Raw genomic sequence first — 68,376 nt, 5'->3', positions numbered from 1 at the left:
ATGATGGACAATGAAGAAGGGTTGTCTTTTAACAGAGCATTTTCTTTGACATTTCTTCCATCTGCCACGTCCTCTACAACCATGTTAGTAGAGGTATGATTTTTGGATTGGTGATACTGCTCTCTAACACTTGACTGTCTGAGGAGGGATTTTAATGTCTCCTTGATGGAAATGTACTGACAAAAGCGTTCCTTTCCAGCAGCATCAGTTCCCAGATAAATCTGGGTGGGTTCAACATAATCAAAATACTGCTTATAAAATGTTTTCCTTTTTTTGTCAGATCTGAGTATTCCTTCGTTGTATATTGTGAGAAGATCCTCTTTAGAGAGATCGTGAATGATAATTTCTATCTCAGTTTGTGGTATGTTTAGCTCAGAAAGCTTGACCTTCAACTTTTCAAAAAAGTCTGACATAGAAGAGCTATGAACATGCTGAAATCCTTCAATAATGCACTGTATGGTGCTAGCTGGCAACAGCATTTTGGCCTGCATTTTTAGGTAAAAAAGAGCCAAGCTATGCAAAAATGTCTCTTGATGACCACACTCCTCCTCTACATGACCACATGGAGTTGGAGTTAGATTCTCCTCAGGAGGCTGAGTACAGCGTATATTTTACAGCGTCTGTTTTACAGCGTCTGTTTTACAGCGTAGTTGACACCTGAGTTGTTACTGCCTGCTTATGTTTCCTGGATGTGTGGCAAAGGATGAGCGCACTCTGAAATATTTGTGGCAGTCATCATAGGGACAGACAACTTTCTTGCCATCTTTAATATGAAATCTCAAGTGAGTGCATAATGCTGAAAAATTCTCTGCCACATAGGAACATGCCTCAACTCCACAAGCAAGATTTCCCTTAAACTGAGTGTGTTTAGTCTGAGGCCTGCAATGGCGGTGGTTCCTGTGCATGTGGGACCTCAATGCAGAAAATGCTCGATAGGAAGCAGGACATTGCTCTATTCCACATGTAAACCGATAATTAGCTGTGTGCTGATGTTTCTTCACATGACAACAAAATTGTCTTAATTCTGAAGTACAAACACTGCAAAATTTACACCTGTACTGCATGTGTCTGAATTTGTCTTAACTTTTAATTTGCAAAGAGCATGGCATAAACACATCAACAGTGTTTGACAAAAAATGTCTCAATTTATTATCAGTTATATTATTCAATAAGGGATCTACATAGCTGAAGTTGTGTAAAAAAAAAAAAAAGAAGAAAAACTACCTTTAGATAACTGTTTCTGACTTAAACACAAACCATAACAGACCCTCAAACACTGGAGGTAAAATCTTGGGAGGGCCTATCAAGCTAACGTTAAACCCTTAAACAATGGCACCGTAGCTAACGTTGTATAAACGTTAGCATAAACTCAGTATAAACTTTATACTGAGCTAACTCAAAAAATAATACCAGTTGTTGGGAATAGAATGATTTTATGTGTTTTACTATAAGTTGTGTTTCACTATATAAGTTTTAGATGTGTGAACAATGAGAATACTGAGATGATTTCAGCTGATCTGAATGTGTTTGCTTTGCAGAAGTGGAGAAGTACAGGAGAGGAAGAGACATGAAGTCTGAGGAGCACATACCGCAATGCTTAGATAATTAGTTTCATATATGGTAAAAAGAATAGCGAGTGATGAACAGATAGTAAGGTACAGCACGTGTGTGTGGTGTGTGTTGGGAGTTGTTGTGTTAACCTGTGTTATTGTTTTACCTCTGTTGTATTATGAGTCTTCCCTCAGAGACAAAGCCGTAGAACAACCACGAAACTGAACCAGGAGAAACGCACCAGGGAGTGGAACGTCAGACTCCTGCATAACTAAGTATGATGGAGTAGAATTGACATACATCATGGGGCAAAGTACAGGGTTCCAGTTTGACTTGTGTTCATTACAATGTTCTTAGACTGGCCAACAGCACTAGGGACGCAGTCGGGGGACTCTCTGAACAACTGGCAGCCACCTCCCTGATGACAGTACAGAATCGAATTGCGTTAGACATGCTTTTGGCGGAGAAAGGGGGTGTCTGCTCTATGTTCCAGGGCCTCTGCTTGTACCTTCATCCCAAATAACACAGCTCCAGACGGGTCAGTAACTAAGGCGCTAGAAGGGCTGCGCACGCTCTCTGAGGAAATGCATGAACACTCAGGTATTGATAAACCCCTGGGTGGTATCTTCGAGAAGTGGTTCGGTAAGTGGAAAGATTTAGTGGTATCGGTATTCTTGTCTCTGGTGGGAATGCTTGCGGTGTTAGCATTATGTGGTTGTTGTTGTATCCCATGTATCCGGTCCCTCTGTGAAAGAATCATAGTGTCGGCTGTGGAGAGGAAACATCCACAGCCCCCACCATATCAGATGACTCAAACGGAGACGGCCACCCTGTTAGGAGGGCCGCCTACTGATTCAGATTCAGACTCAGACTCAGGAGAAGACAAGGTGTGAGTGGTCTCATGTGTATGAGACCAAAAGGGGGAGTTATAACTTTTTCTTTCAAAAGAAACAAAAAGTACAGTAATCACAAGACCTAAAAAGGGGGACCTGGATACATTGGGACTAAAAAAAAAAAGTGGCCTCAGTCCTATGAGGCCAAAAGGGGGACTGTTGGGAATAGAATGATTTTATGTGTTTTACTATAAGTTGTGTTTCACTATATAAGTTTTAGATGTGTGAACAATGAGAATACTGAGATCTGATCTGAATGTGTTTGCTTTGCAGAAGTGGAGAAGTACAGGAGAGGAAGAGACATGAAGTCTGAGAAGCACATACCGCAATGCTTAGATAATTAGTTTCATATATGGTAAAAAGAATAGAAAGTGATGAATAGATAGTAAGGTAAAGCACGTGTAGGGAGTTGTGTTGTTCTCTTGTCTTTCAAAACAGGAACCACGCCCCCAACGCCAGTGGGAAGGAGTCAGATTAACACGAGGCAGGGGCGTGGTGTGGTGAAGGAGGAAGTGGAACTGCCAATGAGAAGAGGACAACGCCTCGCGTGCACAATGACACTCTGTTACGCTCAAATATACTGGGTCAGGGGAAGGACAGGAGGTCAGACTTCGTGAACTGACACACCTTTGTTGTTTGTCAGGGACGTGAAGTTGAGACCCAGAGCTCTGTAATTGTATTCCTTTACTGCTTAATAAACTACATTAACTGAGACTGAATATCTTCTCCTATTGCTTCATTAAAGAACACGCAGGACTGAGCTCACACATAGCACACTGGAGTGTAGGATGAGCCTCGAGTCCATCACAGTAAAGCCCTTCCTTGTGTCCACCTTGTAGTGTAAAGAGTTAATTCCTAATCAAGTAAAAGTGTTATACTGCATAAGTTGATTAAGAAACAAAAGTCACATAATCATCATATAACCATGTTTTATGTATAAGGGCCTATAAAGCTGATTGAAATGCATCTATATGTGTTAAAGCACTGTTATACATGTCAAAGTATTCACAATACGAAGTTATGAGCTGATATTGTATCCATGCTAAAGAACGCACATATAACCTATCATGTTTTGTATAATGATAACACACACACACGCTCAAATGTTTGTATTACCTGATGCACATTAAAGGTTCATACTGCATGAGCACATGAGAGCACAAGGGGCTGCATAAAGAAAGTCCCTAAAATTCACATGTTTTTTAAAAATAAAGTGAAAGCAAATCCAGAGCTAAGGGTGGAAAACCTGGGGAATTCCAGACTCAAAATGAAAGTGATACACCATTAAAAACGGGCCTGCTCATGATTGGACAAAAAAAAAAAGGTTTCCACCAATAGATTTGGATTAGAGTGGGATGGATTAGCAGAAAGAGGTGGAGACTCCACCCAGTCTCCACCAGCATAAAAGCAGACGTGCTGAGAAGCGGTTTTCAGTCCAGCTCCGGGGCTTGACTCGATGAGTTGTATGTGTTGATGCTTGTGAACACATTAAACTCGATTGCATCGGACTCTGCCTGTCTCCAGTGTTTCTTTGAGTATTACTTAGCTGAACCCAAGGTACCAGATCGACACCAGAGGACAACTGAGAAGCAACGTTGAGGACAAGGTCGGGAGCCTACAGGCCCAATTCCAGGCACCGATTTTTGCCTCTTCAACCTTCAACCACTACACTGTTATGTCAGAGATATTGCTTTTGAAACGTAACTTATATAAAATAATACACCACAGTTGGTATTTAAGCAGGCTAACCTACACAAGCAAGCTCAAAGCTAGGTTAGATTACCTTAGCTATGTCTCTAAATTTCCAGACTATTTTTTGTCTTCCTTTATTCTGATTAAATATGATGTCTTTTTACCTGCTGCTTTGTCTTGTCTTGCAAAGAGCTGAAGCTAACATAATGTTAGCACTCTGAGGGACAGAAGGGCAGGACAGCAGGACAACACTGCACCACACTTGGCGGGAAAAAGACAAAGGGGCAAAGACAAACAATAGATTAATGTTACATTAATTTAGCCCTTGAAATATCTATTTAAAAGAGTAAAGAAAAGAAAAACAACAGCACAACCTATTTTTGCCTGAGTAATTTAGCTAATTTGCTCTTTTGACCAAGCTAACACCGACATTATATGGTTTTCCAATGAAACAGAGCTTGACAGACGTTAGTATATTAAGAAAAAAAATACATGCTCCCTATCCCAGTTAAAAATTAATAGCCTAAATGAGTAACGTTAGGTGGGAGTGTCTCAGGACACCTGCTTAACGTTACATTCATTACCTTATAATGTCGTGTGTTGCAGTTCACACAAACTGAAAAAAATCTCAGCAGTCCCAAAAAAAAAATATATAACGTTACATGCCCCCTTGCCCCCTTAAAAATTAATAAATGAGTAGGCGGGAGAGTTTCGGGTGTCGGGACACCTGCTTAACGTTGCATTACCTTATAACGTTGTGTGTCGCAGTTCCCACAAACTGATACAAATCTCAGCAGTCCAAGTGGTTATGAAAGTGGTCCAACAATAAAGTACTGCAAAATGGTAGCGAACTGGTCAAATGTGGCTTCGTAATATCCAGGCTTGACGGTAAAACTACTAACAAAGTCCTTCTAGGCAAACGTCTCTGCTACTAACCAGTGCCAGTGGATATCACTTGTGCATTACTTCCTGTGCTTACTTCAGAATAAAAGCCAAGCAGCATCATGGAGCAATAAAAAAATCACAGTCACGTTGGTGGAAAACATTTACTTTGAAAGCCGTAACTTTACACAGTTTAGCTAACAACAGAAAACTTTCCTCATTTTCTCAGCAGCTCACTGTGCTTTATGTTACAGTAGATCAACACACATTTCTTACTTACCTTGAACTCCTGGAATAAAGTGCTGATTTTGCTTCAGTCGGGAAGTCTTCTTTAACATTCATCTCACACAGAACCGAGTTTTTGTCAACCAGTGAGATTCTGATTTGTATATTTAACCCTCCGCGTCAAGTTAGTGGAGTGGGCGCTGGGGCGCCCCTATTATCACCAGAGATATCTCTGTCATCACGTTTCAACCAGCAGCAGAAAGGAAAGGCGAATCCTGGCGGTTGTGGGTTGAACGGGGGTCACAGATAGGAATACGGCGGAGGCTCATAGTGCTCTGCGGCGCAAGATAACAACTTACCGGCGACAGAGAAGTCCGTCTCCAGGTCCAGTAATTTCCTCTTTTGTTGGTGTCATGACTGCCCAGTAGTACCTGGACAACCGAGCCGTGGCGGCACACAGGTAGGCTATGTGGCGTGTCAGAGGAGAAACAAGTCGTTCACATTTCTCTCTTTGTGTCAGGTAACGGTCCACAAACCTCACCGCACTTTAGGGACTGTTCTTTACTTATGAAGGGACTGTTCTTTACTTGTCAGGGGAGGAGGGTAGCTGGTTGATTTTTATTTTATTTTTTTATTTTATTTTGATTAATCACTTATTGGTGCTGTTTTTGAAGTAGGCCTATGAATAAGTCAATATGTAATTTATTCCACTGAAATATATTGATGTATTATAGAAAAGTGATTCATCTTTTTTATGAATGACAAAAGGCACATCTGCCTCATTTTTGCCGTGGTATCGTGATACTACTCAGAAGGACCACCCCCGCGATCGTGAGAGGAAACGGTGGAGAAACCGTGGAAAGGGCAAAATAGACAGCAGAACAGAACCATCGGCAGAACCATCGGCTCAGCCACCCATTTGCCAACCCGGAAACCAGCCGTGGAGAGCGGACAGTCTCTCTGCAGCAGCCCGTGGCTCGCCCCTCCTCCACCTCTGCCCATCTGTGAGACAGCTCCGGGTCAGAAAAATATATATTTCAATAATTTACAGGTTGTGTTATAGAAGCAAACCACTGTACAGATGTTTGAACAAATATAATGGAGCCAAATGTACTGGAACACTTGAAAAGACAAAAACCTAATTTTCTCAGTAATTTAGTGGCTAAACTTACAGCCGATTACACAAGAACAGAACAAGCTAGAAACACACGTTGTTGTTTTTTGCTGGAAACTAGAGACCCTCTTCTTTCATTTGATGGGCTGGATGTTTATATAGGACTTGTACAGAATATATGGTGGGTCTTCAAATATCAGTAAAAAAGCTGTCAAATGCCTGGCACTGGGGTGGATAAAAATCTGGAAATGGCTGGCAGTGAAAGAGTTAAAATGTAAGGCATTATTGCAACCAACCACTGAAAGAGTACACAAACAGCCTATGATGAACCATTCAAATCAAATCATATAATTACAGTAGCACTACTGCTAATGTGTTAACAGGATATTACCGCAATTTAAAAAAAAACAGTAAGTTACTGTAAATAAGAGCACTATACCCATAATGCAAAGCAAATTATGGTAACTAACTGTAAAAATGTTTTAAGGTAGGTTTATTGGGCATTTTGTGGTATTTTACTGTAAAAAATACAGCAAAGGCTAACAGTGTTGAGTCCAAACTTTTTACAGCGGAGACTGTATCACCCGAGCCAACCGGTGGCTCTGCCTCGGTTAAGAGTTCATCATCGGACTTGCGGTCTTCAGTCATAGTTAATTTACGCACAGTCTTCAAAGGTGCTCATTTCGCTTAAACAGTCACAACCAATGCATTGGATTTTTACGCACAAAGTTTGTGTGCACACATTTACCCCAATGGCCATTCAGTGTTGGTAGCGCTACACATAGCCTACCTTGCGTTGGCCGGCACACAGCTGCTGACGTCCCGCTGGCCCCAATGGCTCGGCCGAAATATATCTCCCGAGCTCTAGATAAAGCCCAGCTGGATACTACTCCAGGTGGAGGTGTCTTGTCTTTGGTCACATCCAGACCTTGAAAATAAGGCTGCAACCGGTCCCATTCCTTGCAACAGAAGCATTCCTCTTCTGTGGGGAAGCTCTTCTGTTTACCATCTAGCTCTGCTTTCCAAAGCGCGGCCAAAATATCACGAGAACAAGCAGCGATCTCGCCAGAGCCAGAATACACTGACAAAGAACTTCCCCACAGAAGAGAAATGCCTCTGTTGCAGCCTTACTTTCAAGGTCTGGATGTGACCGAGGACGAGACACCTCCACCTGGAGCTCGTGAGATATATTTCGGCCGAGCTTTGGAAAGCAGAGCTAACATGGCACCACACCGGTAAGGTAAGACAACACGTTTACATGTCGTTTTCTATATGTTCTCTGACATTTATCCTAACAATATGAGGCGGTCTTTGTGGAAAAAAAAGCTTGTTTAGTGGACTAACTTTGCACTTGAAGGTTGCCCGTTCACTTACGTTTTAACAGGTCAACGCTACTAGGTGCGCCCCGGCTGTATCTAGGCTAACGGCTAACATGCTAACTATTATTTCTATGTTACTAGTCACTTGAAACAAATTTAGGACGATAGGAGACGGGTTGAAATAAACCGAAATTTCCCTTTAAGGAAATTTATTTAAATTTGACACAAATGTCCACTTGGACTTAAGAATAAACATATTTGAATATTATGGTCAAAGGTCAAGGTCAGTGTGACCTTGGCTCAGAACTCATATGCTAATTATGACAAAACTTCACACAAATGTCCAATAGGATAAAACAATGAAGTGATGACATTTTATATGCAAAAGTCAACATCACTGTGACATCATAATGTTCTTCATAAAACACATTTCCTTCCATTATTCAATGTCATATCTCAGGAACAGAAGGGGAAATATTTGGTCAGATACTGAATTGGTGACGCTCATCTTGGGTGTCCACCTTGAAACTGTGCTGATTGTAAAGATCTTTTGTGCTGCTGGGGGGACAATGGGTGTGAAGCATCCATGTGTTCACAGACATGGATGTAAACTGTAAGAGAAACTTAACTGGTGCACAAAGGCACACAGTCACAGGGTAGTAATTCTTATTCATTTGTACTTACAAAACTTATAAAAATAGGGTGCCACAGTGCACAAAAAAAGCATGAAAAAAGAGCCTGTTTATCAAGAAGTGCCAGGAGAGGATCACCCAGAGCCCCCAACAAAGGTCCAATCTGAGCCACAAATGTCCTCAATTCCTAGAAATGCCCTGTGTACATATGACCTGTGTGGGGCTGCTGCATCTGGCCCCTGGTCTCCTGTCATTTTGCAAAAGTGGCCCCTGGGCAAAGCAAGTTGAGTATCCCTGATTTATAGTCAGCAGTACAGTTTTTGCTGGTGGCACAGAGAAATAAGCTCTTCAGACTATAGACACAGTTCTTGTTCATGGGGTCAATTCATTGCTGGCTTTGGCCTTTTCAGGTAAACTGATGTGAACGTCATGATCACTTGTTGTTATTTTAATTGGCTGCCAAACAACCAACCTCAACAGAGCAGATTGCATCTAATTTGAGCTGCACTCTGCATCCTCTCCTAGTTGTTTCAACAGATGTTGTGGCCTGTTAGCAGCTGTTACCACTGTAAAGCTCAGTGGTAATAAAGCCTGAAGGAGCCGACTTAGTGAGCTGTAACTTACTGTATGTTGAGTGTGGCAGTGTCACTCTACACTGCCACCTTTGACTCGTTCTCTTTTTTCTTCTTTGTTGAATGTCTTGACTCTGAAAACAACCTTTGGTTTCATTATAAGTCACACTGAGTTGCCAGCAATAAACTGCAGTAAAAATCAGTGTGGACCATTAGATATGATTCTAACACTCTCAACAGTACTGTAATACTACTGGCATATGATCTTACTGTTTTTGCTATAACACAAAATATTGCAGTATATGCTCCAATAAAAAAGGTAAAGTCAAATAAACTCATGTAAATACAAACACTAAAGAATGACAGAGAATCACCAAGGGAGTATTTTAAATATTGCTGTGATAATAAGATAAAAAAGATTCAAATAAGAGCACTGTAAAGCTGTGAAGTCACTGAACTGCATATACAAAGTGCTGATATAGTAAAGGAATAATATACAAGGCTGGAAATTATTAACAAAGTGAACTAAGTGCTATGTTAAAAAAAAAAAAAAACATTTCTATTTCTCCATCTTCTTCCTCCTTTTTTGACAGTGGCTCTTCTTGTCAAAAGCAAAATGCCCATTATAGTGCTTGACTGAACGCACAAATAAAACCAGTGAGCTATAGGTGGTTAAAGTATCCCTTTTAGAGTCCTCCCTTCTCTCCTTGGCATCCTGGATGGTCCTGGAGCCAATCCCAGCTGAAATTGGCCATGAGGCAGGGTACAGTACATCCTGAACAGGTCACCAGACTATCACAGGGCTGACACTTAAAGGGCCAGTGTGTAATATTTGGCATGGTTTATTATCAATCTGAATCTGAATCTGAATATTCTACCCATTAATATGTTTATACAAGTGTATAATCGCTATAAAATAAAATTTGTTTGGTTTTCGTAGCCTTATAATTATGCTTTTATATATATATAGCAAGGGCCTTGCTTTAGAGAGGTCGCCATCTTGCGCCGCCATGTATGTACGGCAGACCGAGTGGACAATCCAGCCAGCCAGAGAACGCGTTTCGCGTGTATAAATGAACCAACGAAGACAGCGGAAGAAAGGAAGAAGGAGGAGGAAACAGCAGAGAGTGTTAGTAGTTCGTCGATAGAGAGTAGTGAAAAGTTTTTTTATTTATAAAGTTTGCGAATGGACCACACTTACCACGCAACAGGAGAGAATGAACCCAAACCGTCGTCTGCGAGGAAAAGAAGACGCAACTTCACTCCTTGTGATGCACTCTCTGTGGCGCTTTTCCTCCTGATGATATATCTCCCCAATGATGGTAGCACCAAATCCCATTCTGTGCATTCAGCCTCTCTTCTCACCCGCTCAGCATCAAACACATGGAGTTCCTCATCTGTATGCTCCGGCTCAAACAGATATGGCTCTGGGTCTGTGTCCGCTACAAGAAACTCTTCAAAATCGCGTTCAAAGTCATCCATTGCAGCTACTATAGTCCGGAGATATCGCTAGGCTAAATAAACAGCTGAGCTCTGTTTACCAGCTACGCTGTCAGTCAGTGTGCGGGCTGAAGATTGAGCAGAGAGGGGAGGGGGGTCCCCACTCGATATGGTAAACTAGGCTGACCAAACGTCCTCTTTTGCCCAGACATGTCCACTTTTCACGTCCCGTCCGGGGCGTCCGGGGCGTCCGGGGGGTTTTTATAAACTGATGATAATGTCTGGTTTTCCGTGTGTTTGTGTGTGTGTTAGAGTGCGGCACGGGCCGCATATTTCTGCCCGAACCCGAACCGAGCCCGACATTATTTAATGACCAAAGCACTGACTTTGTGTCACACAGTTGTTACGGTTACAGGCTATTTAACAGGCCGGGCGTGCTCAGCGGAGAGGGAGACCTCCGTGTTTGAGACAGGAGCGGGAGGCGGGAGGTCCGACGCTTCTAGCGAGAGGAGAGGGAGAAATAAAACAAAATAAGATAAAATAGGAAAAACCTGTCTCCCTCTTTTATTTTATTTTCAGTGTTTAATCAAGGCGGAGGCTGGCGGCTGGAGGTCCGAGACTTCCAGAAAGGATAGAGGTAGAAACAAACAGCCAATGTGTCTGTGTGTGCTATGTTCAGGTGTTGTCACGTAAATAACAGTGCCCAAGCAACAAACAGGACAGACAATAGGATTTTATGTATTTTTACACTACATTTTCACTGAAAGCTGACTGAATCCGACCCGAGCCCGAATACAATTTATAGCTAAATTTTTGACAAACCCGGCCCGACCTGTCGGGTGCCGTCGGGCTCGGATCGCCACACTCTAGTGTGTGTATGTGTCCCCTATAGAGGCCTATCTGAATTTCTGTCTTTGAGAGATATTATTTTGTAATATAACTGAATTTTCTATCTATAGATATAAATTTTAAATATATTAAAATGATAAAGCATCTTTGAGTAAACTGCGAGTATCATTTAAGTAGGCTATGTCGTGGCCGGCCGAGGGTCCTCTTTTTTGGAAATCAAATATGGTCACCCTAGGTAAACGAGTATGTGTGTAAAGTTATGAAGTGTGTCTGTTACGCTAGAAGAGTCAGAGTTTGGGACGGAGTCTTTTACCCCCTGGAGTTACCGGAGTTTCTGGAGTGCTCAAATAAACGGGCCTTTTTCCCGAACGCTCCTCTGGTCTCCTGCTCGTGAGGGATTCATTACAATATTGTAACATGGCTTAGATTTCTAAATAAACATTCACCTCGTCGCTAGATAGACCTACTCCTGAAAAACTCGTGCGCAAGGCTTTTTGTCCCTACGAGGCCACCGTCATTTACCCGACGGGAGGGGTGAGCGAGTGAGCCCTGCAATCTAGAATTTGACCACTGATGTCACTGTTTTCAACCCATTTTACACACTGGCCCTTTAAGGCCAAGACACACCAAACTGACTTCAGAGAACTAGCGGCAATGAAGCCCAAAAAGCTGCACATGATCACACAGCAAAGACTACAGCCAATGTCCAACCAGCACGTACGTTCTGCACCTGCATGAGAGGAAATAACTCTCCACACCAGCCAACAGTGGTCTGAAATTGTCATTCAAAAAGGGAAACAGGAAGACACTAGTTAACAAAATCCAATGTTGAAAGAACAGAAAGTATTTACTGTGCGCCGGTGAACAATTACACAAACCATCAGGAAACGTTTCTGCTTAAGAGCTCCATGGCTTAAAAAATAATCTTACCTTATATAACAAGTTTGTTTTGATCTCACTCCCTCTGGACTTTAGCTCTTTGTTTACTGAACTCACTTCTGTTTCTTTTCTCACGTGCTGAGCTGAACTGCCAATCAGAGTGATTTCATTCACCAACAGGTTCTACTGACACTGATTCAACATGCTGAATCAGCTAAAAATAAACCAACAAGGGGCAACAGTGTAGGACACACTGCAAAGACTAGGGCGACAGATGCTCACCAATTGCCCAACATTCAGTGTGTTTACATGACATTAAAGAAAAATAATTTATTGTGTTAGTGCGACTAAAACCAGACTTTTAGCATACCTGTAAACAGGTATCTTGCTAAATCTAATTTTTCAAAGTTGGATTAACACACCCAGATAGTGCGACTGGGCGTTGAATTACTCCTGCATGTATACAGTCAATCGGATCCAAACTGGCCTACTCTGCAAATGCTCCGCAGCTTCCACCACGGACTTTGATCTAGGAGTCAAATAGCATTAAATGCTTAACAGAGAAAGAAGCTGGTGACAAAATAGTGAAATCTACATCCAGAGTTGTGTAATTTTTGGACGAAAAAAATGCACAGAGCTGTAAACTTGACCATCACAGTACCAGTTTGCTGCTAGCTAAACGTAGTTAACTTGTTTGTTGATTGTTTGGTCTGTGACGTAATAGGTCAACTGGAATTAGGTCCAATACTAACAAGGTGAAAGGGGGCATATCCCTACCTATCGTAGCGGATTCAGACATCCTCCGGTCAATAAATCAATTCCCCTCTCGTGCTTGTATACTGGAACAAGGACAGTAGTCCAATTAAATTGCCTAGTCGAGCTGTAACTGTAGCTCCACTTAACTGCGCATGTAAACATATTGATTGATCAATTGCTGACCTTTGGCTTGGTGTGTCAGGACCTTTAGAGACAGTAAACCATTCACATTCACACCTACCAGCAAGTTAAAATTTGGACTGTTGGAGGAAGAGCCAGAAAACCTGGCGAAACCCCATGCTGACACAGGGAGAGTTCTGCAAACTCCAGGCAGGAGGGCCCCAGCTGGCCAGCAGGTTTGAACCCAGAACTGTCTTGCAGTAAGGCGACACTGCTAACCACTGCACCATAGTGCCCCATCTAAATTAATAAGTCCAAATAACGAATGCACCTCTTGTTGTTTCACATAATATAACTTTTAAAATTTCACACCTCCACATTAAAAACAATCTAAAATGAGCAACTGTGGAGACAAAATACTGTAAAATATGGAGAGAGCAAAATGTGTCTTTTAAAAATAGAATTTAAAAATAACATTGGACTCATGTTTCCCCTCAGGTTACTCTGCAGGAGCAATGCATCAAGATTATTTTAATTTGTTTTGTCTGGAGGCCAATGGATTCTAAAATGAAAACTTGATGATCTGACATTTCTATGGCTGGTACAAAGACAACCAACCTCTTCAGTCTGTTACTACTGGCTTTCTGTACCACCAGTGTCAGTGCACCCACTGATCTTTGTTAGTGTTACAGGAGTTTTTTGGGGAATCTTAAGGGATTTATAAGGCACCTATTTCAGGACTGAAACCAAAATAAACACTGGATCATTACAGTCTTTTGAATGTTCGGATCATATTGAAGGGGTGTATGGCAGAGATTTCAGAGGATGAGCCTTCACATCAGGGGCCAGTGAGCAGCTGGTCTGCAGTCAGTCCAAGTGTTTCTCAGCGCACAGAATCTGACAGTACATCAGCATGGAGAACACCAGGGCCAAGATCTGACAAGAGAAGAGGTCAAATCAAATTAGAACCTGCTGAAGAATAAAAACTTTTGATCCTGTTTGTAGCAGCCATTTCCCCACAGACTGATTTTACCCGACTTTAAATTCTCAAATTAAATGAATTATGATTGCTTCAATCAAAGTGTCTGAGATAGCTGACAGACAAAGTGTATTATCAGCAGCAATCAAGCAGGGTTTATTGTGCAGACTTTTGCTTGACTGCATTATCTATGATGATCACTTAAAGTGTCTTTAAGGAGAATGATCTGTAAATAAACATGGTTATTAAGTAGGATAAGAAAAAGTGCAGGTTTGCTGAGTGATTTTAACAAAAAACTCCCACTTCTAACCTTAGAGGACAAAAATGTCCCCTACTGAAACTGCTATAAAAATACTACATAACCCTAACCCTAACCCTATATATATATATATATATATATATATATATATATATATGTGTGTGTGTGTGTGTGTGTATATATATATATACACATATATATATGTATATATATATGTATATGTTTGTGTGTGTGTGTGTGTGCACGCGTGCGGGCGGGCATGTGTGTGCTCAATACCACTCTGTCATACAGATACAGATACTAATACTGGTGTTACTGGAGTTTTCTCCATTTTACTTTAACTAGACTGATATAGATAATGTAAATAGATTGAGAGTAAAAATTTGCACCTTTGAATTGATGTTTTTTTGCACAAATGAACATTAAAGGCATGCATTTACATTTAGGGTATGTCAAAGGTAGCATTATATTGTATTTAAGAGACTAAAGCACATCCACATTACTGCATGTCAATGCACATGATTTTTTGAAATCAGAAATTTAAGTGCATCTCTGCTGTCCTCCTGCTAACACTGCATGTGTACATGCGAGGTGAAAATCTGTGAAGAGCGTTACTCCTAAATAAAATATTTTGCACACACCACACACAACATGTCAGTTTTTAAGAAAGTAAGAGTGTAAGTCAGCATGTTAAGCTTAATAACACTGGTTTATTTCTCATGATCTGCTGCGTTTGAGGCTGTATGAGCTTAAGATATGGGGAAATAATCCAACTTCAGAGAGGGTTTCAATTGACAGCATGAAATAAATGACAGATAAGCACTTGAGATAACTACCTGCACAACACCGATACACACTCCAAACACCAGGACTGAGGGGATGTTATCCAGCAGCCACTGCCTGGCTTTCTGATAACATGGCTGCAGAGGACAAACAGAGACAGAGTGAGGGAGGGGGGGCACAGGGCCAGGAAGCTCACATGGAAAACAATACATACATCACAAGTAGGAGAATAACTTAGTGAAGATGAACTGTTGAGACAAGTGAATGGAGAAATGAATACAACTTTTCTTGGACATCAATAGAGGGAATTGCCTTGTTGTTTACAAATACTTCCGGGTAGAAAACCAGCAGAGTATAGCTATATATATATATATATATATATATATATATCTCACATTTTTCACGTCACTATACCGTTTAGACGAATCTGATGTTTGTAAAAAAATATTTTTCCAGCGGACCGTTTATTGAGTTACTGAGTTATTACAGACACCGCTAACGGCTAACAGCTAACGGTTAGCCCAGCTAATCTACAATAACCATGTTATTAATTACAAAACGTGCGCAGAGAAATAGTAATGTTTGTTCAATCATTGTGTTTATAGACTTTACAAACATCAGATTAGTCTAAACAGTGATATAGTGATGTGAAAAATGTGAGATATATAGCTAGGCTATATGTATATATATATATATATATATATATATATACAGTACAGGCCAAAAGTTTGGACACACCTTCTCATTCAATGCGTTTTCTTTATTTTCATGACTATTTACATTGTAGATTCTCACTGAAGGCATCAAAACTATGAATGAACACATGTGGAGTTATGTACTTAACAAAAAAAGGTGAAATAACTGAAAACATGTTTTATATTCTAGTTTCTTCAAAATAGCCACCCTTTGCTCTGATTACTGCTTTGCACACTCTTGGCATTCTCTCGATGAGCTTCAAGAGGTAGTCACCTGAAATGGTTTTCCAACAGTCTTGAAGGAGTTCCCAGAGGTGTTTAGCACTTGTTGGCCCCTTTGCCTTCACTCTGCGGTCCAGCTCACCCCAAACCATCTCGATTGGGTTCAAGTCCGGTGACTGTGGAGGCCAAGGTCATCTGCCGCAGCACTCCATCACTCTCCTTCTTGGTCAGATAGCCCTTACACAGCCTGGAGGTGTGTTTGGGGTCATTGTCCTGTTGAAAAATAAATGATCGTCCAACTAAACGCAAACCGGATGGGATGGCATGTCGCTGCAGGATGCTGTGGTAGCCATGCTGGTTCAGTGTGCCTTCAATTTTGAATAAATCCCCAACAGTGTCACCAGCAAAACACCCCCACACCATCACACCTCCTCCTCCATGCTTCACAGTGGGAACCAGGCATGTGGAATCCATCCGTTCACCTTTTCTGCGTCTCACAAAGACACGGCGGTTGGAACCAAAGATCTCAAATTTGGACTCATCAGACCAAAGCACAGATTTCCACTGGTCTAATGTCCATTCCTTGTGTTTCTTGGCCCAAACAAATCTCTTCTGCTTGTTGCCTTTCCTTAGCAGTGGTTTCCTAGCAGCTATTTGACCATGAAGGCCTGATTCGCGCAGTCTCCTCTTAACAGTTGTTCTAGAGATGGGTCTGCTGCTAGAACTCTGTGTGGCATTCATCTGGTCTCTGATCTGAGCTGCTGTTAACTTGCGATTTCTGAGGCTGGTGACTCGGATGAACTTATCCTCAGAAGCAGAGGTGACTCTTGGTCTTCCTTTCCTGGGTCGGTCCTCATGTGTGCCAGTTTCGTTGTAGCGCTTGATGGTTTTTGCAACTCCACTTGGGGACACATTTAAAGTTTTTGCAATTTTCCGGACTGACTGACCTTCATTTCTTAAAGTAATGATGGCCACTCGTTTTTCTTTAGTTAGCTGATTGGTTCTTGCCATAATATGAATTTTAACAGTTGTCCAATAGGGCTGTCGGCTGTGTATTAACCTGACTTCTGCACAACACAACTGATGGTCCCAACCCCATTGATAAAGCAAGAAATTCCACTAATTAACCCTGATAAGGCACACCTGTGAAGTGGAAACCATTTCAGGTGACTACCTCTTGAAGCTCATCGAGAGAATGCCAAGAGTGTGCAAAGCAGTAATCAGAGCAAGGGTGGCTATTTTGAAGAAACTAGAATATAAAACATGTTTTCAGTTATTTCACCTTTTTTTGTTAAGTACATAACTCCACATGTGTTCATTCATAGTTTTGATGCCTTCAGTGAGAATCTACAATGTAAATAGTCATGAAAATAAAGAAAACGCTTTGAATGAGAAGGTGTGTCCAAACTTTTGGCCTGTACTGTATATATATATATATATATATATATATGTATATATATGTATATAGCTAAACTCTGCTGGTTTTCTACCCGGAAGTATTTGTGAACAACAAGGTGATTCCCTCTATAAAGTCTGATTGTGGGACTCTGAATGGTACAGTCCCCATCCAGCTTAAAAGTCCAGTGTGTAGGATTTAGAGGGATATATTGGCAGAAATTGAATGTCATATAAAAGTATGTTTCCTTTAGTGTATAAACACCTGGAAATAAGAAACAACTAGTCCATACCAATTGAGTGCACAGTTGCCCACGCACAGTTTCACATGGTGTGTGTTTGGGATACAGGTCATAGGAAATTACAGATTAAATACTCAACTGAACCCATTAAAATTTTTTGCCAATATACAGCACACTGTACACACCATACCACACACACACATGCGTGACTGTCTACACGCCAAACCCCCTCCTCAGTGCCTTCCTCTTCTTCTACGGAGCCCTCCGTGGACATTGCCTCCCGTAGCTACTCCCCCTACAGGCTCCAGCTGTCACTAACCTCAATAGACAACGACCTCTCCCGTCCTGTCCAAACTGGTCTTGTCCCTACTGTCAGAATTACCAACAACAGACCAAAAAAACACACCCTGCCCTCTGCTGGCCGAAACCCGAATAACTTGATTTCCATTCAGACACAATCAGGCCCTTCTGTTCCATCAAGCATACCTGTAAAGATTAGCCTTTTAAATGTAAGGTCCTTAAATAATAAATCTTTTATTTGCAATGATTTTATTACCTCCAATGACACTGATATTTTTGTATGACTGAAACATGGTCAAAACCAGATGAATACAGCACCCTGAATGAAGCTACACCTCCAGCATTCTTATATGCGCAGAAGACCCGGCTATCTGGCTGCGGCAGAGGGGTCGCTGTCATTTACAGAGACAATTTCTTTTATAAGCATGTTCCCTGTGGGGAATTCTCCTCCTTCGAAAACGTAACATTTTGTGTTAATAAGCACCAGCTGATTTTATTCCTTTTAATTTACCACCCTCCGAAGCCCAATGGCACTTTTATCTCTGAATTCTCTGACCTGCTCTCTCTGCTTTTACCTAATTATGACCGGGTCTGCATAATCGGTGACTTCAACATTCATGTTTGTTGTCCTGGTGATGCTCTTGTGGAGGAATTTCTTAATCTTTTAGAATCGTTTAATTTTGTTTTACATTCCACAGGGCCCACCAATGAGAAGGGCCATATCTTAGATCTCGTTATTTCATATGGTCTGAAGATTGATAATGTGGAACTTATTAACACCTGTATATCCGATCATTTTAGTATTGTTTTAAACTTGTACTCCTCTCCTTCGCCTAAAGTCTCACCTGCCCCCATCCGCTCCCGCATCATTAACTCAACAACAGCAGCTAAATTTTCACATGCTTTTTCATGCCTCTCTTCTGAACTACCTCTCTCCCTTGATACCAACCTCCTGGTGAATTCTTTCAATGACCTCCACTGAATACAATGGACTCAGTAGCCCCAGTTAAAACCAGAACCAAAATCACTTCCTCTGTCTCTCCATGGTTTAATGACCATACCCGCTCCTTAAAAGAGAGGTACGCAAAATAGAGCGTAAATGAAGTCCTGCAAGCTTCAAGTTCACTATGAGCTTTTGAAAAGCCTAATTAATAATTACAATGCTGCAGTTAAGGACGCACGAGCAACTTATTTCTCCAACTTGATCTCCCAGAATGCTCAAAACTCTAAAGTGCTGTTTCAAACACTCGACCGAATTGTTGGCGCCTTCACCAATATTAATTTACATGCATCACCTGAACTCTGTGAGCAATTTTCATAATTTTTCACTGAAAAAATTGAAAACATTAGATCTCACACCATCAGCAGTCGACCCCACTAGTGATGCGCGGGCCGACCCGTAACCCGCGGGTCGGGTTGGGTCGGGTCAAGAAATGTTGAATGAAAATGTTGGCGGGGCGGGTGGGGCGGGTCATTAAAGATTAAATATGTCAGATATAGCCTACTTGTTAACAACACTGTTGTAGGTTAGGTCAATGCATGTTACGTAACGTAACCTGCGACCTGACATCACAAAAGCGCCAAGCAGCGGCCACAACAAATCAGAATCAATGAAGCGGTGAAGATGGAAGAAGAAGTGAGGGACAGATTACGGTTGGGAGAGTACAGAGTTAAAAGAAAAGAAGGCCAAGCTGCTAAACCTCATGTTTGGGACAATTTCTGTGAGGTAGTTAGTGTTAGATGACAGCAGCATTGGCTACGTGAAGTGCAATTCCTGTGATAAGCTATACAAGCATGAGAGCCACAAGATGCTTGTATAGCGTTAATAGCGGCGGGGGCGGGGTGGGGTGGGTTGTGAAAATAGATGCAGTTGTGCGGTCAGGATGGAGCGGGTCAAATTATTTCATAAATGCGGGACCCGCGGGTTGGAAAAAACCCCGACCCGCGCATCACTAGACCCCACAATTCACTTGTCCCAGAACCGCCAACTCACCAGTCCTACTCTATGTCAGTCCTCTGCTCGTTTAGTTCAGTGTCACTAACTGATCTCAACACAATGGTGATGCGCATGAAATCCTCCTCTTGCCCTTTGGATGTGGTCCCTACCAGACTACTGAAGGAGATTATGCCCACTGTTGGTCCCTTCATTTTATCTATTGTCAATCACTCTCTGACCTCAGGTTTGTTTCTGCTTTTTTTAAATCCACTCTAATTGAACCTCTTCTCAAAAAACCCAATCTAGACCCATCCATTCTGAACAACTACAGACCAGTCTCAAAGCTCCCTTTTTATCAAAGATCCTAGAAAAAACTGTATTCAAACAATTAAAAACTCATCTATCAATCAATAACTTATTCGAAAAATTCTTCATAGCACAGAATCAGCTCTCCTTAAAGATTGCAATGATCTCCTGTTGGCTGAAGATGCCGGCGAGTGTTCCATTTTAGTTCTGTTGGACCTTAGCGCCGCATTCGACATGTTAGGCCATGATATTTTAATTGACAGGTTAGAGAAGTGGGCAGGAATCACTGACGTGGCCCTGAATTGGTTCAGGTCTTACCTTTTTAACAGATACTCTTCCGTATCTATAGCTGGCTCTGTTTCTTCCCCCACTAACGTCTCTGGTGTCCCCCAGGGGTCGATCCTGGGCCCTATTCTCTTTTCCATTTACATGTCAGACAATTTTCTCCAATTCAATCAGTCAAAATCCAACGTCACTGTTATAGGTCCATCCACAAAAAGAAAACTAATTTTGGAAAGCCTTGGTGATTTAACACCTCTTGTAAAACCCTCAGCCAGAAACCTCGGTGTCATTTTTGACCAGGACTTGAGCTTTGAACTTCATGTAAAAAAAAAAGTGGTCCAGACATGTTTTTATCATTTGAGAAACATAGCCAAAGTCAGGTCTTTTATCTCAGCCACAGATTTGGAGAAACTCATCCATGCTTTTATTTCTTCACGCCTCGACTATTGTAATAGCTTATATACCTGTCTCAGCCAGAAATCATTTCACCATCTACAGTTAGTACAAAATGCTGCAGCTCGGCTTTTAACTAGGTCTAAAAAATCTGACCACATCACCCCTGTTTTAACATCCCTGCAATGGCTGCCTGTTCATTTTAGGATTGATTTTAAAATTCTTTTATTTGTTTTTAAGGCCAGACTTGGGCTAGCCCCTGCCTATATTTCAGACCTTTTATCCTCACACAAACCAGCTCGCAGTCTGAGATCTGCTGGTAAGGCCCTGCTAGCTGTTTTCAGCCTAGCTGGTCTAGGCTGAAAACAAAAGGCAACAGGGCCTTTGCAATCAGGGCCCCTAGACTCAGAACTGGAAGTGGAACGATTTGCCAGAGGAAATCAGGTTTTCAGAGTCTGTTCCTCATTTTACCTCGCTCCTCAAGACACACTTTTACAAGAAGGCTTTTATGATGTAATGTTTAAGTTGATGTAATGTTTAATTTATATGTATTTTGTGTTGATATTGACTGTGTGCTGATATTTTATGCTGTAAAACACTTTGTTATTTATATTGAAAAGTGTTATACAAATAAAGTTATTATTATTATTATTATTATTATTATTATTAAGAAGAGCAATGTATTCAGACAGAGTTTTTGTGAATTTGATAGTACGATTGCTCGGCTACAGTAGATGTCCATTTGAGGTGGATAAATATATCAATGCACGTGTAACTTGTGGGGTGAATGCATACAATTCAATTAAAAGCGACTTTGTAAAAGAATATACTAATAGTGTAATTTTTGGAAAAAGTAGCTTTGTCACCTTCTACCTATGCCAATCCTCAATGCCTATGTGCAGTTTCACATAGATTGACCACGTCAGTGAGTAGAAAAAACATGGGACAGACAGAATGAATGACTGACAGAATGACACACTGACAGTTTCCATGATTATGTACAGCATACCATACCATGACTGACAGAATGACACACTGACAGTTTCCGTGATTATGTACAGCATACCATAACATGACTTAGTCATACCAAAAATAATAATAATAAAAAAAAACAGCATTCAGCCACAGGGGGAGCCACAGCGATTGGTCGCATTCTAGCCATTTTTAAGCATTTTTCTGTTGTTATAGCACCACCCAGTTACCAATTTCCATTTACCAAGTTACATTTCTCCAGTCACCTTGGGGCGTCCTGTCCTACATATCTACCAAGTTTAGCAAAAATCAATATGGTGGTTAGGTCTAGATAACAAATTAGCTCTCTAGCGCCCCCATTTTGTTTGATCAGGTCGATAATGGAGGAATCCCCTCAGAGTATGTGTGGTCATATGCCTACAAAGTTGTGTGGTAATCGGTGAAACCCTTTAGATGTTATACACCTTAATGTGATGAGCCATGCCCTCCGCAATATTCATTGCCTTATAGAAGCTCAGCTTTAGTAAGTTTTCCAACTTTTGCCAAGAGGTAACTTTAGATATTGGTCCCTAGATTATGTTCACTGAGTTTCATGCAGATCGGTCAAACTTCAAAATGGCGGAAAATCTATACAACCGGAAGTTATGGGTTCTTGAGGCAAATTTGTTCCTCATGAGGAGAGGCATCTCTGTGCAAAGTTTCATGTCTGTACGACATACGGGGCATGAGATATGCCCATTCAAAGTTTGCAATTTCAATCGGTTGCCCAGTTGATGTAATATTGCTTCATTCATCGGTTGGACAATTGATGTAATATTGCTTCATTCGCATCCTCCCATGACCCTCTACCACTGTGCCAAATTTCACATGGATTGACCAAGTCAGTCAGGAGAAAAACATGGAACAGAGACACAGACAGAGTTTTTGTCATTATATAGAAAGATGTGTTTTTGTTACCTTAGAATAAGCTGTTTATATCTAAATAGGTAGTGAATCCTTGTTTATGGAGATCATCATGTTGCACCACCATGTTTCAACAGTAGCCTAGAACAGACAAACCAAACACTGGCTCTACATAGGGACATTTGTGTTTTTGTGTCGGCCACCGTAGTTTGCAGCCCCTCTGTGAGGAGAATGTGGAAAAACACTGATTTTTATTTTTTTAATATATATATATATATATATATATATATATATATATATATATATATATATTTTTTTTATTTGTTTTTCGATGTGAAACTTCTTTATTCAGATTTTTTTATGTAGGTTTAAATTACCTGGTCTGTTTGTTTTGGAGAGGAGGAGATAATTCAACTTAAAGTAAAAACCTCCTGAACAGTAAACACTTAAGGAATTTTGACCAGGAGAAGTTTCAGCTGGTTGTAATTTGCAGTTTACTGTTAAATGCCACTAAAGCCCCCTAAATATTACACACTGAACCTTTAACTGCCGAGCACAGATATCTGAATGATGAGTTAACAGACAAATAAAAACACCAAAACAGAAGCTCTTTAAAAGATAATTACAGTTTGGTATTACAACTTTCGTCATTTATGTTCTGGGCATAATTTCTATCAGAAATACTGACAATGTACACAAGTTAACAGCTGAGATCTGGCAAAACAGCAACAATAACCCTCAGGTCAGCCCAACTCATTTGGAGGAGAAAACAAAGAACATTTAACAGTAAAATGATTCCCTGAAACTATGAAAAAAGAGCCATAATAAATAATAATGATAATAATAATAATAATAATAATAATAATAATAATAAATGTGATTCATCCTTAAAGCTGTGGTGGCAATGTATGAATATAAAGTAATGAAAATAGTTTAAAAACACACACACATTGCTGCCAGTTGGCCTAAATAGTCCCTAAGAAATCTGACCTAAATGCTACACACAAGATCTTTTAAACTGCCTGACTCTCTCAGACTGTATCTGAATTTATTCCAGATGGGTATCAGATTCTTTCACACATGAAGAATGTGATGAATGTTTTATTCTACTCGTTTTCCACAGAGCTACTATGTGTGTACAGTACTAAGATTTTTCAATTTCATTTCCAAAATCTTCCCTTTCCAGACACATTGTAGACTGAAATGGCCATGTTTCTGTATTTTTAAGCACATTTACTACACATCCCATGGTTTACAGTCCCTGCTAATATTGCTGCCATGCATCTCTTTCTCTCTCTCTCTCTCTCTCTCTCTCTCTCTCTCTCTCTCTCTCTCTGTATCATGTATGCCATATGGATTGTCTGTACTGTCATTTCATTATGTTGCTCTGTTCTGTACACATGACATCTATTGCAAGTCTGGATGTCGTATGCTGTAAAGCCCTGTGAGGCAAATTGTGATTTGTGATATTGGGCTTTATAAATGAAATTGTTTGGTTGATTGATTGATTGATTGAAGTCTGTCCATCCTGGAAAAGGGACCCCTCCTCAGCTGATTGTCCTGAGGTTTCTACCATTTTATTAGGGAGTTTTTTTCTTTCTGCTGTGAGGATGTAAGGACAGAGGGTGTCACATGCTGCACCGATTATAAAGGCCCCTGAGGTAAATTGTGATTTGTGATATTGGGCTATACGAAATTGAACTGAAACTGAATTGTCATTTTTCTGCATGGTGTAGTGTAGTCTAGATTTTTTAACTCCAATTGCTTTATCAAAGGCATCAGGACTTGTTTGAGTTTCTTAAAGACGTTTCACCTCTTATCCAAGAGGCTTCTTCAGTTCTAACTGACTAGCAATTAGAGGATCATGAGCCTGGTGAGCTCAGGGCTTCTGCCCTTTTCTATCCATCGTTGGTGGTCTTGGTTGATGGCAGAGGCGGAAGGGGCAAAATGACTCTAGAGGTTGGACACATGTGGACCATGGCACGAAACGAGGAAGACAGAAGTAAAGAGAGTGAAATAAAGGAAGAGAGAAAGAGAGCTAGGGAGAGAGAGAGAGAGAGAGAGAGAGAGGGAGAGAGAGAAGGCTTGTATGTGCGGTGTGTGTTGGTTTCATTGATGTATATGTGTGCATGTACAGTGGGTGACATTAGGCAGCAGTGGTGGAATAGTGTTCTGTGTGTGTAGGGTTGATTGCTTGGTTATGGTGGATTGGGAGGTTGGGGAGCTTTGGCCAGCTGTAAAATGAATGACAAGGGGGTGACAGCTGTTGGATCTGTTTCCTGTTTGGTTTTCTGGAGGGCAGGATTGTTGGATGCAGTCTTCAAATGTCTCTGTGCTATTGTTTAGTGTCTTTGTCTTACAGTCTTGCTGCCTGTCAAGGTGTGTATGTTATTGTTGCTGATGAGAGAACAATCTGTGTGCCAGTTTCAGTGCTTTGTTTTGGATTGTTTGCAGGCGTTTGAGTTGGTTGTCTGATGCTGAGTATTTGAAGAGCGGTCAGATGTATGACAGGTACAGGCTGTTGAGGTCACGTGAGCTCTGAGTGTCAGAATTGTTAAGGTCATATGTGAGTCATTCACCCACCCAGCCATCATGTGGATTGGTTAGATGGGCCCAGGTGTGGATGGGTGTTAAACTGTCTGGGGAGGAAACTCGGGACTCCATTGTAGGTGGGTGATAAGTGGTGTCGTAGGCCACCTCCTCTGTTTGAAGATGGTCATTCCAGTTTGATGTAGATGGCTTCTTTCACTCCTCTTTGAAATCATCTGTCTTCTTTGGCCAAGATGTGTACCTTGCTGTCCTCAAAAGAAATGTCTCATCTCCTTTAGAAGTAAATGGACAGCTGAGTCTTGACCTGAGGAGCTGGCTCTCCTGTCCTGTGCTGTGCCATGCACTTGTGAGTGTTTTTTGTTTCCCCAATATACAAATCCATGCTCTCCTGGCTGCATTGAACTGCATACACTAGATTACTTTGCTTTTGCCTGGACAAGCCTCTGCTCCAGTAGAACTATTAAGCCATGTTTTATGTGTGTTTTATGTGTTTCAGGTGTGTTTGAATTAATTCCTCCATAGAAATCCCACCGCCAACGTTTGGAGGTGTAACTACAGTGCAATAGACACGCCACCACATAAGTATAAATGCTCACAACAGTATAGGCCACTTGCGTTAGCCACAGTGTAGGCTCTGTGTCAAGCCAATGCACAAATCAGCCTTAGGTGTGTTGCTCTGTACCAACCAGGTTTCACTGTGTTACTGGTCAATGCACACACATGCTCATCTGTGACTTTTCAGAAACCTGTGCAATGAGATCCATGTTGTGTCCGTCTTATGGCCCTTCTGCTTATTCTGTGTTTTACTGAACCTCCAACATGTAGCTGCTGGTTGAAGAGTTAATACAGAAAAACCAGCTCCATACTTACTGAGTGAAAACAAGCTCATGTTGTGATCCATGCGTGTTCACATATTGATACAAATAGGAGCTTGACTGAGAATTGAGGCAACTTCCAGATGTGTCTATAAGGAGTTAAACTGTCCTGCTGTTGCTGGTGTGACAGAATACCTGAGGTCCTCTGAGTCCAGGGCAGACACAGCCTCCTGTCCCAGATCAGCAGCCATGAGGTCTGTATTTGAATAATTACATCACCCTTGCTCTGAAGAAGACCCACTGGTAACTGAAAGATACTCCTCAATGGAATCAGAGGAGCAACTTAGCCATAAATGCATGTGTTTCAGTTGCTGCTACAAGTATCTGTGGCTTAATTTTACTCACTTAATTGCTTGAACTCATCAAAGCATTCAGAGTCTCTTGTGCATCTGGAACACATATAGATTTCATCTGAGAGAATCAGGCAAAATAAAAACATGTTGGATGAAATTTCACGCCCCTGGATTCTTTGTGCAACAAAAGCCCAAAAGCCCAAAAGCCCAAAAGCCCAGCTTCTGGCTGAGCAGCAAACCAACCTCACTCCATCCTTCAACACACTGGTCTGTCCCCACAGAGCAACAGGATGAGGGCAGTGTTCCATTCAGCACATCATACCAGTCTGTTTTGTTTGTTACTCCACAGCATTTGAACTGGGAAAGGAGACAAAAAGATTAGAATGATACTGCATATATACATTGTGGACTGGTCAGTGTTAAAAACCGAGCTCACAGACATACTGACATCACTTTTTCACAGTTCCAATACTGTAACTATCACTGGGAGGTCAAACAATCCAGTAGCTATTCTACAAACAGTCAGAGTTGTGATAAAAGCTATCTAAAGCCAGTAGATGTTAAAACGTAGCCAAAAAGTGAGTTTTCTGACACATACGTCACGCAAATAGGGGAGACTGGGGATGGTTGTAACATGGGATGATTGTAACACTTTAAATTTCTCCAACCAGGAACAAGCTACAAATCACTTGACTCACACTGCACATGCTTAGTTCAGTGCCTTCTCATCCCAATAGTCAAATATCGCCACTTTGTCAATGAACTTTTCACATCTAAATATGACATGCTTTCTAGTTTGTACCACATTTTGTACACCCTGGCATAAAACAGCTTCAAGATACAAACAGAAATGTCAAAAATGTTACACTGATCCTTGGTCACGCATGCATAATTAGGCTACAGTTGTCTGGTTGCGCAAAGGTGAAGTGCGCTGGTCTTCTTATGAATGCTTCAATCATTGGAACAAAAAGCAAATTGCAGAAATACTTTGTCTTACAAAGTTTGATGGAGTGTCAACAATATTGGACAATATGGAGATATCTGCATCTTGAAAGCCGGACTACAAATGTGGATAGGCAGGGAGAAACAAACACAAGCCTAAGACGTGGTAAGATACGATATTCCTCACTATATGAAGTGACTGATAACAAGATCTGTATAATGGATTGTAAAGAAATTCGTCAGGTTTTTATTTTGTGGACAATTCATCTGTATTTATAGCGTGATGGGATGGCACAATGATGTGTTTGGTATCATCGGAAAGCTCTGGTCCTGCGCTTTCATGTGATATGGGTGGAATTTCTGTGCGACCCTGCATTTGCGAGTAATCCGTCCAAGAGCAATGTGTGTGCAAAGCTGTATGAAAGCTTTGTTATACATAATTTTAGTGTAACTTTATACATTTTTTCCTTGTGAAAACATTGGACTACTGTCAAGTGCTTGGTCTTGGCCTTGGTTCCGCTGTTTCACGTGATATAAGTGGCTTCTCGCTATGACGCACGGTTGCTGAGAAAATCCATAGAGAAGAACAGGTGTGAATTTGGTCACACTTTGCGTCGTTCGGGCCCATAGGGTTAATGTGTTCTGTGAAGGTTTCCACTTCCTTAGTTTTGAGTTTGACCCAGGTGTCATCCACATATCTGTACCAGTGGCTAGGAGCAGTGCCTGTGAAGGTGGCAGTGCTGATCAAAAATGTATCAAGATTCTGTTACTGCATTGTCTATGTCTCACCTCGGTTTTTTATTTTAGTGTACTGTTTAGCTGTAACATGAGAAAGAGAGACTCCTCAGCGCTGATTGGTTGTTTTCATTCATGGGCCATAAGGCCATTAGAAGTGCTACAAGGCAACAAAGTAAGCAGAGGAGTATGATTTTTCCACAGATTATCTCTGCCAATTAGTTCTGTGATAATATAGTGACAGTTTCAGCAAATATGAAAAAAGTTACTTTTGATAAAAGTTACCTTGAAGGTATCATCCTTAGGAGTAGAGTGAGTGTGACGACTTCCATCTTCAGTTTATAGAAAATAAGTGTCACATACTCTGCACACTTGTTTTCTATAATTAAGTCTACTGCCAGGGATCAGCACCTCATTATAATTTGGTGTGTGTACCGCTTACTGTAAAACTTCAATCAGTAGCCCCGGCAATTATTTGCTGAACTCAACAGGCTCAGGTTTGGGACAGGCGTCTATATGGGACATGCCTTTTATTTGTTTTACATAAACCTGTTGCCCAGCAAAGATGGCAAATATGATCAAAATTGTTTATTTGAACTGGTATGAATATCATTTGGATAAAAATTAGGCTTTGAATATCACATCAATTATGTGTTATGTTATGACACTTGTTTCACGGTACCCAAGGATGATGGCGCCTGGCATACTGTCACAACACCACTTTAACTATCCTGTTAAAACAATATTCATAACTTAACTAACTAAATTTTTATGAAAAACCCCTTTGATTCCTCTGATCTGAGGACCCTTATGTATGTCTAAAGTAATATGAATAACTTATGGAGTAATTGAGGAATGACATCATGTCCTATATTGCATATATTCTGTCCTATGTTCATGCATACCCAATAGCCACAAGAAAATGCTAGCATTGGACATTTCTAAAGTGATGCCGTATATGAGCTGACTTTGTCATCCTCAGCAGGACGCCTGCCAAGCTGCAGACCAAAACAAAACTGGCTGTGTTTAAGCGCCTTGTGTGTGTGTGTGTGTGTTTCCAGTGACTTTTTAGGTGCCAGATGTGGGTGTTTTTTGGTGACCCGTTGCTGTATTTCCACCAGGGATAGGGCCAAGAAAAGCTTCTTTTTTTTTTTTTTGCAGGGATGTGCCCTCAAAACTAGGCATTTTGTTTTTTTTTAAGATTTTTCTTGGCTTTTGCCTTTATTAAATAGGAAAGATAAATATGAAAGGGGGGAGAGAGGGGTCGACATGCAGCAAAGGGCTGTGGACTTGAAGCCCGACCTCTGCGAAGGAGTCAGACTAGCTAGTGGGATGCACCCAACGTCAGGCATTTTAAGCCAAAACATGATCTGACCATAGCCAGGTGGTTTTTGTGCCTAATGATGTTGACATGGAATCAGGCAGATGGTAGAAGGTAGACAGAAAACAGCTTCTGAATGGCACAGGGAAACAAACAAACAGTCCAAAGGAATTGTGGTAAAACAAAACATACATGACAATACTTTGTGATGGTGATGCCATATTGTAGGGTGACCTGTTACACCTGCAAACGTAATAACAGCCCACAAACGTAATAAACCACAAACGTAATACAAATCTGCAGCTTTGAATGTAATAATCCTGCAAATGTAATAAATTTCCTACAAACGTAATAGCAGCTGCCTACTACAAACGTAACACACAATTTTCCGCAAATGTAATAACTATTACATTTGCAGGAAATTATTACATATGTGGGAAGGTGAAAATCTAAACTGTAATAACTTCCCACAAATGTAATATGAGACTGTCATTCCTTGTCAGTTCACAGAATTACTCTGTGGCAGCAAATATGTTGTTTAATTGGATTTCTTTTATTTTCTTCTGCCTCTTGTTAATACGGATTTCTCTGCAGCATCTGGCCTATAGTACCTGTTCAGCACCTCGGACAGCGGCGCTGCGGGATGGGTTGGCTCTTATAGGAGGTCAGGTGCAGGTTGTAAGGTTTTAAAAACCATGGTTTACAATAACTTAATCCTCCTCCACTCAAAAATGTGTTTTCTTCTTGTTCCTACAGATGAATGTTTGAGCCTCACTGTGCAGAATGATGTATGTGCAGAGCTTGACACTCGAAGGCTGTTTTCACATTTATCTGCTGAAAATGCTCATATGATTTTAAGGGCTAGGTCTACGAGCCTATGTTGGTGGCTTATGTAGCCTATGTTTGAACCATTTAATTAAAATATGTCTGCATATCAAAAGCCAAAAACTTGAATATGTCGTTCATTCTTTGGAAGGGCTACAAGCATGATTTATGACATCACAAATATTTTAGAAGCCAGTCATGGTCCAATGTTCAACTTACAGAAGTGTGATGTGGAAACTTGAAGCCTCCAGTGCACATACACTGAGAATGGACTTAACAGTGAAACCTTTGGGATGAAGAATAAAATTGGCATATTGATAGATTCTAGCATTTTTAATGAAGGAGAAGGTGTAGATGTCATTTTAGGGATTTTAACAAGATAATTGAATTTTTTGTGGAAAAACTATATCATACATTATTATTCAAAGGGAAACATTTATATACGTTAAAACATGTCTTGAAAGAATCTTTAATGATTAAATTATCATTTATTTTCATAAAAAAAGATAACTTAATTGTGATAATAATCACAATTATTTTAATCATCATTATTATTACTATTATTATTATTATTTTTCTTTAAATTATTTGTTCCCCATATACACACACATATACAACATCACACATACAATAATATAACTCGAACACACATGTACGCCCACAAACAGAACAAGTTTTAACAGTACTATGCTACTCTTGTTTTAATTCATGAAATTCATTAATTTTTGTTGAATTGATTCTTGATGCTTTGGCAATATTGTTGTTATGATATTTACACCAATAAAGCAAATTTGAATCTAATTGAATGAATAAACCACAAATACTAAAAATCTGCAGCTTATACAAGTTGCTAACTAACGAGGTGCTGAACAGGTACTGTAGGCCAGATGCTGCAGAGAAATCTGTATTAACAAGAGGCAGAAGAAAAGAAAAGAAAAAAAAAAAAATTAAACAACATATTTGCTGCCACGGAGTAATTCTGTGAACTGACAAGGAATGACCAGTGTGTGTGTGTGTGTGTGTGTGTGTGTGTGTGTGTGTGTGTTTGTATGTGTGTGTTTCTGTAAGTTATTTCTAACTTACTCAGAACGCTGCTCTGTCACTTTCTGACCCGCCCCACCCGACCTGCGGGTTGCTTGTCAACACACGCATCACTATTGGCAGGTGTTTAAGTAAACAAACAAACAACAACAACCACAAAGATCATTATTCAGTCTCATATTACATTTGTGGGAAGTTATTACAGTTTAGATTTTCACCTTCCCACATATGTAATAATCTCCTGCAAATGTAATAGTTATTACATTTGCGGAAAATTGTGTGTTACGTTTGTAGTAGGCAGCTGCTATTACGTTTGTAGGAAATTTATTACATTTGCGGGATTATTACATTCAAAGCTGCAGATTTGTATTACGTTTGTGGTTTATTACGCTTGTGGGCTGTTATTACGTTTGCGGGTGTAACAGTGACCATATTTTGATTTCCAAAAAAGAGGACACTCGGCCGGCCACGACATAGCCTACTTAAATGATACTCGCAGTTTACTCAAAGATGCCTTATCATTTTAATATATTTAAAATTTATATGTATGGATAGGAAATTCACTTATATTACAAAATAATATCTCTCAAAGACAGAAATTCAGATAGGACCCAATAGGGACACATACACACACTAGAGCGTGGCAATCCGAGCCCGACGGTACCGGGTTTGGTCAAAATGTAGCTATAAATTGTATTCGGGCTCGGGTTGGATTCGGTCAGCTTTCAGTGAAAATGTAGTGTAAAAATAAATAAAATCCTATTGTCTGTCCTGTTTATTGCTTGGGCACTGTTATTTACGTGACAACACCTGAACATAACACACACAGACACACACTGGCTGTTTGTTTCTACCTCTCTCCTCGCTGGAAGTCTCGGACCTCCAGCCGCTCGCCTCCGCCTTGATTAAACGCTGAAAATAAAATAAAAGAGGGAGACAGGTTTTTCCTATTTTATCTTATTTTGTTATATTTCTCCCTCTCCTCTCGCTGGAAGCGTCGGACCTCCGCCTCCCGCTCCCCTCAGGTCTCCCTCTTTGCTGAACACCCACGGCGCACGTCTGGCCTGTAAAATAGCCTGTAACCGTAGCAACTGTGTGACACAAAGTCAGTGTTTTGGTCATTAAATAATGTCGGGCTCGGTTCAGGTTCGGACAGAAATATGCGGCCTGTGCCGCACTCTAACACACACACACAAACACACGGAAAACCAGACGCCTCGGACGGGACGTGAAAAGTGGACATGTCCGGGCAAAAGAGGACGTTTGGTCAGCCTACCATATTGTTTACAAAGAATGGAATAAAATATATCAAAGTAAATTATTTTATATTGGTTATTCTATGTATTTTGTCTGGTAATGTCGCAGGTGTGAGGATGCTGCATAAAATCTGGTTGTAAAATCCATGGCAGGGGACATTAAAAAGTTAAAATATTTTAACTCTAAAGGGCAATGCCATCTACTGTCACTGCTGCCTTTATTCTGTGCCAGTCTCACCTAATTTTACCATCTGCTCTTGTCTTTTACTGTCCCCCTGATTCCATATAAATGTAGCATAAACCTGACTATGCATTAACCACAGTGTTGTAAAACATTATTTCTTGCTATTGGGTTGTCATGCAACACTAGGCCCTGATGACACAGAAAGTGGTTTGCAAGTTGCAAAATGCGAGGCACATTGCACTGCCTTCTTTTTAAATTGAATGCCACATGAGGCATGTAGCAGAGCAAAAACAGTGAGCAAAAAGCTTAATTCCCATTAAAAACACAGAAAAAGCCGCGTCCAGCTGCTAAAATGTTTTCTATGTGATCAGGGCCCTAAGAAGTCAAGCATTGTTTGCTAGGAGCGCTTACCATTTTCTGGACATTGTCCCAGGATTTTTTCAGTCCAGGTTCTGAATTATAAATCTTCATACCTTCCTTTAATTCACCTTGTGCTTTGGAATCCAGCTAAAAAAAAAAGAGAAAGATAGCAAGACACATGGTTAGTGATTCAAATGATCCATCCATCCATTAGCTGTACCAGCTTATTTTTTGCAGGGTCACTGGGGCTTATGCCTATCCCGAGGCAGGGTACACCTGAACAGGTCACCTGCCTTTTCACAGGGCTGACACACAATAATCCATAGTTTCATCTTGTGTAGTGTGTCATAGTTAATGACAACAGACGTCACGTCTGGGACACGTCACGACGTTCCAACAGAAAGGGCCTGTCCCATTTCTACCCCTTAAATCTTCTACTTGGTATTGAGTGCCCTCGTTTGTGAGATAACCCTTGATGAGGGAAGTGAGAAATATTAGGGTAGAGATCTTTCCCTGAGAAATGGGACACCACTTGATGCAAATTGGCGCAGCCGATGTGCAGGCATATGTCACGCATAGTAACAACGCAATGAAAATGCTGGCTCCAGCGCTTGTGTTGTGGCATGTGTTATGTTTATTCTTCTCCGTCTGATGAATCAACGGAGAAGAAATGCTGAAAACAGGAGGCGCCTACGACGTCTTCTAGTTCTGATTGATTTTATTCGGGTAAGTCGATTTATTTAAAATATTTTGACGCTGTGTACATGAACGCGCACAACCAAGTGCAAGTGGGTATTTCTAGGGGAAGTGTGGGTATTGGGACAGGCCCAATGGCTAGCATGTTGGATTCTCTTTTTGTCGTTCACGACTGCTTCCGTCACAGCCGTCACTACCAATGGAAACACAGAGCTATCTGCTGGTGTGGACAGCTGTATGGCAACAACACGCCAGCCTTTTTTAAATTTCCTCTAGGGATGTGACTATACAGGGTGAAAAGGGAAAATGATGGGGTGAAACAGCAGAGCCACTTTAGCAATCCAGTGAGTACTGCCATTAGCATCAAGCTAGCAAACAACTGTTACTTCTTTATAATGGAGACGGACATAAGGTAAGAAAATTAAAAAACGGGTGGGGCTTTTACTCGCCACAACTGCAGAGGGTACCAGCTTCATTTGAAACAGACTACATTATAAACAGTCAGTTATTATTGCCTCTGTATTTTTTTATACTTTTACTTTTTATTCGCTCCGTCTGATACAGTTCTGATGTGGTTTTGCTGGTTTTTCTGGGTTTTTTTTTGCTGCTGTAGTTTTTTAGATTCTATTTTGTAGTTTCTTTAAAATGGCTGATGTAACCTTGGAATAAAGGTCCATTTTAAAATCAAATCAACCCTTAAAATTTAAGAGAACACCGAACTTCAGAAATTGCCAAAGGGGGCCAGCGTTGTTATTACATGCTGAGGGGCTGTGACAAAGGATCAGTATTTAACAACCTGTGAATGAGAACAGCTGTTTCTTCCTCTCTTCATTTTTAAGTCCTTTATATTTTTCTAATTTTCAGATTAACCTTTGTCTTAATCATTTATCATACAGTAGTGAGGTTGTAAAATGATATTTTATTGCTCATTTTATTCTCATTCTAATCTTATAATCTTCATTGTGTTTTTTTTTATTTGACTGTTACAAATGGGAGCGTGTCTCTTTGCTGTGTACATTGCAATAGTAGATGGTGAGCTTACCTTGTCATGGAAGATGTGTATAACCAGCATTAGAGTCACCTCTGTCATGACCAGGAGTAAGAGGATCACAAAGAACTGCAGAACAGAGGAGAGCAGTTAGAGACTGACATTATGTATACAAGTGCAAGCTACATAGATGATCTCTAGTGAGATGTTATTGTATCCAGATCAGAATACTTCAACATGAACCAATTCATGTATGAGCAGGAGCATCTTTGATACCCGTCATCCCCCATCTCTCTCTCCCCTCAGTCCCTGCCCTCTCTCTACGATTGGCTATCAAATAAAGTGAATATCTGCACCCTCTCTGTCATGTGGACCTTTTCAGGCAAGTGCACAAAGACCCCAGGTGGTGCTCAAGTACCTGCCCTTTTGCCCTCTGAGTAGATAAGAGCCCTTTTTGCAAGACATTTCTTTTCTATTTCTTTTTCTAATTTGATATTTTAGTTTTTTAATTTTTGCCCATGGCATCAATTCTCCATAAAAAAAGCATGTTGCAACACCTGACAACCGCATTTGAGTTTTAATTCTGCCAGACCGCAAGAGCGCCTGGCTGCCCCTCCCTCATCAACATCATTTGTCACAGACACCACAGTTAATGCACTTAAACTGAGCGCCCTGTAGAGTAGCATCACATCTCCCTGTGACCTGCCTTCTGGACAGCGAGGTAACGACAGTGTTTGTCCTAAGTCTCAGTATCGTTTGTAGCTGTTGTGACTATTATTAATACTATTAAAACATCTCAGTACACACAGCCTAATTTAGGCGATAACCCACCATTAACAACAAGTAAGCTCATCTGGTGTAAAATCGCACTGTCTCCCTCAAATCTCTGGCTGATTCCGGTTCGCCAGCTGTCCAGTGTGAGCGGACACAGATGCTGAATTACTTTCCCACTTCAACATGTCTTTATCAACCAAAACTGCAAACGTGCAAAGCTTCAGCTGCTGCAGGCGTCTGTTCTCTGGGAATGTTTAAAACTTATTTAGAGGATAATTTTAAGTATGAATACGTGACTATTTAGTGAAATCACAACAGTTTTCTCGTATACACAAACTTTATTGTCTACAAATTCTTGGGCGGTGGATTTAATTTTAAAAAACATGAATTTAATTTAATTTCTGAACGAAAAGGAAATAAAGCATTTAGCTGGATCACAGGTTAAATGAAAGGGTTCTAATAGGAAAGTAACAACAAAAGAAAATATAAAATAAGCCTTGCATTTAAGACCTGAAGAAAAGGCCCATGTTTGTAGGAAAACTGAATTTGATGTAAATGAACCAAACTTCCCCAAAAGACTGTTTTTCTTCAGCACTCATATCTAACTGAAGAACTCTGAGGCAGAAATCATCCTCAGTGTGTCCATGTGTCAGAGCAGCTTCTACTCTATACATCCAGAACCACTTAAACCTCACTGCAGAACATGACAACTCATTTAAACACAGTAAAAACACTTGTGTGTTGACTCAACAGGCAACATGAGAGAAGACAAGCTGATCTACAGGAGAATAACATCTGAAAGCAGTAGGCTACAGAATGCCTGAGAGTGTTACAGCATTACATTCTATTTATATTTTTATTTGTCACCTGCCACCTGAATTTTGTTTTCCTTTACATAAATAAATACATTAACACCATAAACTGATGCAGAAAAATTCACCAGAATGCAGGAAATTAAGTGTTTGAGGCTTAAAATTTCCTGGAGGTGGATCTCCAGACCCTTCAATTAATATGCATCAACCCAAATGTTAAAACAAAAATAACATGTATTGTCTATATTACTGTATGGGTATTAAAATAAATATGTAAGTAAGCAAAATGTGTAACTGTTTATTAATATATTTTTTTGATAAATAATTAGGAGAATGTTCTCACCATGAACAACAGGCAGCGCTGCTCTTTCAGGGCTCCAAGACAACCCAGGAAGCCGGTCACCATGGTAATGCCACCGGCAACCAGCAGCAGATTGGCAGCTGAGAGGGACGGAAAGGACAGGGGAAGAGAGGAAAACTCTGCCTGCGTGAAGGACAACCAGACTCCAACACCGAACAAGCCACATCCTCCTAGCTTTACAGGAAATGTAATGTCAAGTCAGAGTCAAAATGCGGCATTAGTACCAAAGCAACTAAAATTGTCTCTAGTAAAGATTGGAAATTTCCAAATTGTGTTGTGTTAAATAATTTTAAAAGCATGCAGTGAACTGCAAAGGGCTACAGAGAAATCTCACATAGGCTACTTTCTTAGGGAAATTGTAAATGAATAAAGAAACATGACAGCAACTTGGACTGAGCAAATACTAACCCAGAAGATGAGGTTAAAGACAAACATCAAATATTTGACACAGCACAGACACCTCCGAGACACTGACATCCTGCAAAGAAGAGAAAAGAGCAAGAGAATGACTTTTCAACAATGTGTCTGAAATTAGGCCTATGTCAGCGCATCATAAATTAGTCCCTTCAATTGAGTCTACTGCTGAATCAACTTCCAGCAACTCTGCTGTGTTTGGTCTTATTAATGTGAGGTCCCTTGCAAGCAAGTCATTTCTATGTCAGGATTTTATTTTGAAAAACAGTATTGATTTCCTCTTTATCACTGAGTCCTGGTTAAGCCCTGGGTATTCTGTCCCATTAACAGAAGCCTGTCCCCCAAACTACTCATGTTTTAATCAGCCTAGGCTATCTGGCCGTGGTGGTGGTGTAGCTATCATTTTTAATAGCAACTATAAATGTTCCCCTGTCTCTCTCAAAAGTTCTTCTTCTTTTGAGTCTCTGTGTTTTCTTTTAAATGGTTAGTATCCTATACTCTTTGTTTTAATTTATAGGCCACCCAAGGCTAACACTGGTTTTATATAAGAATTTTCTGAGTTGCTTTCATTTATCATGGCCAGTTATGATAGAGTTCTTATCCTTGGAGATTTTAACATACATGTCTGTTGCCCTTCTATGTCTGGTTTTACTGCCGATTTTATTAATCTCTTTGAATCTTTTAATCTGGTACAGTCTGTTAATAATCCAACTCATGGAAAGGGACATACTCTCGACCTTGTGCTCTCCTTTGGAGTTTCACCAAACAATATGGAACTGCTGGATTTTAATGTCTCTGATCACAAAACTGTGATTTTCCATACGTTGCTCCCGCTTCTTGCTCACAGGCCATCTACTTGCATCCGCTCACAGTCTTTTAATGGTAATTCAGCTAGTAGTTTCTGCAATATGTTTTTAGCTGCCTCTGCCCATAACCTTACACAGACAGGCGCCTCTGTTGATGTTTTACTTGCTGATTTTAATAGAACTTGTCTGAATATCCTTGATGTCATGGCCCCTGTCAAGACAAAACAAACTAAACAAAATGCCCTCCCCTGGCTTAATGACCACACAAGGGATTTAAAGAGGCAGTGTAGAAGAGCCGAACGTAAATGGAAAAAAAGACAAATGTACAGCATCTTATGATCTCCTCAAAAGTCTGATGCTGGCCTACCAGCAGGCAGTAAAACAGGCTAGGTTTTCCTATTTCTCAAATCTGATTGCCAGCATCAGTCACAACCCAAGAGTTTTATTTCAAGCGATAAACTCAGTGGTTGGCCCTCCCCCCAGCCAGCATTTGGAAGCTTCCACAGAGATCTGTGAACAATTTCTTCATCACTTCATTAATAAAATAGATGCCATCAGACTTACATATTACACCTGTGACTGGCTCTCTCTCCATTTTTTTTCTGAACCCTCTGCCATTATGTCATACTTTAAGGAAATCTCATTGTCTGAATTAGAAGAATTAATCTCCTTTTTAAACTCATCCACCTCCCAACTAGACATTATCCCAACTAGATTTCTGAATCAAGTATTTCAGACTGTCGGCCCATATATTCTCTCCATTATAAACTGCTCTTTGTCCACTGGCTCTGTTCCATCTTATTTTAAACATGCAATAGTTCAACCTCTCCTTAAAAAACCCACTTTCGACCCTCTTTTTTTAGATAATTTTAGACCAATTTCAAACTTACCATCCATTTTTATCTAAAATTTTAGAAAAGTCTGTTGCATCTCAACTAATATCCCACATGAATCACAATACTATTTTTGAGCAATTTCAATCAGGTCTCCGTACCCAGCACAGCACAGAAACAGCTCTACTTAAGGTCACTAACGATCTACTGCTTGCCGCTGATTCTGGGGCCTGTTTGATTTTAATTCTGCTTGATCTGAGTTCTGCATTTGACACAGTCGACCACAATATTCAATAACAGGAGAGCGTGTACCCGGCCCGGAGGGTTACCGGGGCCCTGCCCTGGAGCCAGGCCTGGGGTTGGGGCCCGTGGGCGAACACCTGGTGGCCGGGCCTTCGCCCATGGGGTCTGGCTGGACCCAGCCCGAACCGGCTACATGGGCTTGTCCCCCTGCAGGCCCACCACCCACAGAGGGATCCTGAAGGGAGTGGTGCATTGTGGATCGGGCAGCAGACCAAGGCGGGGGCTTTGGCGGTCCGATCCTCGGCTACGGAAGTTGGTTCTTGGGATGTGGAATGTCACCTCTCTGGCGGGGAAGGAGCCGGAGCTTGTGGAAGAGGTTGAGCGTTACCAGCTAGATATAGTTGGCCTCACCTCGACACATAGTTCCGGCTCTGGAACCCAAGTCCTTGAGAGGGGTTGGACTCTCTCCTTTGCTGGAGTTGCTCCGGGTGAGAGGCGGAGGGCGTGGGCTTTCTGATAGCCCCCAGACTTTCTGCCTGTATGTTGGGGTTCTCCCTGGTAGACGAAAGGGTTGATTCCCTGTGCCTTCGGGTCGGGGAATGGGTCCTGACTGTTGTCTGCGCTTACGTGCTGAACAGCAGTTCAGAGTACCCGCCCTTTTTGGAGTGCTGGATAGTGCCCCGACCGGGGACTCCATTGTTCTGCTGGGGGACTTCAACGCTTACGTGGGCAATGACAGCAGGACCTGGAGGGGCGTGATGGGAGGAACGGCCTGCCCGATCTGAACCCGAGTGGTGTTCAGTTATTGGACTTAAGGATGTCTATTGGTGCACGTGGCACCAGGACAGCCTAGGTTGCAGGTCAATGATTGACTTTGTAGTTGTATCATTTGACCTGCGGCCATATGTTCTGGACACTTGGGTGAAGAGAGGAGCAGAGCTGTCAACTGATCACCACCTGGTGGTGAGTTGGATCAGATGGCAGGGGAGGACGCCGCGCAGACCTGGCAGGCCCAAACGAGCAGTGAGGGTCTGCTTGGAACGCCTGGCGGAAGAACCGGTCAAGATGATCTTCAACTCCCACCTACGGGAGAGCTTCGACTGCGTCCCGAGGGCAGAGGGGGACATTGAGTCTGAATGGGCTTTGTTCCGCTCTGCTATTGTCGAGGCGGTGGTTGCGAGCTGTGGCCGCAAGGCTGCTGGGGCCAGTCGTGGTGGTAATCCCCGAACCCGCTGGTGGACACCAGAGGTAAGGGGAGCCGTCAGGCTGAAGAAGGAGGCCTACAGGGCATGGTTGGTCTGTGGGTCTCTGGAAGCAGCTGGCAGATACCGGCGGGCCAAGCGGAGCGCAGTAGCGGCAGTTGCGGAGGCAAAAACTTGGGCGTGGGAGGAGTTCGGTGAGGCCATGGAGAAAGACTATCGATTGGCTCCAAAGAAGTTCTGGCAAACCGTCCGGCACCTCAGGGGGGGAAGGCGGCAACTTGCTCACACTGTTTACGGTGGGGGCGGGGAGCTGCTGACGTCAACTGCGGACATTGTCGGGCGGTGGTAGGAATACTTTGAGGAGCTCCTCAATCCCACCAACACGTATTCCAGTGAGGAAACAGAACCGGGGGTCTCGGGGGCGGGTCGTTCAATTTCTGGGGCAAAAGTCGCCGAGGTAGTGAAACAACTCCGGGGCGGCGGAGCCCCGGGGGTGGATGAGATTTGCCCTGGATATCTCAAGGCTCTGGATGTTGTAGGGCTGTCTTGGCTGACACGCCTCTGCAACATTGCGTGGACATCGGGGGCAGTGCCTCTGGAGTGGCAGACCGGGGTGGTGGTCCCCATCTTCAAGAAAGGGGACCAGAAGGTATGTTCCAATTACAGGGGATCACACTCCTCAGCCTACCCGGTAAGGTCTACTCCAGGGTGCTGGAGAAGAGGGTCCGGTCGATAGTTGAACCTCAGATTGAGGAGGAGCAATGTGGTTTACTACTACTTTTTTCTAACTATATGTTGCCTTTGGGTCAGATAATCTGTAGGCACAACATTAATTTCCATTGTTACGCAGAAGATACGCAACTCTACCTTCTGCTAAATGGCAGCAACAATGTTAACCTCTCTCCTATTATGGCTTGTCTCTCAGATATTAAATGCTGGATGTCACAAAATTTCCTCCGGCTCAATGAGTCTAAATCACTTCTACTGTTATTATACACATATGATTATTATCACACATGTATACTGCCAGATACTAATATATACTTTCAACATATTGTACCACAGTAGCCAGAACTATAACGATAATATTATTACTTTCATTAATGTTGTTGTAAGCTACTGTCATTACCGTCTGTCCTGCATCTCTCTCTCTCTTTCTCTCTCTCTCTCTCTCTCTCTCTCTCTCTCTCTGTCTCTCTTTCCGTCTCATTGTGTCATACGGATTACTGTTTTACTGTTAATTTATTATGCTGATCTGTTCTGTACGACATCTATTGCACGTCTGTCCGTTCTGGAAGAGGGATCCCTCCTCAGTTGCTCTTCCTGAGGTTTCTACCATTTTTTTTTTCCCCGTTAAAGGGGTTTTTTTGGGGAGTTTTTCCTTATCCGCTGTGAGGGTCCAAAGGACAGAGGGATGTTGTATGCTGTAAAGCCCTGTGAGGCAAATTGTGATTTGTGATATTGGGCTTTATAAATAAAACTGATTGATTGAATTGATTGATCAGAGGTCCTCCTATCTGGCCCCTCAAACCTGACTTGTGACTTGGTAAGTGCGGCCCGACCTCACGTTCACGGTCTCTAGAGGTCTACTTCGCACGAGCGCCTCTAGTGTTCATATCAATATTGCATCTCGCGCACGCGTCACGTTACCTCACGTCAAAATGAGCGGCCTATGCATCAAACAACCGCAAAATACGCATGGCAGCCATGATGCGTACGCACACGCGTTGTCTGCAGCAAGTATACTTCTCGCAATGGGCGACGTGCGTAGGGTCTCCGCACAACCATAATCCCCTTTTAGACTGGCTACTATGCGTGTTTGTGCTTTCATGTACTATGGTTAAATAACTAGCTAAGGAATGAATGTACAGTCTCTTTGATGGCTTTGTTGTGGTCTGTTTTGGGTCTTCTTGGTGAGAGGGCTGGTGTGTGAGGGGAAAGATGGAAAACGTTTGTTGTGAAGAAGAATGATAAAGATTTGTGAGGGGTTGGTCGCTTAAGTTGTTAGTGCTGGCACCCCATGTATAGAGGTGATGCCTCACTGCAGCAGTCGCAAGTTCGACTCCAGCCTGCAACCCTTTGCTGCATGTTGTCCCCCCTACTCTCTCTCTCTCTCCCCATTTCACACTATCCTGTCCATTAAAGGCAAAAAGTCCCAAACAAATAATCTTTAAAAAAACAAATTTCATATTTGTCTCTTTACAGCTTTACAGTTTAAACAAATAAACTTTCTGTTCTCTGTGTTCAGGGGTGTGTCCAGGGAGTGGCCGCCCCTGAAATCTGACTGGCCACCCTTTTATCCTAAACTATGATTGGCTCTCCGGACCCCCAAGGGAGGGCATGGCCCCCCTGTTTACACAGAGATTGTGCAATAGCTGCTATAGGGACCCTTCATCACTCCACCATTGCTTTTTCACACAGAGCCAAGCAGTGCAGGCATAATGCTGCCCCAGTAGTGATGCACAGGTCAACCTACAGCCCTATTTGGCCTCCCTTATAAAGAATTCTGGGAGCGCCACTGCTGGACCTTAGTTTGAACCAAAGTTTGACATTATCTTAGTGAACACTTTACACTGTAAATGTATTTTTTGATTTTGTTTAGGATGGTTGTAATTAAGAAATGTATCTTGTGCTAGAAGCTTTTGTGGTATTTTACTATTTTATTTGTACTGAGCATTGTACTGTAGATTTAAAGTTTTGGACGTTTTTTTTCCATTACAATATATATTGTCCATACATTTATTTCAATTTTGTTGTTTGTTTGAGAGACAAAAAGGGCAAATTAATGCCATGCCAATGTGTGTGTGTGTGTGTGTGTGTGTGTGAGTGTGTGTGTGTGTGCATACTTCATGCCATCCCTGTATTACTCAGTATCCCATGTGGGTGACCCCAGTTAAGACAGTCTGGTCACACCACTGTTTGTATTTCCACTGACCATGTTTCCATGCTGTACCGTGACGGAGTGATACGTTCTGGTAGTCACATGTTGTACTTTGTTGCCATGATACAACATTCTTAATTTGACTGACTGCTTTAACTTCCTGTTCTCTTTGCACAGGATGAAGACTGGATTTTATACCCAGTCCTTCCGCTGGAATCATGTTTGGAAGTGGTCACTTCAGAGCCCTTATAAAAGGAGGAATAATTATAGCGACTAAAGTGTGTGTGTGTGTGTGTTGATGTAGCTGCTTTCTGATGTTTTCAGTGGCCATTAATACTTAGCTGTGAAACAGCACTTTACAGTCATTGTTCTAAAAAAAACTATGATGTCCGTGTGTGTGAGCAGGTTCACAGTGGAAGTGGGATTTGCCTCTAAGTGGTCCTCATACTGACCACACAGTTTGACACAGGAAGTTGACAGGAAGGAAGCTCCCTCCTCTTCTCAGTAGACTTAATTATACTGCTGAAGGCATTTCCCATGACCACAGCAAACCTGTGACTCAGAGCTCCGAGCACAGATCTTACAAAGCATGTTTCAAAACACTGAGGAGTAGCTGCTCTGGTTAAGTATGATACAAATAACTGTGTGGTTTTAATGACTGTATAAAAATTAAAGAAGGGGGAAACTTTGTTTTTTGCTCTTGTCATGCCTATGCATGTTTCTACTAGCTACTTGTGGATAGTCAGTCAACATAATAATTATACATAAATAATAAATGTATTTGATATAACACCTTTCACAGAAATAAAGTTCACAAAATTCCTCACAAAATACAATCAAACAAGAAAACATGCAATCAATAAAAACAAAGGCAATACAAAACTAAAAACAAAGCAACAAAATGAAAATAAAGTAAAATACCATAAAACATAGAGCATAAACAGGCTACTGCGGAGCATCTTCTGTTGTTCTTTAAAAGTTTCTAAGGAGACTGCAGGCCATATACCTACACAAAAAGGGAGTTCCATAGTGTTGAAGCCACTACTTCAAGGCACCATCACCTTTTGTTGTGAGCCTGGAGCAGGGGACAGCCAGTAGGTCCTGGTCAGAAGACCTAAGAGACTTACTGCCAATATATGGATGGAGAGGGTCACAGATGTATTCAGGTGCCTGACCTTGGAGGGCTCTATACATGAGAACTTGTACTTTGAAATTAATCCTAAACTTGATGGGAAGCCAGTCTAAAGAAACTAAAATGGGTGTGATGTGTGTTGTCCTGCTGGACCTAGTTAGCAGCAGCATCCTGGATTATTTGTAGATGGCTCATGATTTGTCGAGTTAAAAGAAAATTACAGTAGTCCATTTGGGAGGACACAAAAGCCTGAATAATCATCTCTAGCTCAAGTTGAGAAACCACAGACCTGAGCTTTGCAATATTTCTTAGTTGTAGAAAACAGGTATGGGTCAGTGATTTAAATCTGGGGATCTAAATGCATGGCCTGATCAAAATAAACACCAAAATTCCTAAAATTTGACCATGTAGCTGAAGAAAGGGACCCAATACTCTGGGCAACCTTTGAAGCTTATACTATCTGAAGCAGTTATCAGAACCTCTGTCTTATTTGTGTTTAACTATAAGTAGTTGTTTGACATCCAATCCTTGATGGCTATCAAACAGTTGTGCAGAACAGCAAGTTTGTCAGTGCTAACAGGCTTAAACAAGAAATTGAGTTGAATGTTGTCAGCAGTGTCAACAGTGATATGATATACCTGTGAAGTGGCTATTAATGTGACCCAGTGAAAGCATGTATAATGCAAATAATATACGACATAAGCAGACGTTGCGCTAGACTTTTTAGTCGCCGGACATTTTGACCGACAGGGTCATAATAATCCGGTCATAATCTATTTTTACCAGTCATTTTAATTTTCGTTTTTAAATGATAATAAAGATATTCAAAGACATTTAGTTTCCATTCGTTCGTTTTTAATAAATCCAACAAGCAAGTTATAAAGTGTGCATTAATAAGGACATGAACGAAAAGATGAACAGACATCCACACACCCGTGCCATTAGGCTTCGCCCTGGACACACCGGACGGCACTAACGCGTCCGGTGTGTCCAGGGCGTTATGTAGTTATGCCTGTAGGCTCGGTGACACAAAATTAAAATTGTAATGAAGTGATTATGGTATTGAAAAATGTGTTCGGTTATGCACTGTTGTGTTATTTTAAATTATAAACACTATTTTCTCCTCACGTTCCTCAGTGCGTGCTGTTGTTATTGTATTTTGAAAATTGGCCGGATTCTCTCGTCTTTTCTGTGTCCGACTTCCTGTTTGGTACAATCCGCTCGATCCAGCTTGACAGAAGTGCTCGCGGCTCCCGTGAAAAATAGACCAGACGCCGAACTGAAGCGCTGCCTCCGCGGGCGCTCCGCTCTGCTCAGCGGCCTCTATGGACAGTCAAATAGGTTAACATGGGCGCTGACTGAAAACTGCCTCCGCTGGGCGCCGTGCTTCGGTTCCGCGTCCGGTGTGTCCAGGGCGTTGTGTCAACAACGCTACATGAAGCAGAGGAATGACTTTTTCTTTGCAGTGTGAAAACGGCAGCTACTTAAACCACTGACTGTGCACTCCGCCGCCAAGTGGGCAGGGGTGGTAATTGCAACCGGTCAAAATGACCGACGGCCTTCAGATTTTCCGGTCATTGTTGTAAAAAAACGGTCAATGACCGAGAATATCCGGTTAACGTGACCCCTGGACCTAAGACAGTGCCCTGAGGTACATCATGGGAAAGAGACTTTGAGAAACCCCTTTCTGAAAGGTAGGAGCAAAACCAGTCAAGGGCGCTCCCAGAGATGGAGTGAGAAGATTACCTACAGTAATTTACAACAGCAACCCCAACACATTACAGTTTTTCATCAGCCATTGCCATGGTAAATGTTTGGGTAGTTGTAGACATAATAAGTATGGATGTCCTCTTCTGCAACATGTAAGCAGGGTTTGAGGATTCATGGGGACAGCATCCAGGAAAACTTCCTGTTTCCAGTGCCTATGTTAGAAACATACTTCCCCTCCCTGACTTTTTGTAAATCTCACCAGCATAAATCTTGACTTATTTTCGGGTCTTGCTTTTGACAGCCTAGTGTCTAATGAGATACACAGATGCTTTGCACAATGGAAATATAGTTCCATTTTGATGCATGTAGACTAAACACCAACATTTCCAGTGATAATCAGGATGAAATATGCAGCGTATTCATTTAAGACATGGTTTTGAACATGGCACTTAATTAAAGTGGAGTTTCTGGTGTCCAGATTTATTATCTTTGTATTTGGAACTGTGATTGAAGACCTTACCTGAAGATGAGTTTCAGCCCTTTCTGTCTGTCTTTGTCACCCTTCTCTTGGTAACTCCCCGCTCCTTCACTTCTTGGTTTTGATCTTTACTCAGTTTTCCTTTTAGATCTCCTTCGGACTGATCCCTGAACCAGCCAGGCTTTTCAATCAGCTTTCCTGTCTTCTCTTCCTCTATATTGTTCTTCACTGGTAGATTGTGCCTGCCCGCTTTCTCCAGTTAGCTTGTTCTCTTCCCCGATTCTGAACTCTGTATTGAATGCATGTAATTTTCCAAATGGAAAGATTCCCCCTATCTGTGTTTTCTTTCGTTAACAAATATTCACCTCTCTCTTTCTTCGACGGTCTCTCTTCCTCTCCCTCCTCAATTGTTTCCAGATGTGTGTGTTGTTGCCTGTCCCCTTCTGTGCTCCTCCCCTTCCCATTTTTTTCCTGCTGCTGCAGTCAGCCTCTAAACCTCAGCCTGCCTCTTTGTTCCAGAAGTCTGGGGTCACTCTCCTGTTTCCTCTGTCTCAGTGATATTCTCTTACATTGCTGCACATGCACATACTCACACCGCTGCACACACATAAGCATGCACACTTTCTTCTCTGACCAAATTATAGACTGACATTATTTCTGACCATTTCCTGAACATACTGGTGTTTTTTAGTGTTTAACATGTTTCAAGCTAGCCACTGCTTTCTGTTCCTTTTCCTCCAACATGAACATCAGTTTGCAGAGATTAAAATCTTCATAGTGAACACACCATCTGCTTTATTGTTTTTAAAGTTATGTTACCATTCCATAGCAATGCACAAGTACAGAATGATTTTTAAAAATCTGCAGATTATTACCCTTGTTGGAATCTAAGCCTCGTAATAGATCTCCATTATAGATGTCCAATTAGAGTATCAAAATGGCTATCGGAAACACTTAATAATTATTAATCACAATTATGTTAAATAATATGACTTAATTTACATTAAATCACCTCATGGGGCACCGTTCCCGAAAAGGGAAAAATTATAGCCAGTCAATGATATCAGTCTCAAAAATTTACTAAACTATCAATTTGGAATTTTGATTAAAAGCTAAATTTATAACTATGACCAAAATTACCATATTAATAGTAAAGGCTGAAGGATTTTAGAGTTCTTGACACAGCAGAGGTTGACTATTCATTCACTCTTGTGCAATATTAAACAGACAGCAGGTACAATTGCAAATATATTTATTTACAAAGACAGCAAAGCAACAAAACACAAATTATAACTAACTAACTAACTGGTGTATAAATGTGTTTAGGCTGTGTGTGTGTGTGTGTGTGTGTGTGTGCATGTGTGCATGCGCACACGCACGCGAGACACAGAGAGAGACAGAAGGATGGGTGTGTGATACAAAGGGCTGTCTGGCCTTCAAAACAAAATGGCTGACAACAGAGGACTACAAGATGGCCGAATCAGTAGCCGTTTCTCAATACACAAGTTCAGCAGTTCGGACTTGGTAAGTCCGCGCGAGAGTCCGGACTTCCCAAGAACGGGAGGACGGGAGTACACTCATTTCTGCTTTTGGAACAGCAGCGAACTTGATGATGTCACCACCTCCTCTCGCCTTTGCTGTTGTACTGTGTTGTATCCATGCATTTAGAATAAAACAATATAATCACAGTCCAGCCCTGCATCTTTTCATAGACATTGTAAGAAATTAATGTGTATATGTTTTTAACGTTTCAACATATATAACTTACACACAAAAACATATAAATAGCCAAAATAGTTTCATAAAATGTCTTATAAAACCTTTTCCCCACAGCTTGATCATATTTAATGTATAGCCTATCCAATTCCCACACCTGGCCTCTGATAATAATCAAAAGTCAGGTGCGGGAGGAAAATTTGTGGAGAGTTGGTGGTTATTGTGATCATAAGCATTGGCGAGATTGAAATCAAAAATCAATAACGGACATGGATCGGAGAAGGCATCTTGGTGCAGTTATTGCAGCAGGATTTCTGTACCTGCAGGCTGAGGAGGAGGCTGCCCAGCTGAGGAGGCAGATCCGAGAAAGACAGCGGAGAATGAGGCGGAGGATGAGGATGAGACGTGATGAGATGAATGAAATGAATGAATAAAAAGTTAAAAGTACTCATTATGCAGAGTGACCCACTTTCAAGTGTTGTTATCATCATATACATGAATATGTATTGAGTATTAATTGATCAACGTACATGTAAGCAGCATTTAAATGTTGTCATGGTAGAACTAAATTTTAACACCTTTCACTGGTGTACTAGTCTAATGTATAACAACGCACATCAACTTGTAAATATGAAACTTACAACATATAAAACAAACTATCTTAAAAGTAACTATAGCTATCAGATAAATGTAGCTTGAGTAGAATGTACAGTATTTCCCTGTCAGTATAAAGTAGCGCAAAATGGAAATACCCAAAGTACAAGTACATCAGATTTGTACTTAAGTACAGTAGCTACTTGAGTAAATAGTTACTGTCCTTCACTGCATTTGTCTCATCATTATGCTTTCTGTCTACATTTTTATGGAGACTTGACAGTTTACTTGGTACACCTAGAAAAAACAAAAGCAGTTTAATATTTTATTAAGTCTAACATTTTATTGAAGTGTTGAGTTGTAGATTGTGGTGCTGTTGAACTGTACTGGATTATACTGACAGCAGTTTCTCATTTAGTCTGTCCTCACCAATATAAATGGGATCAAACAGGTCAGATTTTAAGAGGAAAATTTTATTCAGCCACACTTAAGACATCAGGTATACAATTCATATCAGATAATCAATATTTAAAATGCTGTTGAATAAATACTACAATAAATACAATTAATCTTTAAATCCAATAAATTAAATACAGTAAATTCTTAAAATCATTATTGAATGGTAAAAACACACAAATAAGCAAAATAATACATAGAGAATAATTACATTAACAATGTTACAACATTTAATAATATAATAATATATCTTATATACTGAGACTGAATATTGCCCATTAGACATTCCCCAAACGAATTACATTTCATATATAACCACTACAGAGATATCAGTGACGAATTTAAAAGGACTACCTGAGAGAGGCTGCTCTCGGTGGGGCAGCCTGAGTGCTCATACACATATGTTTATTATCTATGAGCGCTGACACCGCTGTCACCTAGCGGACCTCACATTCAAGTGGGCTCTGTATTAATACATCGACCACGGGTTTGAAGTTTAAACTATGCATGAAAACACTACGTTCCGTGACAACACAACAGTAACATATCGGTAATTATGGCATACAATTGTGCGCCTTTCCCTCACTTGCCATTTCTGAAGATTGTTGCGAAATGCATGCTGGGATACCTGGCTGTCTGAAGTCCACACAAGTCTGCTCCAATGCATCCCCGGTAAAAGGGGCGTGGCGAGAACACATCCGGGCATTTGGACTGAACTTGGCTAAATGTGAGCTTTGAATTGGAACAGTACTTGGGCTGTGACTGATGATGTGTCAAGTTTTTTTTTTCATTTCATTTAACCTTTATTTCAACAGGGAGGTCCATTGAGAGTGAGCTCTCTTTTTCAAGGACGCCCTGCATGCAATACATAACACACACAATTACAAAATTACAAGGTACATAAACATGAGAGTACAGAATACAAAAAATACAGTCTTTACAACGTAAAAGTGAAAAAACTAAACATAGTAGATACAGACAAGACTAAAAATAACAGGAGCAAGACTGATCTCTAAGTAAAGCCTCGTCAAGTAGCACATTGAAGGACTCGATGGAAACCAGATTATCTAATTTAAGTGACTCCTGGAGTCTATTCCATCTGTCAGGGGCATAAAAACTGAAGGCGGTCTTTCCTAGTTCACTTTTTATACGTGGGATGTGAAGTCTAAGCTGTGTCTGTGAACGTGTATTATAAGGTTAAATAGGTTAAATATAAGGGAAGCTTTCCACACAAGGCTTTATAAATGAATAAAAGACAGTGCTGTTCTCTGCGAAATTCGAGAGAGGGCCAGCCCACTTTTTTTTATAAAATGCAGTGATGGGTAAAATACCGATCTCCAGTGATAAAACGTAAGGCACTGTCAAAAACTGCATTAAGAGGTTTCAATGTGGAAGCTGAGGCATGTATATGGCATCACCAAAATCAAAAACAGACATTATTGTGGATTGTACGATGGTCTTCCTGCTGGGTGAGGTGAAACATGACTTTTTTTTAAGACTCAACAGTTTCAATTGACTCACCATACAGGGTTTGAATATTGAGACAGGAGTCATTTAGTTGCGACCTTGTGAACCACATAGCTTTAGTTTTACTGGGATTCAGGACAAGTTTGTGGGAAATAAGAGACAATTGAAAACAGTTAAAAGCAGATTGCAGGCTTGCAACGGCTGATTTAAGAGTGGGGCCAAAACTGTATAAAATTGTGTCATCCACATAAAAATGAGCATCACAAAGTGGTGAGGGGAGTAAAATGTTATTAATATAAAAAGTAAATAAAAGTGGGCCCAGGATGGATCCTTGTGGAACACCTTTGCCCAAAGAAAGAGAGCTGGATCTAGCACCATCTGCAACTACCGCTTGTGTTCTACCTGAAAGATAGTCAGAGAACCAGCTGATAGAGAGACTGTCTAGGCCAATGGATGATAGTTTGCCTAATAAAATATTATGGTCCACCGTATTGAATGCCTTAGACAGATCGACGAAAAGAGCTGCACAGTGCTGGTGAATATCAAGGCCGTTTATAATATTATTAACAACAAGTGTTGTAGCTGTGGCAGTGCTGTGACCTGGCCTGAATCCTGATTGCTGTGGTTGAAGTATATTGTGTGAGTCCAGGAAAACCCGCAGCTGAGCATTTACTATGGATTCTAAAACTTTGGCCAAGCAGCATAGCTTTGATATTGGACGGTAGTTATTTAGGTCACTTGAGCTACCACCCTTAAGTAATGGAACAACCTGTGCGGCTTTCCACACTGCTGGGATTTTCCCAGAGGTTAAAGTTAAGTTAAAAATATGAGCTAACGGTGAAGTGATAATGCGGGCACTCAGACGCAGGCGATATGGGTCAAGATCATCCTCACCTTTTGATTTCTTGTGATTTAGATGTGTAAGAGCATTCAAGACTTCAGCATTGCTTATACGGCTAACGGCCGGGCTCCACCGGGCACGTCAGCGGCGCGACACGTCTGCAGCGCGAGTCCCGTAGCAGCTCAGCCCTGCTGTTCATCAATTACAGCGGCTCCACCGGCAACAGGAGCGGCGCGACAACCCCCGTCTGATAGTATTCCAAAAGCTGGCAGTATTGTCTTGAGTGGTTCTAAGAGAAGATAAATAGTAGTCAGATTTAGCCTTTCTTATCATTTTGGTACAATTATTGCGCAATCTCCTGAAATGAAGCCAGTCTGAAGGGTTGTTAGAGAGTCTGGCCTTCGACCAGGCTAAGTCTCTAAGTCAAAGAGCTTCAGTAATGTCTGTAGTGAACCATGGATTAGATCGACTTTTTATTCTAAAATTCTTATAGGGGGCATGTTTATCTGCAAGAGAATTAAAAATATGTGAAAAATGCTTAAAAGCCAGCTCAGAATCTGGAATTAGGCCAACCCTTTGTAAATCAGCATGATATCAGTCATAAAGAAATACTTGCTCATTAAAATCTTTAAAATTTCGCTTCCTGATAATGCGTCCTCTAGATGTCTGACCTTTGACCATCCTAACACAAGCAGTAGGGCAGTGATCGCTAATATCTTGAGCAAAGACTCCACAGCGCGGCTATTTAAGGGGTCTGTTTGTCAGAATAAGATCGATCAGAGTAGATTTGGAGTTATCTATGTTATTAGGTCTTGTGGGGGAGGAGATCAATTGGCATACATTTAATTCCAGGCATAAATCTTTTAATTTAGATGATTTTATTGACAGCCAATCCAAGTTCAAATCACCCACAGTTAGCTCTGAAGAAATGTATGCTGACAGTAGTTTGCCTAACTCATCTAGAGCTGAGTTAGGAGCAGAGGGGGGACGATAAATCCCACTGACTGTGATATGAATGTCACCCCCAACACAGACATCCAGGACAATCATTCAAAGCTTTTGGGCATAGAAGAGGTTAAGACTATATATGCAGCCAAATGTTCTCTAACATAGATAATTACCCCACCCCCTTTTGACTTCCTGTCTACTCTAAACCATCAATGGCCACGTCAGAGTCAGAGATTTTTCCAGAGAGCCAGGATCCAGTGATGACAAATATGTCTGGGGCAGTCTCAATTATTAACACATTAATGTAATCAAGTTTCGACAATAGACTTCTAACATTCAAGTGTAAAAATTTCAGCCCGTCACAAGACCGAAACTCCTGCAGTGACCTGACTTCACTAGATTGTGAGGGATTAAATGTTTCAGCAGAGGCAGAGATTGTGGGGTTAGCAGGTGAGGGGCTAACATTACAGGGGGGATGCAGAGGCTGCACTGAGTTGCATTTAATATTAATAAGATTATTTGGGTTAATAGAATTTCGTCTAAGTGGATGCAAAGCAGGCCTGCAAGAGGATAAAATGGTGCGGATGGGGAATGTAATACAACGTGAATTCCTGGAGGGGGAGCTAGTGAGACTGGTAATAACTGCTGGCTCACAAAAAGAGGAAGGCGAGGAAGAGCAACTAGTGGTTTGGACATCCTTCTGCGAGAGGGAGTGTCAGACTCGAGGCTCGTCCTACTCTCCGGTATGCTATGTGTGAGCTCAGTCCTGCGTGTTCTTTAATGAAGCAATAGGAGAAGATATTCGGTCTCAGTTAATGTAGTTTATTAAGCAGTAAAGGAATAAAATTACAGAGCTCTGGGTCTCAACTTCTTTCCCTGACAAGCAACAAAGTGTGCCAGTTCACAAAGTCTGACTAACTATCTCTTCCTGACCCAGTGTATTTAAGCGTCACGTGAGTCATTGTGCATGCGAGGCGTTGTCCTCTTCTCATTGGCGGTTCCACTTCCTCCTTCGCCACACCACGCCCCTGCCTCGTGTTAATCTGACTCCTTCCCGCTGATGGTGGGGGCGTGGTTCCTGTTTTGAAAGACAAAAGAACAACACAACTCCCTACACGTGCTGTACCTTACTATCTGTACATCACTTTCTATTCTTTTTACCATATATGAAACTAATTATTTAAGCATTGCGGTATGTGCTCCTCAGACTTCATGCCTCTTCCTCTCCTGTACTTCTCCACTTCTGCAAAGCAAACACATTCAGATCAGCTGAAATCATCTCAGTATTCTCATTGTTTACACGTCTAAAACTTATATAGTGAAACACAACTTATAGTAAAACACATAAAATCATTCTATTCCCAACAGGAGCCAGCACTAATTGATGATGCTTGTTCGTATTGAGTGGACGGCGGTAGGGGCACGGGGAGGTCAGGAGGTGATGATGATGATGATGTTAGTCACACACCGGGGGACAGGCGAGACGCTACAGCTTGCTGTATGTTAGTTGCAAGCAGGCGGCTATCGGACCTGTTTAGATGGAGGCCGTCTGGCGCAAACAGAGAGGGGCGGGACCAAAAGGAGTTGAAGTTGTGGATAAAGTTAATCTTGTGGGAGCTGCACATAGATTCCAGCCGGGTGTGAAGGTAGAAAAGGCGACTGAAACGCTCTAACCCATGGCCCAGTGTGGGGATGGGGCCGGAAATGAATATGGATTTTCCGCTGTTGATGGGGAGATCAAAAAGACCAATAAAATTGGCCTTTGTAAACTCAGACTGCCGGCGAGTTACGTCACATGTGCCAACATGAACAATTATTTTCGTGATGGACGATGGAAGGGAAGTTAAGAGGCTGGGAAGTTTTTCGAGGATATTCACGGTTGTGGCCCCGGGCATATAGTGGGTGACCGCATTGAAAAAACACGAGCGAGTCCCCGAGAATTAGCGCCCAAATTGGAGGACGGAGCTGGGGGGGGAGTAGTGGGGTGGGGGGAAGACTGTCCAGGGCCAGATGAAGATGGTGTGGAGGGGTGATTTTGTGACTTTTTATGGTCAGAGGACTGAAACAACTGCGACGGGGGCTGAGTCGGGGAGTTGTTTTTGTTTTTGGGGCAGGGGGTAAAGTGTATTTTTGCTGAGGTGCGTCGTTGAGGCCGGACAATGGGAGAAATGGGAACACCGGGCAGGACCGGGAGGGGGAGTGGCAGCTCCGCGGAGGGACCGGCAGGCTCCAGGTCCAGGGAGGATGGGGGCAGATAATAATCCTGCTCCTCAAGGCTGGAAAACATGTTGGACGTGGACAGCTTGCGGGCTCCAGGTGGATGGGGGCAGTCAAGGAGCTTTCCACCATGCCTGCCCCTGCCAGCAGCAATCCCTTCACCCGGGGTGGAAACAGGTCTCAGCAGGACCTTCGGCCTGGCTCCCAGGTGATCCCAGTGGTCAGTGGAAACATCGGGGGCAGCGGCGGGGTCCATGGAGACAGTCTCATCAAGTTCCTCAGTTGACACAGCAGCAGGCGCTTTTCCCAGGATGACAACAGAGTCATTTGAAGAAACTGTCTCCACTATGGTTGCAGTGGCGCCAGCATACATGGAGTCCATAAGTGTTTCTTCATCTTGGATCTGGTGTAAAACGGAGATTCTGCCCTCCAGCTCGGTGATGACCTGCAATTTGTGGAGACAGCCTTCGCATCCTGGAGATGAGGTGAGTGAAGGCATGACTTGTCCAGAGATGGTGGGTACTGGGGGAAAAACACACAGCTGTGGCCAGTAAGGAGGTCTTTGGTAGGCTATAGCGTGTAGTGACAGCACAGAGAGAGACTCTACAGTAGGCTAGCGGTGGATAGGGATCAACACTTACCGGCAGCGGCACATTTCTGGGCCTGCTGCGTTGATTTTGTTTCGGTAAGTGGATCAGATAGTTGATATTTGATAAAGGAGGGATCAACACTTACTGGCAGAGGCCCATTTCTGGGCCTGCTGCGGTGGTTCAGCTTCGGTAAGTGGATCAGATAGTAGTTCCTTCCAGCCGATGGTGAAGTTTGGTGGTGGTGTGGTTTATGCTGGTCCAGATGAAAATTTATGCTCAGTCGATGTTGGTGTTGTTAATCCAGTTAAGGGAAAGTTTGAAAACAGCGAAGATCAGTTTGGGATTACAGGCCGCTGAGATTTTCCCACGCTGTCAAACTGAGGCCAGGTAGTGTTAAACTGTTAAAAACGCTAATACTCAGACATCCAAGTGACTAAAAGATAAAATCCGGTAAAGGAGATACTTAAAAACAACTGAGGTCCAATAAATTAACTTAAAAGTCGCTTAAAACTTAAAATAAAACAGTTAAACAGACGGCTCACTCAGTGTGTAACGTGATGCTTAACGGCTTAACGCTCATGCCACATCTGTGTCCACAAGAACGCATATTGAGAAACGGCTAAAGATTGCTTCAGATCAGGGGAGGTTTTGCCTGATTGTGTGGTCAGTCAGGAAAAAGACAATGGAAAAGAAGCGGGAACTTTGAGTTGTCTCTTTGGGTGTAGCTATGTTGAAAGCCAACTTGTGAGCGAGTATGTATGTGTAACATGTGTTGCAAAGGTTCTGGGTTACTACTGAGGATGTTTAGTTGCATGCAAGACTCAGTCTGTGAAAAGCTTTAGCAAACTAACATCACTTAGCTTTGGTGAAGCCAACTAACCAATAACCTAACTGCAAACAATCACAACAATACCTCAGTAACAATATTAGATCACAACTGACAAAGTTAAAGTCTTGAAGTACTTAGCCTTTACAACTGTAATAATGCTATGCCCAGTTGTTACAAAACCAATCCTTGAATGAATGGAAGAAAGAGTCACTCTGTGGTGTGCTGCTTTTGTTAGCCGGCAGATGAAGGCTGGAAAGAGCTGTGATTCCAGAAGCAGTCATTGCTGTGTCCTTGTTCCGAAGGTGCAGATCCAAGGAGGCCGGTCGCATGGCATCCTTGCAGATTTAGACGTTGGGGTGCTTAACATAACATTGTTCTCTTTGTTGCTGAAAAGTTAGTTGCACACCTTGTGTTTGGTACACTAACTTCTCTGGTCTCCAGGTTCTGCTCCTGTTGTTGCAAGAGCAGGTTGTGGTCCAGGAAAAAGAGAGAGCAAGAGAGTCTTGGGAACAAGAACCAGTCAGCGGCTCAAGAGAAAGAGCCATAGTCTGAGAGCAAGTACCCCCTTGCAATGGTTCAGGGACAAGGGCGTCTGAGCCAGTCAGCAGCTCAGTCTCTCACTTTGGTGTGACAGTGAAGCATCCTGTGGAGATGGCTGTTCTTTGTTTAAAGAACAAAGTACATGCAGTCTCAGTCACCATTCCAGATAGCAAGACCCAGGGGAATAACCTTTACATGTCCACTTTAGATCTACGCAAATGACAAATCATCTGTGATTCAGTGAAAATCCCAACATCCCCCCTTTGGACTCAGGATTGCACTTGATACGTGATCCTGAGAGCACAACATGCTCAGTCCACAGTTGAAAAGGTTCATTTGTCAGTTCATTCACATTGTAAAATCTGGGCAATTTGTTAACCAAGTGGGCACTTGTTAGTACTATCTATCTTGGCTAAGCAAGAATTGTCTTCAAGAACAAAACCTTCAGGTTAAAATACAAAATCCAGATAAACAACACTTAAGCCCAGCATACACTGTATGATTTTTAAAATCAATTCAATTCAATTTTATTTATAAAGCCCAATATCACAAATCACAATTTGCCTCACAGGGCTTTACAGCATACGACATCCCTCTGTCCTTATGACCTTCGCAGCAGTTAAGGAAAAACTCCCCCCAAAAAAACCCTTTAATGGGGGAAAAAAACGGTAGAAACCTCAGGAAGAGCAACTGAGGAGGGATCCCTCTTCCAGGACGGACAGACATGCAATAGATGTCGTACAGAACAGATCAGCATAATAAATTAACAGTGATCCGTATGACACAATGAGAGAGAGAGAGAGAGAGAGAGAGAGATGCAGGTAATGACAGTAGCTTACAACAACATTATTGAAAGTAATAATATTATAGTTATAGTTCTGGCTACTGTGGTACAATATGTTGAAAGTATGTATTAACATCTGGCAGTATACATGTGTGACAATAGTCATATGTGTATAATAACAGTAGAAGTATGACTAATGACTAATGATGGCAGCAGCAGCAGGAGGCATCTGGCAGGACCACGGCAGCAGCACAACCACACACGTCACGCTGTCCAGGCACCGCTGCGATATGAGTTAATCTGAGAGACAGTGGAGCACAAAGGCTCCGGAGAAGAAGCCGAGTTAGTGACATCCAGAATGGCCGAGTTAGCAAGATGCAGTAATAGAATAGGAGAGAGAGAGAGAGAGAAGGAGAGAAGGTGCCCGGTGTATTATAGGGGGGTCCTCCGGCAGACTAGGCCTAAGTCAGCCTAACTAGGGGCTGGTACAGGGCAAGCCTGAGCCAGCCCTAACTATAAGCTTTATCAAAGAGGAAAGTCTTAAGTCTAGTCTTAAATGTGGAGACGGTGTCTGCCTCCCGGACCGTAACAGGAAGATGATTCCACAGGAGAGGAGCCTGATAGCTGAAGGCTCTAGCTCCTGATCTACTTTTGGAGACTTTAGGGACCACGAGTAACCCTGTGTTCTCAGAACGCAGTGTTCTGGTGGGATAATATGGCACTATGAGCTCTCTAAGATATGACGGAGCTTGACCATTTAGAGCTTTATAAGTTAACAGTAGGATTTTAAATTCAATTCTGGATTTTACAGGGAGCCAGTGCAGAGAAGCTAAAACAGGAGAAATATGATCTCGTTTCTTAGTTCCTGTTAGTACACGTGCTGCTGCATTCTGAATTAGCTGGAGAGTTTTTAAGGACTTACTAGAGCTACCTGATAATAGAGAGTTACAGTAATCCAGCCTAGAGGTAACATAAGTGTGGTCCAGTTTTTCTGCGTCTTTTTGGGTCAGGATAGGCCTACGCAGATGAAAAAATGCAGTCTGTGAGGTTTGTTTTAAATGAGAATTAAAAGACAAATCTTGATCAAATATTACTCCGAGGTTTCTTACGGTAGTGCTAGAGGCCAGAGCAATGCCATCTAGAGAAACTGTGTCATCAGATAAAGAGTCTCTGAGTTGTTTGGGGCCAAGAACAATAACGTCAGTTTTGTCTGAATTTAACATCAGGAAATTGGTGCTCATCCAAGTTTTTATGTCTTTAAGGCAGCTATGGAGTTTAGTTAATTGATTACTTTCTTCTGGCTTCATCAATAAACACAACTGAGTATCATCTGCATAACAATGGAAATTTATAGAGTGATTTCTAATGATGTTACCTAAAGGAAGCATATATAGAGTAAATAGGATTGGTCCGAGCACAGAACCTTGCGGAACTCCAAAACAAACTTTGGTACGTAAGGATGATTCATTATGAACGTCAACAAACTGAAAACGATCAGATAAATAAAATTTAAACCAGCTTAGTGCAGAACCTTTTAGGCCAATTAAGTGATCCAGTCTCTGCAGTAGAATTTGATGGTCAATTGTGTCAAACGCCGCACTAAGATCTAATAAAACAAGTACAGAGACAAGTCCTTTGTCTGAAGCAATCAGAAGGTCATTTGTAATTTTAACTAGTGCTGTCTCAGTGCTATGATGCACTCTAAATCCTGACTGAAATTCCTCAAATAAATTATTATCATGGAGAAAATCACACAGCTGGTCTGCAACTACTTTCTCAAGGATCTTTGACATAAAGGGAAGATTAGATATTGGTCTATAGTTGGCTAACACCTCTGGATCCAGGGTGGGCTTTTTTAGTAGAGGTTTAATTACAGCTACCTTAAAAGACTGTGGTACATAGCCTGTTAATAAGGATATATTGATCATATCTAATATATGAGTGTTAACTAAAGGAAAGACCTCCTTAAGTAGCCTAGTTGGGATGGGGTCTAAGAGACACGTTGATGATTTAGATGAAGAAATCACTGCTGTCAATTCTTGAAGAGAAATTGGGGAGAAGCAATCTAAATATATATTAGGTCTTACAGCTGTGTTTGAGGTTAGATAGGTACTATCTGAGGACAGGAATGAATTTTGCCTCTAATAGTTAGAATTTTGTCATTAAAAAAGCTCATAAAATCATTACTGCTAAGGGCTAAAGGAATACAAGGCTCAATAGAGCTTTGACTCTCAGTCAGCCTGGCTACAGTGCTGAAAAGAAACCTGGGGTTGTTCTTATTGTCTTCTATTAATGCTGAGTAATAGCTTGCTCTGGCATTGCGGAGGCTGCTCTTATAAGTTTTGAGACTGTCTGTCCAGATTAAACGAGATTCTTCCAGTTTGGTCAATCGCCAATTCCTTTCAAATTTTCGCGATATTTGTTTTAACTTACGGGTTTGAGAGTTATACCAAGGAGCGAACTTTCTTTGCTTTTTTAACTTCTTTTTAAGAGGAGCTACAGAGTCAAGTGTTGTTCGCAGCAAGCCTACGGCGCTATCGACAAAATGATCAAAGTCGGTACAGGAAACCTCTGTTACTGAAGGACTTGGTATTGAATTTAACGACGGAGTAATCTTTTCCTTAAATTTTGCGACAGCACTATCTGATAAACATCTAGTATAGTAACTGTTGCTGAGTGGCGTGTAATCGAGTAAAAAGAAATCAAAAGTAATCAGATAATGATCCGATAGCGAGGGATTCTGTGGAAAGACTTTTAGGTTATCAATTTCAATTGCATACATCAGAACTAGATCGAGGGTATGGTTAAAACAATGAGTGGGTTCATGTACACCCTGACTGAAGCCAATGGAGTCTAATAATGAGATAAACGCGGTAGCCAGGGAGTCATTATCAATGTCGACATGAATGTTAAAATCGCCTACAATAATAACTTTATCTGATTTAAGAACTAAACTGGATAAAAACTCTGAGAATTCAGATACAAATTCAGAATACGGGCCAGGAGCACGGTACACTATAACAAATAAAAGTGGCTGCGAGGTTTTCCAGGTCGGATGTAAAAGACTAAGAATGAGGCTTTCAAATGAATTATAATCTAATTTAGGTTTAGGGCTGATTAACAGACTAGAGTTAAAAATGGCTGCAACTCCCCCTCCTCGGCCGCTGCCTCGAGGAATGTGGGTATTATTATGACTGGGAGGAGTGGACTCATATCGACTAACATATTCATCTTGACACAGCCAGGTTTCAGTGAGACTGAGTAAATCAATATGATTATCTGATATTAATTCATTTACTAACACTACTTTAGACGATAGAGACCTGATATTTAACAGTCCGCATTTAATTCTCCTGTTTTGTCTTTCTGTCACAGAAGAGGTTTTAATTTTTATGAGGTTGTTATGCACAACTCCTCTTTGTTTAATTTTAGATTTAAATAATTTAGGTGGTTGGGGGACAAACACCGTTTGTGGAAAACTATGAAAACTATGGCTGGGTAACTGAAGTAGAAGCTCAGAGAGGCGTATAGGACTGCATTTCCGAGTTCTGGTCTCAACTCTGGGTTGTCAGGGATTTAAATTACTAATAAAGCTTGCCAGGTTCCTAGAAATGAGAACAGCTCCATCCAAAGTGGGATGAATGCCATCTCTCCTAATAAGACCAGGTTTCCCCAGAAAGTTTGCCAATTATTAATGAAACTCACATCGTTTGCTGGACACCACCTGGACAGCCAGCGATTAAATGATGACATGCGGCTAAACATGTCATCACTGGTCAGATTTGGGAGTTCTTGTTGTTAATACCAGCTCACACTGTACGAGTGAATCGTCTGCGATGTGCGGCCAAAGCTCATGATTATGTGCTCACACTACGTTCCGATCATCAAGCACGATCAGAGAGCTCACACTGTACGGGTGAAAACGGCTCGTCGGCCCCTGCTGACTGTCCTGCCCGTTGACAGCTGTCAACAAAGATACATTTGAAAGCTCCGATATGTTCCGGAAGTGCCGATGTTGCCAATGAAGCCGTACACTGCACGGCAAAAGACGAACGACGAAGCGGAAATCCGGCCCGAGCATCGGCAGGTCGTGTGTCTCAAAAATCGGGTCAAATCCGGTCAAAACTAGTACAGTGTATGCTGGGCTTTACACTGGCATGGTGTACAATAACTGACTTGTGTTTCTCAGTAGGTATTAATGAGAATCCAGCATGGACCAATTTTTCTGCATCTTACTGGGACAGGATACTCCTAATTGTTGAAATTTTACGCAGATGAAAGAACACAGTCTTGGAAGTTAGTTTTATATGGGAGTTAAAGACAAGTCTTGATCAAATATTACTTATATTACTACTATTACGGTAATGCTAGAGGCCAGATCAGTGCCATCCAGAGAAACTATCTTCAGATAGAGTGTTTCTGAGGTGTTTGGGGCCAAGAGCAATAACATCAGTTTTGTCTGAATTTAACATCAGGAAATTGGAGCTCATCCAGGTTTTTATGTCTTTAAAAGGAGTCATGACCCGGAAATCACAATTTTCCCTGTTAATACGTGTATATTGGAGGTGGACCTCAGTTGAAACTTGCCTGAAATTTTGGAGGATGGAAATGGCTCCGTTTTTTCGTTTGGCCTCTTTGTTCAAACCACAAGGGTGCGCACTCAAAAAAAGTGAGATTTTGGGTGTGCTCCTATGGTTACATAACCATAGGAGGCTATTTGCATAAGCCCGACCTCTGTACCACCCCACCCCACCCACCACCTGAATCAGCCTGCACCTGCCGCCATTACCGACAAAAAATGGCTAAACAACGCTCCCATGTTAATTGCTCCGTTGTTGGTTGCCAGAATGAAGACAAAAGTATTTTTTAGCATCCCAGCATCGGCGGACCAAGCAACAAAGGAACAGTGGATAAATTTTATTTTCAATAACAATGTTCCCGTGCCTCTTCCTGCCGCCCTTCACGTCTGTCGAAATCATTTTTCGCCTGACAGTTTCTCGAATTTGGGACAGTACCAGGCGAATCTGGCCTCAACCCTGCATTTGGAGAAAGGGGCAATTCCTACGATTCGAGACTCACCAGCAGTGCAATCGGTAAGTCTCGCCGCTTTGTGTAACAGTTAACGGTATGTTTTACTGTGTACTTGACCCTGATATGACGGTAGACAGCAGCTAACTGCTAATTGGGCTAACGCTAGATGCTAACGTTATTCACAAGGGACTAGTATAACCTGTGGACCTCATGTGATTTAGAAATGACCCCCACGTCTTTCGTTTTATATCTCCAGGGTGCGTTGTACTGTGATATGGATGTTTGTAAATGGAGACCATGACGGGGGACCCCTGCGGAGACCCAGGTTCTCCGGCAGTATGCAGACACCGAGCTGCTGCTACTCAGTTATCTGACGTTTTCACATCATAAACCATGAACATCAATATTAAAACTCTTACATGTAAAACATGAGACTCATGCAGGCTGTCTGCTGAGTGTGAAATCAAGCTCTGCAGCTCACTGTAACGTTAACTGTTTTAACTGGGCAGAGATGAGCCTCCTGAAAGAGGCAGAAACAGGGGAACTACCAGCATTTTGGAGGCTATAGTGTACATATTTTCAGAGTTTATTGTGATTACAATGTGTTAACACACTGACCGATGTCACATCCAATGTCATGGGTTTTAATGTTTTAGATTCCAGCTGCAGCTATTCACACTTAAGATTTCTTATTTAATTGCTGTATATTATAAGGTGTTTTGGTACCCTTTTCGTCCTCAAACGCAATATGTTACTTCTAATGAATCATTTCAGATTTTTTATGGTATATTTCTTTGCTTTTAACATTTCTATTTCCTGTTATTAGGCTAGCACATCTCATGCAGTGCCCAGCACCAGCACTGTCCAAATACCACAAAAGGGTGATGTTGGCTGCCAGACAGACTCTCCAATGCAGGCATAGACTGGCACACAGCTGTCATTTAAAACTTTGCAGCCTCACTTCCGAAGTACAGGTTTGTGGTCTGGGATATGATTTTGCTTATAGAAAATAAAAAATCTAATCTAACACATATTTTAATATTCATATAAGAAGCAAATATTCAGTTCACTTTTATTGCACACTGTGATTTCAATATCTGTTTCTGTGCGTAAAAGGTACACAGACAACAACAGTCAAGACAACCACAGATGTTGGAGTCGGCACGTCCACTGTTCCTGTGTTCCCTGACCTTCCTTGGTCCTCCACACCAACCAAGACATCACTGAAGAGGCCTCGTCTCCATCTGGTAGAGGAGGAAGATGAGGACAGCTCTGTGGAAGCCAGCTCATCTTTTGTGGCTCCAGAACCACAAGACTCCACATATAACCCGGAAGACTCAGTTACTGTGTTAACAGAGTCATTGGATAAGTCGTAAGTTATTCTGTTTTAGGTAAACTTAAATTGTATTTTTTAATAGTTGAAATTTTGCTCAGCCATTCTCTGCATTTTTGAACTAGGCACACAACATTCACACAATTTTACTTTCAGAGCCTTATGTGACTGCTGATGTTTTATTTTCTACTACATCATATTTAATTGGAGATATAAGCATTTGTTTGACAGTTAATTATGGTTGAAAAATAAGTAATGATTCAGCGTAATTTAACATTAAAGTAAATTGGTTGCATCTCTATTTACACACTCAGCTCTCTCTATAATATGGTGTTCATCATAACATAGTAGACAATTGGCCATGGCAGAGGTATGGGCTCTCCAAGTGCCCCTCTGGTCTTATTCATTGTACATGCTTGTGACTTTATTTACTCTCTCTCAACATAGGGAAGGCTCCAGCCCCATCCATCAAGAGCCCTTATCCATTCACAAAATGCGCAAGCTGCTTGTATTTGAATCTTGCCTCATGGAGCTCTTTCAGAAGTGTCCAGTGTGCAGCAGAGTTTGTGATGTCAAGAAGAACATCAGGGGAACATTCTTTGCCATTGTCCAGCGATGTCCACATTGTCAGTACTGGAGACAATGGAAGAGTCAGCCTGTGATTGGACACTCCACCCCAGCCGGGAATTTGCAACTTTCTGCTGCAATCTACTTAAGTGGTGCTTCGTTTTTCACTGTGCAAAAGGTACTTTCAAATATTTGTTTATGGTTAAATATGTTATTGCTGCTCCAATCCAGAAGTATGACATGGTATAAAACAAATGATTGATTCGCTACCTAAGGTGGAGTGGGTTATTTGCCAAGCCCAGCACAGCAGTCCAGTTGAATTAGATAGGATGAAGAAGCCTGCATACAATTTAGACTAAGGACAGGAAATTGATCTACAAATGCCATTTTCCGACAATATATATTGTGAATCAAGATAACTCATACAATTTTATTTGTCTTTGCTATCAGGTTTTCAAGGCCATGCAGTTGCAGCTACACACTTACAAACAGTTCAGAATACACTGCTGCAACTTCATTGAGCCCGCTGTGCTGCATAAATGGAAGACGGATCAGGCAGCCATTTTGCAGCGGCTCAGCCAAGAGGGGAGTGCCATTCTCGGTGGTGATATGAGGGCTGACTCACCAGGTAATTTTCAAATCACAGATTTTCATGTTACATTTAAATGTTACCACATAAATGCCCACTTAGTCCAAAATAATAGAAATTATCTTTTTGAGAATGTAACCTCTGAGTCCAGTCACAATTATTTAGAAAGTGCATTTAAAACAATGCAAGTTGACCAAAATGCTGCACATAACAAACAATAAAACACAATATATTGTTAGGTCTCAAACAATAGCAATAACAACAAAATTTGATTGTGAATTTCAATGTGATTTATGTTTTCAGGACACTGTGCAAAGTATGGCAGTTACACCATGATGAACTTGAACACCAACAACGTCATCGACATTCAGCTAGTGCAGGTTAGTGACTACATCACAGCACTGTTACACCATGGAAATGTATTATATTATGTTGTATAAAAATGTCAAAGGCTAAACAAAAAGTTTCAAACTGTAGTTAAGATCCCAATTTTATTTTATTGACTTTCTTTCCTTGCTTCTTTCTGCTTTCCACATCACACATTGGCTCACATTTTCCCCTCTTACTTGTCTTCTATATCAGAGCAACGAGGTTGGCGGGAGTACCAACATGGAGAAGGAAGGTCTTAAAAGGAGCCTTAAACTCATGGAGGAAAGTGGTATCAACTTGGACTGTATTGTGTCTGATAGGCACCCCCAGATCCAGAAATTCCTTACTGATGCCAAAATCATCCAGTTCTATGATGTATGGAACTTTGAGAAAGGTAATATTTTCTAGTTATCATTCATTAATTCATAATTATTTAAATCATTATGACATCTATAAACAAACATTTTTGAGATTTACTCAGTCTGGCCATATTTTATGAATTTATTTTGTTTAGAATTTGATGGTGAAACAAAGGATAGTGTATTTGGGGGGGGGGGGGGGTAATGCCCTAATTATTGTTTATGTATTCATAGGAATGGGCAAGAAACTGAAGGCAATCGCCAAAACCAAGGAGTGTGAAAAGGTCAAAAAATGGTTGCCCATGATCAAAAATCAGATCTACTGGATCGCAGCTTCATCTACCTCTGGGCCAGAGCAAATTGCCAAGTGGACTTGCCCCACGTGTCAAAGGATAAGGAGAAATGGTTGAAAGCAGGTGTGTACTCAATCTGTGCAATATATTTGCTTATTGACTTGTACATGTGAACCTAAGTAGACATTTTTGTGAGTGTTATCAACTTAATTATCGATGACATGGTAAATAAGTTACTAGTAGCCTGGTAGTTCCATATGTATTTACTGACTTTTTCTAATTCTACTTTCAGGAACCCCCGCTCTCTACAAATTGGAGAAGCTGTTCACTGGCAAGAGAGTCCTGAAGGATGTGGTGAAGCTTAGCCCCCATCACCAAACATCATCGCTCGAGGCTTATCACTCTGTAGTGATACGTTTTGTTCCCAAAAGTGTGGTGTTTCCGTTTTTGGGAATGCTGTGCAGGTAAATAAGATAAAAGTGTATCTCAATCTTGATGCAAAAATTTTAAATGCAAGTGTTAAAATTTTTCAAATCAAGGCTCAATAAACTAACAGAAGTGGCAGTAATTAAATCTGATTTACTTTCTTTTTCTCCCCAAAGACTTTACTTGTCAGCCATGCATTATAACGAGAACGCTGAGCGCCCACAGAAGCAGGCTGATGGGAAACCCGTTTTCAAGCTTCACTGGCCAAAGGCTAAAGAGGGAACATGCACAGTGAAGCCACTGAAGGAAGATCCAACATTCAGTAAGTTGACTTGCATAAATTTTTATTGCACACAAATAATTTAAACATTACAAAATTTTAAATATAAATAAAAAATGGGGTGGATTTATTTTTTAAATAAAATCCTCATTTTTATACTTTTCCAGACCTGGAAATTGACAATCAAAAAATTTATGTTTATGAATCCAGACAAACTAAAATATAAGAAAAAAATGCAAGAGTGACAGCAGATTAAATTTTACAAGACATTTGTGTTATTGATGTACTGACATTTCTTTGTTTGTCTACAGACTATGTGGATGAGCTGACGGATCTGGTGTTCGATGTGGTGTTTGTTGATCCGGCACCTTATGTCAGTCAGCTGAAGCAGATTCCAGTACCTGAACTGCTCTGCTCTCAGTATGACAGGCCAGAGAAGGACGACGTCGTTGCCCGCTACGTGTTTCGTTTTAATCGAGGGGCAACCTGAAGCCTACGTATTGGCCATGTACATCAGGGAATTCTTGCCGGATCCGCAGCACCACACATGCCAGTATTACTACGCGTATTCTATGGCCAAGATGACCCCAGCACCAGCTCACAAAGGACCTGTATGCAAGGTGCCTGTATTCACTGGAGAGAGTGCACAAAAATGCAATTAGATTTATTTATCGTGTTTGATTTAGAAATAGTAGATTTGCAGTGTTGTGCTTTTTTGTATTCTTAATAAAGACACTTTTGTATTGAAGCTTTGTTGTTTCCTTCACATTTTACATAAGTAACAATGTAGAAACATTTAAATGGTACAGTATGTGGGATTATAGTGTATTCTCTAGCTACACCTCAGTTTTTTTCATATGCATTTGTCCAAACTGAATGTGGTGAACTTGCTATTTCTAGTAATTTTACACAATAACTAGAACACAAATGTATTTTAATTTTTATTATCACATTGACATGCACAGTTATCTCATTGGCAATTCATTTTTTAAAAAATTCTAAATGTTTGGATGGCAGAAACGTACTTCTCATTGCCTCGAACTGGTAAATGGGCATAATCCTGCATATAAATGTTTCTTGCATTCTGTAATGAGAAGACATTTAAGCAGACAGGTTCCAAGCCAGGATGTTCTGTCATGCACATGGGGGGATTTTGGAGCTGGTTCATCCTTCTGAGTACTTGTGCAATGAAAAGAGGCAAATGTGTGTTTTTTGCAGAGTTCATAAGCACACTGGACGAGGAATACTCATTGTGTATGATACCTACTTTTGGGGTCTCCCTGCAACAAACGTTTTCTCTTTCAGTGGGCATTGTGGCACAATTCCCACATGTGCACCTTTTCAGGGGAAAGAAAGAATTAGAACTACCTACTTTAGGAAAAAGAAGGTCGGTAATGCTGGTGCAGGTGTATAAAAGATGACTGGAGGACGCTATGTTTGAGTGCAAAGCGATACAGTGACACCATATTTACATTAGGTATTGACTTTTCCCCTGTTATCTTATTAGCAATAACATGGTGACTACACCGGGCATTTGGCCAAAATAGTACATGGTATGGGACATAGCAACTTATATTCAAGCTATACTATTACTGCATTATTACCTGGCATGATGCTATAAACTGCATGCTATGAAAACTGCATGTTATGTAACAAGATATGTTCAAGTTACACATTTTCATAACTTCACTATGACCATGGATATAAAACTAAGTACATTTGCATTACTTTTTATGTTTTGACACAACACGTCTAACTGGGACGCTGCATGCCTCGTTAGCAAAAACCGGATTGACGTACATATCTAACTTCTCATTCTCACTCAAAATGAAAATAACTTTACC

General features: G+C 41.4%; 3 protein-coding genes and 1 pseudogene across 4 annotated transcripts in view; 2 read left to right on the top strand and 2 right to left on the bottom strand.

Annotated features, from left to right (window-relative positions):
• Positions 1-5,146, bottom strand: part of LOC117258750 (uncharacterized) — a 9,721-nt pseudogene extending 4,575 nt beyond the window's left edge. Inside the window, exons 1-2 of the transcript XR_013488010.1 lie at positions 4,883-5,146; positions 4,301-4,397 (exon numbers count right to left, since the gene is read on the bottom strand). The product of XR_013488010.1 is annotated as an uncharacterized LOC117258750 (transcript). The remainder of the gene's footprint in view (positions 1-4,300; positions 4,398-4,882) is intronic.
• A 2,706-nt stretch (positions 5,147-7,852) lies between these two features.
• Positions 7,853-46,736, bottom strand: tspan4b (tetraspanin 4b). The gene is made up of 8 exons (XM_033643922.2): positions 46,346-46,736; positions 37,013-37,082; positions 36,587-36,778; positions 34,712-34,786; positions 33,025-33,120; positions 26,553-26,666; positions 14,999-15,082; positions 7,853-13,860 (listed from the first exon to the last, which is right to left on the bottom strand). Exons 2-8 carry the CDS (start codon positions 37,079-37,081, stop codon positions 13,792-13,794), a joined length of 699 nt encoding a protein of 232 aa, XP_033499813.1. The 5' UTR covers position 37,082; positions 46,346-46,736; the 3' UTR covers positions 7,853-13,791.
• Positions 46,737-63,904: 17,168 nt separating this feature from the next.
• LOC117267866 (uncharacterized) lies at positions 63,905-65,610 on the top strand. Its single transcript, XM_078161470.1, has 4 exons — positions 63,905-64,394; positions 64,667-64,844; positions 65,109-65,185; positions 65,388-65,610. The coding sequence occupies exons 1-4, from the start codon at positions 64,011-64,013 to the stop codon at positions 65,580-65,582; spliced, it is 834 nt and encodes a 277-aa protein (XP_078017596.1). The 5' UTR covers positions 63,905-64,010; the 3' UTR covers positions 65,583-65,610.
• A 215-nt stretch (positions 65,611-65,825) lies between these two features.
• On the top strand, positions 65,826-67,169 carry LOC144458668 (uncharacterized). The gene is made up of 4 exons (XM_078161624.1): positions 65,826-65,949; positions 66,119-66,290; positions 66,429-66,574; positions 66,844-67,169. The coding sequence occupies exons 1-4, from the start codon at positions 65,826-65,828 to the stop codon at positions 67,020-67,022; spliced, it is 621 nt and encodes a 206-aa protein (XP_078017750.1). The 3' UTR covers positions 67,023-67,169.
• Positions 67,170-68,376: the final 1,207 nt, after the last annotated feature.

This window comes from Epinephelus lanceolatus, chromosome 18 (assembly GCF_041903045.1).
Source record: "Epinephelus lanceolatus isolate andai-2023 chromosome 18, ASM4190304v1, whole genome shotgun sequence".
In the NCBI taxonomy this organism is placed as follows: domain Eukaryota; kingdom Metazoa; phylum Chordata; class Actinopteri; order Perciformes; family Serranidae; genus Epinephelus; species Epinephelus lanceolatus.
This window is presented reverse-complemented; position numbering and strand designations above follow the sequence as displayed.

Excerpts from the sequence above, each read along its gene's own strand:
- tspan4b (XM_033643922.2), bottom strand. The coding sequence starts at position 37,081 with ATGTCAGTGTCTCGGAGGTGTCTGTGCTGTGTCAAATATTTGATGTTT. Across the intron at positions 26,667-33,024 it reads GGGACAATGTCCAGAAAATG|TTCAAATGCTGTGGAGTAAC; the intron begins GTAAGCGCTCCT and ends CTCCTTTCCCAG. Across the intron at positions 15,083-26,552 it reads GTGTTGAAGGATGGAGTGAG|CCATGTTATCAGAAAGCCAG; the intron begins GTTGGTTTGCTG and ends TGTCCTCTGCAG.
- LOC117267866 (XM_078161470.1), top strand. The coding sequence starts at position 64,011 with ATGGCAGAGGTATGGGCTCTCCAAGTGCCCCTCTGGTCTTATTCATTG. Across the intron at positions 64,395-64,666 it reads CGTTTTTCACTGTGCAAAAG|GTTTTCAAGGCCATGCAGTT; the intron begins GTACTTTCAAAT and ends CTTTGCTATCAG. Across the intron at positions 64,845-65,108 it reads TATGAGGGCTGACTCACCAG|GACACTGTGCAAAGTATGGC; the intron begins GTAATTTTCAAA and ends TTATGTTTTCAG.
- LOC144458668 (XM_078161624.1), top strand. The coding sequence starts at position 65,826 with ATGGTTGCCCATGATCAAAAATCAGATCTACTGGATCGCAGCTTCATC. Across the intron at positions 66,291-66,428 it reads TTTTTGGGAATGCTGTGCAG|ACTTTACTTGTCAGCCATGC; the intron begins GTAAATAAGATA and ends TTCTCCCCAAAG. Across the intron at positions 66,575-66,843 it reads GAAGGAAGATCCAACATTCA|ACTATGTGGATGAGCTGACG; the intron begins GTAAGTTGACTT and ends GTTTGTCTACAG.